This window comes from Ambystoma mexicanum, chromosome 9 (genome assembly GCF_040938575.1).
Source record: "Ambystoma mexicanum isolate Mex_15411 chromosome 9, UKY_AmexF1_1, whole genome shotgun sequence".
Taxonomy (NCBI): domain Eukaryota; kingdom Metazoa; phylum Chordata; class Amphibia; order Caudata; family Ambystomatidae; genus Ambystoma; species Ambystoma mexicanum.
Window position 1 is genome coordinate 840,013,197 of NC_090931.1, and position 72,089 is coordinate 840,085,285.

A 72,089-nucleotide genomic window follows, 5' to 3' on the forward strand; every position below is an offset into this window, starting at 1 on the left:
TATGCTCGAATGAACCACCTTGTCCCCTGCTGAAAATGTGTGCTGCCCAACTTATTTTATTTATTTATTTAATTCATTTATAAACGCACCACAGTCTGTGGGCATCGAGGTGCTGTTACAGAGTACAGTAGAATGCAAGCAAAATGTCAGGTACATGTTATACATAGTTACATGGGAACAGGGAAGGGGGAAGGTGGGCCTAGGGGGCGGCGTATACCTGGATTTAGGTGAACAACCAAGTTTTGAGAGCTTTCCAGAATGTATAGTGCAAGGGTTCTGCTCTGAGAGAGGTTGGCATGGAGTTCCTGTCTCTGGCTGCAATAAAAGGGAAGCTGGCCCCATCTGCTTTGGCGTGTTTGACTTTGGGCAACACGAGGCAATAGGAGTAGGGAGTTCTGGTGGGTCTGGATGAGCTTGCCATTGTTAACTTTTTGGAGAGGTAGGGCGGGCTGTGTTGGCAATTCACTTGTGAGTGATGGCTAGTGTTTTGAAGAGGATGCATTCTCTGATGGGGAGCCAGTGGGCTTTACGCCTTGCTGCGCTTTTATGTTCCTTTTTGGGAACGCTGAGGGCAGCTCCAACTGCATTATTCTGGATGATTTGTAGTTTTGTTAGTTTTTTGAGGAGGTGCCAGCAAGGAGGACAGTACAGAAGTCCAGTTTTGACCCAATGATGGCTCTGGTAATAGTATTGCAGTTCTCATGTGGACATGTAGGGTTTTGCTGCATTGAGTAGTTTGGTTGAGTAGGCAGCAGAGGATGTGATGGCGCTAACCTGTCGGGACATCGAGAGGGTGGCGTCTAGGTGGACTCCTAAGGTTTTGACTGATGATGATACAGGAATGTGTATGTTGTCTATGGTGAATGCAGTGCATTGGCTGTTGAGCATTTTAAGGGTTTCTTGTGGCCGAACCAGAAGGAGTTCCATTTTGTCTTTATTGAGGCGCAGCCAGTTTTCTGCTATCCAGGCCTGGATGGTAGAGTAGGCTGTATTGAGGTAGTGTCAGAGTCGTAGTTACCGGTGAGTGGGAGTAGGACTTGTGCATCATCGGCATAGTTGCTGTAGGCTATGCCGATGGAGTCAGGGATGTTGAACAGAGGTCTCATGAAGATATTGTAAAGTGTGGCCGAGATGCACAAGCCCTGTGGGACTCTGCAGTGGATGGAGGCCTGTTCTGAAAAAACTCTCATTGATCTTCCTTCTAGTAATGAGGCGATCCAGCTTGTGGCTTTCGGTTAGAAGTGGGGCGTGGCCTGGAGCGCCAACGATGAGGCAGCTCCATTAATGGCCTCCGCATGGGTCCGTGGCTGTAACTGACTTCTTCCTGGCTCCTGCTGTGCCCAACATGAATCTTCCTATGGGGATGCGACGGAACCTCTCCCGCACCACCAGCCGCAACCTGGGAGCTTAACGCCCCCAGGATCACTATAAACATGGCGACAGCATTTTCCCCCCGGCAGCCTGCGCCGAAACCAAGATGGCGGCCACCACTTCTAACCCGCACCCCCGAGGTGCTGCGGATCCTGGAGACCGGATTCTCCCCGGCGTGCACTGAAAGTGCTTCATCGGCGCCCGCTCCGCCCGCTCACCAGCTCTCCCCCGCTTCGGATGAGGATTGCCTGCTCCCACGGTCCCGAGAGGCGCGGACGAAGCCCCTCGACACCAACGGCTCCTTCGCCTGCCCGGAGGACGACTCCTCCTGGTCCCTCGCTGCACGGGGGCCCACTGGACCGTGGCGGGAGGCCCCCGCACCACCTGCCATCGCTGAAGCCTGCAGGCTTGATCTGAGGGGCCTCCGACGGGGACCCGCTTCAGCTGTGCTCCCTCCGGGAGGAGGGGCCCCCCCACCCACCTCACACGACTCCAGCTCTTGAGGGAAGGCTGCGCTCCACACAGGTGAGCCCTTCTGCCCCCGGCGCGGACCGACGGCGGTCCCCGCGTTCTCTGGCTTGGGGCATTAGGGTCTCTCTCTTCTTCCTCTTGGCTCCGGGGCCCCCGACCCGCTATTCCGGCCCATCTACTGGTCATCATGGGTGGCCTTCCCTGCTTGGGGGATCCCTCGGAGCAGCTTGCACTCCTCAGCTCCCCCTAAATTCCGGTGGCCTGGACCCGACGGTGCTCCTTCCCTGGCTTCCTGGGGCGCCCCTGCCCATGCTGTACTCCCGCCTGCTGAGGTAGCCTCGGCCCCTTTGATGCCCTCCGCTCTCGAGGAAGCCCATCACGTCAGACTCCCGCAGAGGCCCATTGGGACTTTTGACAGCCCTGTGGCCCCCGACCCCTGAGTGGGGGTCGCGTTCTGCGCCTGGCTGTGCCCGGGGGCTCCTCATTGGGTCCCTCCCGCCAATCTCACTCCCGCCTTGGTGGGGACTCGCGGTGGTCTCGGCCTCAGGGCCTTCTGGATCTCCGGGGCCTCCCCCCCTCTAGCATGGGCCCCGGAGCCCCTTACTGTTGGCCTCCAGGGCGCGGAGTGACGCCCTCCTCGACTTCCTGGGGCGCCCCTGCCCACCTCTACCTTTCTTCACCTGGAGGGCCCCTGGTGTTGCGGTCTGCTTTCTGAACACTCTCCCTGCCTCGCTGATTTGCCCCGCTACGGCGCATCTTGCCTTCCCCGGAGCCAAGTCGTCCAAAGCACCGAGGCCCCCTAAATCAGCTGACATTTCAACCATGCTGCAGACCTTGGAGAAAGGGAAGAAGATCGACCTCCCTAAGCTTACACCTCAAAAGGCGACCGACGACTGGGGGACGCTTGCGACTAAAGAGGACCTCCAGGCCTTTATGTCTGACATCAAGTCGGAGTTTAGGACCTGCATGAAGGAACTCTCGGCCAAACTGGAGCAAGCAGAACAACGGGTCACCAGCATTGAGCAAAGGGTCGGGGAAGTCGAGGACCTGACCACGGACCGTGTCCCCCTACAGATTTTCCAGGACCTCTCCCCACTGACCCTTCAGAAGCGCAGGATGCTACGCCCGCTCTCGCTCTTCCTTAGAGAGCAGCAGATCCGCTACCGATGGATCTTTCCTACGGCACTGCAATTTTCGTACAAGGGCACCCAACGCACCATCAGCCACCTCGAGGACGCGGCGCCGATTCTCCGTCCGGATTCCCCTGGGACCTCAGACCCATCCCGCCCGGGCCATATGAGCCAGTCTCAGGGTACCTCCTCTCCGAAACCGAAGCGGGCTCCCTGGTCAAGAGTGCAGAGGAGCCGCAAACCCAAATGATATGTGAAGACTTCTGTATGGGGCATGTAGCACTGGAACCCTCTTAAAACCCCTGGAACTTGCCGCGGTCCCCATGCGGTCCATACCCCCCTCCGAGGTGGATGCCATCACGTTACCCTTGGAGAGTCCCCCGACCATGTTGGCTCTGCCGAGGACCGACACTATAAATCGGCCCCCTCGGCTGCAGCCTGGTCCTTCCGTTGGAGGCCACTGTTGGTAGTTTCTGTCTCCCGTTGGAGACTTTCTTTAAAAACTTTCAGCCATTGGAAACCTTAATCCTGCATGTCCCTCACAGCTATGGCTGACTCGACTCGCACCACTTCCCCCCCCCCGCAGCAAGCGGACTCGGGGCTTCACCCCCTGCACCTAACTTTGAAGCTTACCACTCTAAACGTCAGAGGCTTGAACTCTCCTCCGAAGAGGAAATCCATCCTACACATGCTGCATAATGAGGGAACCTCTATCACATTCCTGCAAGAAACACATCTACTCCCGACGGACTTTTCTCGCTTACGAAGCAGACTCTACCCCCTGCAATTCCTGGCCTGCGGAGGTACCAAGAAGGGAGGCACTGCGATTTTATTTGCAAGGACCCTGAAACCTCAGATCCTAAACTCGTTGAGTTGCCCCGAGGGCCGCTTCATAGCAGTGAAATGCTCTGTACTTGGTCAAATCTACACCCTTGTCTCAGCTTACGCCCCTAACGAGCACCAAGTGGGCTTCTACCAGGACCTGGAGGATTCCCTCCTTCCATTCGTCGAGGGGCAGATGATCATTGGAGGCGACTTCAACGGGGTCCCGGACCCACTCAGAGATAGGTCTCACCCTTCGCCAGCTAGAGACCTGAAGCTGGCCACAGCCCTGCTCCACTTATTCCGTGCGCTGAACGTTGTTGACTCCTGGAGAGTGCTATCTCCTGAAGAGAAAGACTTCACCTTCTATTCATACATTCATCGTACCTTCTCTAGGATCGATCTGATGCTGGTTTCCCCCCAGATTCTGTTCTTCACAAATAATGTTAAGATTGGCTCCCGGATCCTCTCAGACCATGCCCCGGTTTCGCCTTGCGGGCTCACGACCCAGATCCACCTCCCCGCCGCCAGTGGAGCCTGTACGACCCCATCCTGGGAGACATGGCTATAAGAGATACGATTGCTACAACGATTAAAAGATTTTTTCGCTGAAAACCCCGACGAAGACACCTCCCCGGCCAATACCTGGGATGCTATGAAGGCAGTACTTAGAGGGGAGTTGATTGCCCAAGGCGCCGCTTACCACAAACAAAAGAAGGCAGCACTATCCTAGAAACGGAGGTTCGCGAGGCAGAGGCCATTCATAAATGCAAAGGCTGGTCCCCGAAATCCTACAGGGCCCTGCGGATGGCACAGCAGAAACTCGAAGCGCATTACGCTGACGCTACAGCGAATCTGTTGACCAGAACCAAGCAATGGTACTACGTCCACAGTAACAAAGCTAACAAATTGCTGGTCAGTAAACTGGCCAAGGAGAAGAGCAGGAATTTCATCCCAGGCCTGCGTGATGCGCAAGGAAGGACCCATCACTCGGAAGACGAGAAATTACGGTTGGCGACAGACACCAGTTGGAGCTAATGCCCGCGATCCCACGAGACCCAGATGTACAGCGCGCCTACATTCAGGAAGCCTCGCTTCCGCCCCTCAAACCGGAGTCGAGAGTGGAACTGGAGTCCCCGATTACTATCGAGGAAGTGGAGGAAGCCATCAAAAGCCTGAAGCCGAGGGCTCCTGGCCCTGACGGGTTCTCCCCACGCTTCTATAAACTCTTCCGCCCTCAACTGGTGGCCCCCATGACCCGCCTCTTCAACTCGCTTGCGGTCTCCGGCACCGTCACCCCATCGATGCAGGAATCTATCACCGTTTTAATTCTTAAACCTGGAAAAAGACCCCCTTGAAAATAGCACTTATAGACCAATCTCCTTGTTGAACTTGGACGCTAACATCTACTCCAAAGTCCTGGCCAACCGCCTTGCCCCAATCCTCCCGAGCATTATAGATCCGGACCAGACGGGGTTCATCCTCCACAGATCAACGAAGGACAACATCCGAAGGGGTCAAGATCAAATAGAAGTCACTGCCCAGGGTTCCCAGCAATTAGCCCTGATCGCCCTGGACGCAACTAAAGCCTTTGATAAAATAGACTGGCCTTACCTCTCTTTCGTCTTAACGGCCTTTGGCTTTGGACCAACGTTCATGCGGATGGCACTGGCGAACTACCAGACCCCGAGGACTCGGCTGAGAATCAACAGTCGCATATCGGATCCGATCTCCCTCACATGCGGCACGCGACAGGAATGTCCGCTATCTCCCTTGCTCTTCGCATTGGCCATAGAGCCGTTGGCCCAGCGAGTTCGCCAGAACCCCCTCATCTCTGGCCCGAAGATCAGCGCTACCCAACACAAGATTGCCCTCTACGCGGACGATGTGCTGCTGACCATCACAAACATCAAAAATTCCATGACGGCGGCCCTGGCTGAGATCCAGACTTTTGGGGACGTTTCGGGTTTCGCTATCAACTTCTGCAAGTCAGTTGCCCTCGGCGTGGGACTCTCCCCAGGCGAAAGAGAAGCCTTGCAGAACCTTAGCCCGCTCCAATGGAATACTTAGGCGATCCCTTATCTGGGTGTCCAGATCCCCGCTGACCCTGCGAAGATCTACCAGGCCAACTTTCCCCCACTGTTTGCGGAACTAGAGAAGGACCTAGCCCGTTGGCAGACTCAGGAAATCTCGCTTCTGGGGTGCATTAAGGCAAGTAAAATGAACCTTCTCCTCCGATTCCTCTACTTATGCGCTGCCCTCCCAACCACAATCCCCCTTCCCCCTCTGCAGCGGCTCCAGAGGAAAATCGTGGGCTTTATATGAAAAGGCAAGAAAGCCTGGATTCCCCGGAGAACAATGATGTCCAGTACAAAACTGGGAGGGTTGGGAGTCCCGGACCTCCGGAAATATCACATTGCAGCACAACTGGCCCAATTTCAAGCGTGGGACCTTGCCTCCAATCGCCCGAAATGGGTGGAAATTGAACAATCTCGCCTTCCTCTTCCCCTTTGCTTCCTCCCGTTCATTCCCACCAGTCTTAGACGCAACTGGCCAGGGATACTGACTGCCACCAAGCAGACCTTGAAAGCATGAGAGTGGGCCCGCAGGCGTGGAGGCATCCCTGGGTCCCTTAGCGCAGCCTCCCCGATTTTTCTTAACCCTGCCTTCACCCCGGGAGCCCGCCAGCAAAACTTCAGGAACTGGGTGGCGGAGACCTCGAAACTTTGGGACAGCTCTTTGAGAACAATGCTCCTCTCACCTTTGAATGATGCAAATCGATTTTCCAGCTTGCAGAGACAGATAGATTCTCCTATGCCCAACTAAGGCACTGGTGCACTCACCCCCAAACTCGAGCCGCTGCAATCAGACCCCTGGCCCCCCAGAGCTTATGATTAAGGACCTGCCGGCCCGGGGTAAGATCTCGGCCCTATACAAACTCTTGCAGGATGACCCCCTACTCTTCAGGCCCTCCTATATGGCCCAATGGGAATCGGACCTGGGTCGAGCAATCGAAGACCACACATGGATAGAGGTTTGGACGAGAACACGTACGACGTCCCGATGCATTACCAATCAGGAATGCGCCCATAAACTCTTGTTGCGCTGGTACTACCCCCCCTTACGCCTCCATCATTTGCAGCGAGCCCTGGATCCCCAATGCTGGCGCCAGTGTGGCTCTATAGGTTCCTACTTCCACATGTGGTGGACTTGCCCCAGAGTGAAAGAATTTTGGACTCAATGCCTGGCCATTATCTGAGAGATGACCCAGATGGAGATCCCCCTGACGCCTGAACAGGTCCTCTTGGGTTTCCCACTTCCGGACTCGTATCCGAGAACAGGGAGAAGAGCGGCACTGGTCTCCCAACTTTTACTGGCTGCCAAAATCACAGTGGCTTGCACTTGGAAGTCTGCAGAAGGCCCCCTGATAACTCTCTGGTGGCTTAAAATATGGGATATCTTAATAGCCGAAAAAATCACGGCAGCCAAAGCGGGTCTGCTTCACCGATTCACTGACATGGGGGCCCCAGTTTTGGACTACGACTGGAATGACCCGGCCTTGACTTTTAAACCCCGCTTGATCGCCCGGGCCCTCTCCCCGTCGGAGGGGGGCTCCCAACTCGCTCAGGCCGAATGAGACTTCACCTGCCGCTGACGTGGGATTCTGAGAGGGGAGGGAAGGGAATTTGAATCTATTTTGTTTGACTTGCCTGTGAGACTTACATGCTATTATTGTCTTGTTTCCTCTGTGCTGTGTTATAAATAAACACATTTAAAAAAAAAGAAGTGGGCAGAGGTAGTGAGGTGGTGACAGAGTGTTGTGGTCCACTAAGTCGAAGGCAGCTGACAAGTCTAGGAGGAGGAGTAGGACCAGTTTACCTGAGTCCCTGATCTCGTCCAACAGTTTTTTTTTAAATCAAGTAGTGCTGATTCTGTGCCATGGCCAGGTAGAAAGCTGGATTGTCGTAGTCCTAGGATCTGATTCGTTTCGAGGAATTGTTGGACCTGTCGATAAGCTGCCTTATATATAAAATGTTTATTAAGAAGGGGACAGTTTTATTTTTTATTTATTTTATTGGTCATTTGTTAGGTGCTTATACAATTAGCAAAACTGTTTCAAAGCACCCCAAAACTGTTTCAAAGTTGTGATAGGCCTGTATTTGTTGGGTGCCGCGGGGTCGAGAGAAGTTTTTTTTTAGGATTGGCCTTACCCATTTTTCCTTAAATTGTGAGTGGACGAGTCCTGAGGCAAATGACGCATTTATGAAAGCACTGAATAATAAATAATAAAGGGGAAAATGGTTGGTGGGCAGGGATTCCCTTTGCATTTTTAAGGTTTTTCAACTCGCTAAGAACTTCAGGTTCGGAGGTTTCTCTGAAAGTGAAAAGGGGGAACTTCTGTGTGGGGTGGGGTTTTCAGGCAGTTCTGATTGGTCTTGATTTTGCTGTCTAGGAGGTCTATTTTCTTGGCATGGCTGATTGGATGTTGGAGCACCAGACTTCATCTTTGGTAAAGGATTGCGCAGGGGGGACTGGGGCTTCAAGTTCCCTGAAGATGGAGAAGATTTCCCTGGTGTTTTTAGTTTTTTACATTTTTTTTTATTGTTTTAGTTGAAATTAATCAACCTTTCAATATTTATCTTTAACATACATCAAACAGCTATATCATACAGAAAAGAGAAATTAAAACATGAAAGATTTCTTTCCAATATCCTGGCAACAACACAACATATACATTTAAAAAAAATAAAAATTAATGAAATATTTAAACAAACAATACAAACCAAACTTGCAGTGTATAAAATAACATCCATTTTACATTATTCAATCGCGCTCACTGCTTCCCTTTTCCCACCCCCCGTTACGAGCCTACTCCGGCTGATGTTCTATTCTGCATCTTTTGATGGGGGGGTTTCTGTCCGTCGAATCTGGCAAAGACCCAAATAATTCTGCTATCAGCAGTTTCCAGGCCATCAGGGTCTCAGTTTCCTCCCCCCACCCCAGCATTGCTGGATTCTTGCCATACCATGGTTTCCGCCTCGGCCCATTTCTGCAGCTCTTTCCACCATACCTCTAGTCGAGGTTTGTGGCATGTCTTCCACCCCATAGCAATTCTCCTCTTCGCAAGCGCATATGCCAGATCCTTCAGTTTGCTTACATGCCTGAGTTTCCTCGGCCTAGGGAACGCCCCCAACAGACAGGCCCACACAGTATCCACCACAATCTTAATACCCTTTTCTGCTCATGTATGTGCGACCTCACTCCAGAAGCGCCCAATAACCGGGCATGACCAAAACATATGCACCATGCCCGCATTCTCCTCATCACGCCTAGGGCATGCCTGCCGTCCTGCATTTTTGAACTTGGCTATCCTCTGGGGTGTCAGGTACGCCCTATGCGTAATATACAATTGCATCTGCTTAAGTCTTGCGTTCCTTGACACCTTCTTGTGATACCCTTGGACTTGTTCCCACATCCCATCCTCCAACGGGGTACCCACTTCCTCCTCCCAATCTAGTCTCAATTGTACCACCTCCTTTCCTACTTTGGACATCATCATCTCGTATATCTTAGATATCTCGTGCCCCCCTCTGCTATGTCATATATAATGTCTACAGTAGTGTCTGGTTCTTCCTCAAGCACCAATTCGGACCACGTTCTCTTGATCCTTCGCACCAATCTATGGTACGTGATATACTGGCCGATGTGTAGCCCAGTTTCCGCCCCCAACTGCCCAAAATCTGTTATAGCGCCCTCCCGCCAGATGTCCCCCATTGTCACTACTCCAGCCGTCTCCCAATGATTCCTGATTAACATCCTTAGCTGCTCTTCCCCACCCGCCAGTGCAACCAGTGGTACCTGAGGGGAGCACGGGCATGGGTTCCCCATCAGCTGACATGCCCCACGCCACATCTTCCATCCCAGTAACAACATCTTGGGGTGCCCGTCCATTACAGCCTGGGGCAACCACATAATCTCTTTCAGGTAAAATGGGACACAATCTTGTCTGAACAGCCTGGTTTCCGGGGTCACATCCTCTGAAAACCATTTGGCTACATATTGTAGCTGACCGGAAACATAGTACACTTCATAATTAGGCAATTTTATACCCCCTTTCTCGTAAGTGTTCTGTAGTTTCCAGAGGGCCACTCTGTTCCATGTCCCATGCCACAGGAAGTCTCTACACATGCTGGCCAATTTACTAAAGAACTTCTTTGGTATCATAAACGGGATATTCCCGAAGTAGTGCAGGAGCCTAGGCAAGACCACCATCTTTAACATTGCACTATGTCCCATCATTGCCAAGGACAGTTTTACCCAGAACCGCATGCAATTCTCTATTTTGGTGATGGCTACTTCTGTGTTGCGCTTATGCTCTTCCTCCACCATGTGGTATATATCTATTCCTAGGTAGAGAAATGTGCTAGCTGCCCATGGTACTTGTAACACCAGAAATTGTTTCAGGGGGATCCCTTTGTATCCACCCAATGGGAACATGCTGGACTTCTGGGAGTTCACCGCTATTCCGGACATTCCCGCATATCTACCCATCACCTCCAAAGCATATTGGAGGTTTTCTTCTGGGTATCGCAAATACAGTAGTATATCATCTGCGTATAATGATATCAGGTGTCGTTCCCCACCCACAGGAATGCCTATCATGTCATATTGTTGCCTTAGGTAGATAGCTGGGGGTTCCAGAGCCAATATGTAGAGCATAGGGGACCATGGACAGCCTTGTCTGGTTCCTCTACTCAGCTTCCACCTTTCCGATACCACTGACCCTGTTTTAACCCTGGCCAGCGGCTCACTGTACAACATTTTAGCCCACTGTAGATACCCCGGACCCATCCCATAGCCAGCCAGGGACGCCAACAACCATGGCCATTTGACCGAGTCGAAGGCCTTCATTGCGTCAAGCGACACAATTGCCAATTCGTCCTCACTTTCGTTTCCGTATTCAATGACTCTGTGGAGACTTCTAAGATTATTGGATATGTTCCTATTAGGGACATATCCTGTCTGGTCCAGGTGTATCAATTTGCTTATGACTCTCCTTAATCTGATTGCCAAAACAGCAGTCAAAATTTTACTGCCTTGATTCAACATCGACAGGGGTCTATAAGAACTGCAGCTATGCCCTGGCTTATTCGGTTTGGGAAGTGGTATTATAATCGCTTTTCTGAGTGACTACGGCAGTCTGCCTAGCTCATACGCCTCATTCAACATGTCTAACAGAGGGGGGAGCACCTCATCTTTAAATATTTTATAAAACTCACTTGGGAGTCCGTCAGCTCCCGGGGTCTTACTAGTTGGCAACTGTCTCACCACCTCCTCTAGCTCCTCCAAAGTAATCGGTGCGTCCATCTCCTCTCTGTCCTCTGCCCTGATCTGTGGCAATCCTATGTTTTCCAGCGTTTCTACTTTCATCGGGCGATTATCCTTCCCCTCATCCCTATATAGCAGCCTATGATAGTTTGCGAACTCCTGATTAATTCCCTCCAGGGTATCCACCAGCTTTCCATCTTCCCTCGTTATTGATCTAATCGGGGGTCTACGGGTCTCACTTTTATACAACCATGCCAAAATCCTTCCCAGTTTATCTCCTCCAGCATGCTGCCTCTCTATATACTTTTTATAGTTGAGGTTACACAATCTTTCCCAGTGCCCTGCGCCCTTTTGCTGCAGTTTTAGTATCAGGTCACTGTCTGGGTTGGTACGGCTTTCTCCTCTAAGTGCCCTTTCCAGTTCTCCCTCGGCTTCCTGTAAATCCACCAATATCCCTCCCTGCAATCCTCTGGATTTTGCTATAGCCACTCCCCTTATCATAACTTCGAAGGCCTCCCACAATGTGCCCGCTGAATCTACGCTGCCCGTGTTCATCTCACAGTAGCTAATTATCTCATCTCACATGTCTTCCCTAAAAAGGGTGTCTCTGAGCACCTCTGCCCTGAGGCGCCATGTCAGGATTCTTGCTCTCGGGGGACGATATTGCCATCCAAGGATCAGAGGCGAGTGGTCCGAGAGGACCCTCGCTTTATATTCAACATGCGTGATCTCTGTCAATATTTCTGGAGTGACGAAAACATAGTCCAGCCTTGTATGTAGTTGCTGCGGGGCAGAATAATGCGAGTATTGCCTTTCGTGAGGATGCCGCGCCCTCCATGCATCTTCTAACTCAAAATCATTCAGCAGCGTCTGTAACGCCTTGGCCGATGGGGCAGGTCTATCCAATTTCCCATCTGACCTATCCACTCTAGGGTTTAGAACGCAATTAAACTCTTCCCCCCCAAATCACTGCACTCCCCACACACATGCTAAGATTGTTACACATCGTTTTAAAATATGTTGCAGTATTTTGGTTTGGGGCACACCTGTTTATAATACTTATTTCCCTATTTTCCACCAATCCACTCACCAGGGCCATCCTCCCGTCCGTCTCTACCAGCGTCTGTAACAGCTGAAACGGGATGTGTGGCGCCACCCAAATGATCACTCCCCTGGCATAAGCCAAATATGACGAACCCACCACCGTTCCCTTCCATTTCCTCCTGGCCATCTCCATCTTGTCTCACGTCAGGTGCGTCTCTTGCAACAGGGCAATATCTATCTTCTGTCTCGGTAGGTATAGCATAACCTTATTTCTCTTCAGGTAACTATTGAGCCCCCTGACATTCCAGGTGACTATTTTAAGGTCCCCATGGTACATCTGTGTCCCTCTTCCCCCCCACACCCATGCAGTCCAACTCCAGTTGCTTAACTCTTCTATGTAAGCTTGTACCCCAACTCAAACACCCTCTAACTATAAACACAACAACTTCCCACCTCCCCCCCTCACGCCTCCCTGCTTTTCCCCAACAACACCCTCCCCAACTGTTGCCCAGCTCCATCCCTGGATCTCAGGCACCCCCACATCTAGCCCTTTCTGACAAAAGCCTGTACTCGCGGCTCAGCAGGGTGAAGTCGCCCTAATGGCCGCCTTACTACTAATTCTCAGGGGTAGGTAGCTGCCATCTTGCCGCTCCTGTTTGTTCCAAGTTTGCTACGCCTAGTGCTACCATGCTCACTTGCGATTTTTATTCACTATGTTCCAGTCCAACAGGGTCATAGAGTCCAAAGGCTACATATTGCCAATCAAATGTCTCAAAGCGTCATAGTAGGACTCCCCTCCCGCTTATCCCCTCAGTGTACATGATACAGTTTCCTCACTTATCGTGCTCCTGGCGATCCTGTTCTTCACATCGTTCCGGACAGCCCTGCAAGTCCAGCCATGATGCGGCTTCCTCTGGGGTATCAAAAAACAGCGCCCTGCCTTTGTGCAAAACTTTTAGCTTCGCAGGGTACAAAAGCAAGTACTTGAACCAGCTGTACGCAGCCTTCTCTTGACTGCCACATAGCTATACCGCTGCCTTTGCACCAGCATAGTATAGTCAGGGTATGCCGTGATCTTGGAGGAAGCTCTGTCTATCGTTCCACCCTTACGAAAATACTCCTGGATCTTCTCTCTGTCTTTATAATTCAGAATTTTCGCAATTATCGGCCGTGGTGGAGCTCCAGGCCGTGGTTTCCGCATCAGGGCCCGATGTGCCCGCTCAACCGTGAACCCTTGTGAGAGCTTATCTGCTCCTATTTCTTGCAGGATCATGTTCTCCACATAGTCCGTGGGGTCTTGGCCCTCTTCTCCCTCCGGCAGGCCGACCACCCGGATGTTGTTCCGTCTCGCCCTTCCTTCTGCTTCCTCCACTCGATTTTCAAGGTTAGCAACCTGTTGTTTTAGTACGTGGACCTCTTTTGCATTATTTGTGCTTACATCTGTGTTGGTCTTCACAGCGCTCTCCAGGCCACTAGTCCTTTCTGCCAGCGCTCTGACGTCTTGTCGCAGCAGGGTGACTTCGATTCCTACAGCATCTATGTTGTTCTCCAGGGCCATCCGTAGCTCCGCCATTGCTGTACCCCACTTAGCGCTCAGATCCGTTATGGCCGCTAGGATCTGATGGTTTTCTCCTTCTGGGGTGCCATCCCGGAAGCCGCCACCGCACTTTGTGCCGGGGTTGAGGGGGTCCGCTGTGCCTTTGTGAAGGTCTCCATTGTAGGTTGTTTGCTCTTGGCCTTTGCCCCTTTCACCGACATCTTGCAATCCTTCTTCGCGCCTGGTACCAGTGCTTCAACTGGTACCAGTTATTCAACTGGTCTTCACCAGTTCAGTTTAGTGCTGGAGTGTCCTCCTCAGTGGACTGCGCTGCCTGGTGGCACATAAAATTGCATTTCGAGTGGGATGTGTCCTCCCAGGTCTCTTCTCTGGCTGCTGTAGTCAGTGTTCCAATAGCGTGTTTTTAGAGGCCAGTGTATACACCCTACTAACTCCTACCACAGTGCCTTCGCTCCTGATGTCAAGATGCCAGTTTGCTCAGGTGTCTGTGTCGCCTGGCAGCGAGCGCTTCAGCATGGGGTCTGTATCCTTTTTACAGGTCCCAGCCACTTTTAAGGCCCCCAACGTTGCATCAGTTCCTGGGCCCTTATTATGAAAGGGCAGGCTTTCGGTGCGCTTCATACGCTTATGTAGCACTACGTTTCATGTGGCACTTCTTCCCAGGAGCACCCTAAAGGACAGCATACCAATCCGTGTTTGCTGTGTACTACGACAATGAGGAAATACTTACTGTCAGTCCAAGCGTCATCCTCGCCCTGTGCAACTCGCCACCAGCACTCTGTTTCTGTTCGCTCTGTGCTTATGCTAACATCCACTGTCACATGCACCCGGGGCCCCGCTGCCATTATTTATAGACCGCTCGCGGTCGGTGTCCTCCGCAGATCTCACCGCTGCCCAATATCCTTTGTTGTAACGTTTATGAGCGGCTGGGAGCTGCGCGAACATCAGGTGCCTGTCCTCCGTGACATGGCTACTGTTACCATTTATGTTGATCGTTCTGCCAATTCAAGCCCCGAAGCGCTACCACAATGTTGCTTTGTGTAAAAGCAAAACCTGGAAGCAGAGCGTTGCGTGTCTTTTGGCAGCTAGCTTCCTTTGCCGTCCACGCCGTTCAGCTGCAATCGATCCTTCTCGAGGCTGCGGGTACGCTCCCTTTGTTGTCCGCAGCTGCATCCCCAAAGTTATTTTTTCTCTCGAATCCCAGGCGTGATGCACTTGCTTTTCAAGATCGCTGCAGGGCATACATTCAGAAGTCCATATCTTCAGTTATAGAGCGTGTGTGTCATTTTTCCGGCATAATTTCCAGGATCAGTGGTGGATCAACAGGAGCTGCACACGAAGGCACGTCCTATTCCATGGCTATTTAGCCATGGCCCTCCAACAACACATCATATATAACATCATTAAAATGTGACCAATTTCACAAAAAATATACTCTTAACAGATCATTACATTTGATCAAGATACACTTATCTTGTAAAATTATAATATCCTTGAATTTCACAGCATATAAAACTCTTATAGTGAATCAGCATTGAAAGTATCAACTTCTTCATAGCACACAATTCTTTGCACCTAACACTATACATTTCTCAGCTTACAATATTTAGTTGCAACTCAATTTTTATGAGACCCTGGTGATAGATGGTAACTACTCAACAGCGTGCAATACATCATTTAAGGGAGCCTTAGTTAAAGGGTGTCTAATAATTTGATGGTTGCAAGCTGAAGCGCTAAATATTCATTGCTCAGAATGATTGCCCAACCACTACTACATTGCAGGTTACCTAGAAACCTGCAGTGTTTGTCATAATGTATTTGCCTTCGATGACACAGTGCCGGACATTGGGTAATCAAATGTTCTAGAATTTCTGGCATATTGACATTATTGCAGAACTGACACACATTTGCATGTGCTTCCAGTATTTGACGTTTGACCAAAACCTCTTCAACAGGCCACAAGTTAAAATGTAGACGTAATATTGCTGGACTATAATGTGGTGATGGTGATCTGATTAAATAAGGTGGCAACGTGCACATTCATTTTGGAGGGAACCTACTAGCATTACCCTCCTTAGAGTTTACACAGACATTGCATGTATGAATCCAGTCCATGTTATATATCTTTCCTTTTGCTTTGTCCGGATTCAACACCAATAACTCAATACTGATGTCATTATTCGCTAGAATTTTACACACATGATGTACCCATTTAACCATGAAAGATTGCTTAGTTGTAAACATATAGGTGGCCAAAACTCTCAACACAATGTTCACATTGGTAGACATTAAGCATTTCTTGAACCGTGAGCAGCATCTCCAATTATATAGAGTGCATAAGGAGACCAACCCCAATTCATACCTTATCCATGTGTGTGGGACACAATTCGGCAGATGTAGTATCTGCCTCCAAAAAGTGGCCTCCCATTTGTCGAGTTGAAAATCGACTGAGTTTGGGAAGGTTTCTAGACCATATAAGATTGCCGGGACTGCCTTCTGCTTCCAGTATGCCCATGCTGGTTTAAGGGAGAATTTCCGATATCTGTGCATTATAATCTGTGATTGACATATTGCAGTATTGATTTTTCTTTCAATACTCTTTATCTGATTTTTTATGTTTGGTAGACCTTCAAAACATGTGCCCAGATAAGTGTACATAGGGACTATTTGCAATTGCACTTCATTTACCACCCAGGAAAAGTGTCTCCAAGGTACTTTCGACGGGGAGTATAAAACCACCTGAGTCGTATTGTGGTTTATTTTGAGTTCATTTAGTAGAATGTATTCTTGGAAGGCTATTAATAACTTTTGGAGGCCCACTTGCGTTTTTGAAATTAAGACGAGATCGTCTGCATATAGTAAGTGTTTTAAAGGTACATTGGCCACTTTGGGAGAATCTGATTGCCCCTCAGAGAAAGCATGTTGAAGATCTTATATATAATAATTAAACACAGAGGAAGCCAGTGAGCAGCCCTGTTTGAGTCCACGAGCTGTGTAATTCGGTGCCGACAGAACACCCTTCAATGAGAGTCTAACACGAATAGATGTATTTGTGTGTAGTGCTCGGATAATATCAAGAATGGTGTGAGGGCAATTGTCTCTCATTAACTTCTCAAACAGCTTAACTCTTGATACAGAATCAAAGGAGGAGTGCAAATCCACAAAGGCAAAAAATATTGGTTGTTTCGAGTTGTGACGCTGAGCCTTGATTGCATTTATGCACATTAAGTTAACGTGAGTACCCATCCCTTAAACAAACCCAGTCTGATTAGGATCACGTAAATTGTTATCAAGTGTCCAGGTATTAAAATCTTTAAGTAGCAATTTGGTAAAGATTTTTCAGGGCGCATCTAACAGCGCAATTGGTCGGTAATTTTGTGGTGACATGCGATCTCCCTTTTTAAATATCGGTATGATTAGGGAGGTTTTTCATGTCTTTGGTACTTGTTGAGTTTTTATTATGCCTTGGAAAATGCAATATAGAATCTGCGCCCATTCAGCTGGATTGTCCTTGAACATATGATTCGTGAGTCCATCAGGACCAGCAGCTCTAGATGAACTGGCATGAGTAATTAACTCTTCGATATCTAACACAGAGAAATTCAAATTCCATCCTGGGTTGTCTAGGGGATGGCATAATGATGGGATGAAACTTGGGTTGTTATAAAGGATGTTATAATGATCAATCCACTTGGCTTCACTGATCATGTTCAATTGTGCATCTGCTTGATTATCAGAAATCTGATCATTGAGTAATTGCCACATCTCGGCAGAGAGTTTTTGTTTGCCATTGCAAGTTCCATGCGCTCACCATCGTGTTGGAACATTAGATGTTTGTGAGATTTAAGACAATTCTTGTATATGCATTTGGCGTTATTTAAAGCCTGTTGGCAGGACGGGAGACCCAAGGCTATGAGATGTCTTCTCTGCCTTCAATAGGCTGCTCGTCTAAGTGCAATTTCAGGGTCAAATGTGTGTTTGTGTTTTGGATGGCAATTTTTCATCACAGTTAGAGTATTAATATAAAAATCGAATAACTTCATAAGGAACAGGAGCCACCAGATTTATATTTTTTTCCAAGTTTTGCTTAAACAATATAAGTTTAGGTGTAGTCCATCTTAGTCTGTTCTTTGCCATATTCAGTGTTAGACCCTGATGGGCGATAATATCCATAGGTGGATGTAAATAGCTTGTAACAGTCAAGGCCAAGAGTTTGTGGTCACTGTATGGTAGAGTGATGACCTCTAAATATTGCAATTGTTTGAATAATAGTTGATCGACATAAATGTAGTTGATTGTGCTTGCTGAATTATTACGAAACCAAGTTGTTTTTGCAGGAATATCACCCTGGATAGCCCCATTTACCATTATATACTGTCTTTCTTCCATGAAGGATGACCAGATCTGTACCTGCTGGAGGTGGCGTTTGGTGTTCCAACAATCAAGGTTGATATCTCCTAATATGATGTTATATGTGATATCATTAGCGATGCATACAGGCTGAAATATGCGTCTCAGCCCTGCATAAAAATCTGCATCATTTAGAGATGCTAGGTTACGATACAAATTTATTGAGGCAAATATTCTGTTTGGCACATAAGATTTTCACTAATAAAATATGATCACTTTCAGTGCTCCACTTCTCAATGGAAAAACCCGATTTTAAGTGCACCGCCAAAACAGGCCAGAAGCGGGTCTTCCTCCAGTAGACCTGGCAGGTAACAACACTACATCATAGCCATCCCACACATGTTAGCCATGTTTCCTGTAGAGCTAATATTTGAAAGACATTTGGGAACGATGAAATGGCAGCTTTTAAGTGTGAATTACCCCTTAAATTCCAGCAAGCAATGAGTAATTCTTTGGATGGTAGCGTCGCTAGTGGTTACTGATATGACACCATTTGGGGGTTCGTATTTCTACTTTCAGATGCTTGGCTACGCTGGTAAATGTTTGTCTTATCGGTGATTGCATAAGAGTTGTTATCAGCCCTTGCGCGATCTTCAGCTAGTAAAGCCCAATTAAAAAAGCTTCTTCTTGGCCTGCCATATTAGATTGCCAACCACACCTGAGGGTATCCATAATCGAACTATTGATTGGTTTTTATCAGTGATGAACTCTATTTGTTCAATGTCATGGGAAGTAATATCTTGCAGAGTATGTACATCACTAAAAATATTCAAGACACTCTGGGCCTCATTACGACCCTGGCGGAACGGGTTAACGGGTGCCGCAAAAGGATACGGACCCGTTAAACCCGTTCCGCCACATCACGAGGTCCCCTCGCGGGACCCAGTAAGCACGCCTGGTAAAACCAGGCATGCTTACTGGGTCCCGTGAGGGGAAGAGGGAGCAAACAACGGGCCACTCGTAATCGGCCCGTTGTTTGCTCCCTCTCCCATTCCCATTCAGCCCTATGGGGGCTGCAATGGGAATGGGGAAGGTCCGGGTCATTGGAGGGAGGAATTACCTGGCCCTCCGAATTCAGAATGGCCCAGTAATTCCTCATTCTGGGAACCCGGATGCGATTTCGGCGGCAGCTATGCCGCCAATAGCGGCATGGCTACCGCTGAGGTCGTAATGAGGCCCTCTGTCTATTTAAATCATACGAGGGATAACCACCCTCTCGACATTTAAATATAAATGAGTGTATGTTGCTGTCCCTTGGCTGAATCGTTTTCTTCAAATTTGGCCCATCGCCGTTCCGAGAAATCAGATTATGTTGTGATAACTGATTTTTTGAAGTTTCATGCCTTGTTGCATCAGTGCTACGCACAGGGTAGGCTGGCGATGTGGTAACTCTTGATTTTGATTGACCTGGGTTAAAGACGCCTGAGCTTGGCATGTCTATTCCCTGGATAAGAGAACGCTCCTGCAAGTACTTCTCTATCATGTTCTTAATAGTTTCGGTTGTCTCAGCATTCTGTTCTTTGTGCCCCACTATCGTCTCCTTCTGTAGAAGATTGAAGGAAACTGCTTTTTTTTGGGGGTCCTGAGCACTCAAGCCCATGGGCAATATTTGCGGGTGTACAAGATTCTGGGCAGCGCTCGCCACCTCAAAGGAACTGTTTGATGCTGCTGCATGTTTTATAGAATCTATCAACTGATTCAAGGGGGAATGAGATGGAGGAACTAACAGCACACTTGCCTCCGCGGTTGACACAATTCCAGGAATTGTTGGTAATCTGGGACACACTGTGATTACTTCCTGGGTGTTGTTGGATGTTTTTGGGTTTGCAACTGTCTTTTGATTGGTTAACGATGGAGCAGTACCACCTATATCCTGAAAAAAAGCATTTAGAGTATTTGTAGGTCCTTTGATGCTTGCCATATTTTTTTATTTTTTTACTATGGCACGAGGGCCTTTGAGCTGACTTTTGGCATTTTTTTTAATGTAATGGATGGCCTGCTAGGCGTCACTCAGTGTGAACGGTGGGCACAACCACTTCCACCTCACTCATATCACCTGGTTCAACCAAAAGGTCAATATACAATGATTCTTTTTCAGTAGGAATGATGCTGGACGCTGGAGATTCTACAATCATTCAAATTACATCTTCAAACACAGGAAGGGAAGGGACGTAGGTGGCTCCTCTATAGGTTGTACGTTTTAACATGTGCTCTGTAAGAAAGACATGATTATCATTAATTTTGGCAACCATGTTTGTCAAGGTCACAGCCTGAGTCACCAACCTGTGGTCCAGAACCTCAAATAGTTTTACCAATGTTACCACCGAAGTGTTGATGGCTGTTAAAGCTACTTGAACATTGCGGGGGTAATTGAAACACATGGGCTGGGGGGGACATAGCTGTTGGTTTGTTTTATTGGAGATTCAAGGCATGGGCATAGCAAAGGAAGGTAGGCCGGAAACGGATGAAGAAAGGGAGCAGGCTAGCTGGTCCGTTAAGGTTTTTATTGCAGCAAGTTCTTCCATTATAGAAATGGGTGACTCGCACTGGCTGGCATAGATGGAAATGCCAGAACAGTCACCATGATCTATCGGATAAGGAATTGGGGATATTACAAGTGGTCTGTTACATTTAGAATGCACCCCATGGCCTCTAAGCGAGTCTAATATGGTTTGATCTGAGACTCCACGAGGTTTGAAACTCGTCTTTGAGGTGGACTCTAGAACACAATTTGAAGCCTTGCTCGCAGGAGAGCTTATCATGGCCTCCACAGGTCTTTGGGTCGCTACTGAGGAAGTGTCAGCTCGACGATCACACTGGGTCAAGTTAGTGACTCTGGGGGCCACATGTGTTACACCAATGGCATTAGGGGAATCATTAAACTTATTTCAAACAAGGCACGCAGACATCTGCGATTTCAGGTTGTATCTTGAAAAAGCCATGGAACAACACTGCGTAATAGCCAATTACCGGGACGTGACAAGACAGCACTGTACTTCAGTATAAACCACAGAAATCCCGCGGGCAATGCTTACCTAGCAAAATGATATGACAATTTTCTTCACACAGAAAGTAACTTGCCTTGGCCGCTGGGCTGCTGCGGCAAAGCGGCAAGCGGTACTTATGAGTAGTTGCTTGTGTGCGCGCGCGCTGTGCGCGGGTGAAATGGATTATGTAGCTAGGCAGCCTGGGACTGTTTCTGGGAGCCAATCCCCTCAGTCCAAGACGGTGCTAATGAAAGTGTCAATCAAATTCAGAAAATGCTAAGAGAAAACAGAAAACAAGCATCAGAACAGCGGCAAACAGCGGCAGTGTTGGTAAAGTCCAGCTGCAATGCTCACATACGCCAGTCACCTGATAGAAGGTTAAAAGTTTCTCTTGTGAAGTCTTCACTGGCAAAGTCAATAAACAGGAGGCAACAGGAGGCAAAAAGTCCAGCTCACACGGCAAAGCAGTACTTACGAGTACTTGCTTGTGTGCGTGCGCGCTGTGTGCGGGTGAAATGGATTATGTAGCTAGGCAGCCTAGGACTGTTTTTGGTTGCCAATCCCCTCAGTCCAAGGCGGTGCTAATGAAAGTGTCAATCAAATTCAGAAAACGCCGATAGAAGGTTGAATGTTTCTCTTTTGAAGTCCTCACTGGCAAAGTCAATAAAAAGGAGGCAACAGGAGGCAAAAGGTCCAGCTCACAAGGCAAATCGGTACTTACGAGTGTCTGATTTTGTGTTGGCAATCCTAGTGTTGAAGAAGGCGGTTTTGGCTAAGGACATAGCTTTTTTGTATTTGGCTGAAAGCTTGTTCAATTCTCGATTCAGGGCTTCAGCTGGCTTTTTTTGCCAGGCGGTAAGGGCGATAAGTTTACTGTTTCGTAGTGCCACTAGCTCTGGGGTGTACCATGAGTTTGAGTGTCTGAAAGGTTTCGCTTTTTGTGCTATAAGAGGGGCTATAGCATCAACTCCTTGAGTTAGTGTGGAGTTGTATCCTGGGGTCTTTGGAGAACGGTGGTCTGAGTTGGGGAACTTCTAGAAATGGAAGAAGTTTGTCTTTAGTCAGTTGCGTGAGCTAGGTGCTAGTGCAGGAGGTAGAGGGGTGGTGACTTTTTTATGTTTCTGGGGTGGGGGGATGGAGAAGAGGATGATGTGATGGTCTGTCCAAAGGCAGGGAGCATTGGGACTTATGGAAGGGGAGCAGTTGAGGTCGGCAATCTAATCTAGAGGGCAGCCTTCGATGTGAGTGGGGTTGGTGGCGCATTATGAGAATCCAAGGGTTTGTAAGGCATTGGCAAGTTTATCGGCTTGTAGACCTGTTGGACCATTGCGGCTTAGGTTCAAGTCCCCTAGCAGGATGTTTTTCGAGGATATTTTAATGTTGTCCTCAAGGAGGTTGTCATGGAAACTCGTTGTGGGACCTGGTGGAGGGTAGACAATGTGGAGTGTGATGGTGCAGGTGGGGGAAGTGGAGAGCTTGAGGGAAAGGATGTCGCTGTTATTTTTGAGCAAGGTATTGAGCTGTCTGAAGGGCAAGGAATCTTTGGCTATGAGGGCCACTCCTCCCCCAATAGTAAGATTTATCATTTAGTGAACACTTCTTCCTTTTTCATGAACATTACCAAACACTATTTGTACTTGGCGGTGAGTATTGGCAATAGGTTTTTTAGTAAAGGCCCTTTTATTTTGATGAGACTCCACTAAGACTGCATTATTATTCATTGATGGTCATAGCTTGCTCCCATCTGTAGATTTAGGATTAGATTGACATTGATCACAACTTTGTTAAAGTTCAATAAACACCCTTGAACTGTGGTCACTTGTGTCTGTCTTACTTTGATACCATGCCTTCCTTACATATGGTGTCAGGGGTGGGATGTGACTCAAATGAAACAAATTGGGGAACCCTACAATTCCAGAAGCTTAGGTATTGAGCCTCAAACCCCTCTGTTGCCACGAAAGAGTCAATAGGCTTTGATATCTGTAGCAGCAGAGAGGCTACTATCCTTCCTGGGAAAAGGGGAATGATTCCCACAGACTTAGTTTTGATACCATCCTCTTGGGTGTTATATAAGATTGGCCCCAAAATCTGGCATGGCCTGGAAGTTCGGCATAGACGTTCTAGCAGGTGCCATCGATCCCGATTCCGGGGAGTCATAAAGGTTCTCTTACAGAACCATGGTAAAATCCCTTTTAAAGTACATCGTGGGGACCAAATTGCACAAGGAATTCTTGCAAAAAAACTCTATTTCCTCATTTTAAAGAGAGCAAACCAGACGAGACAGAGAGAGGTACCTTAGGCTTTGGGGGAGCTGATGAACCATCGACCACTAGAGATAAAAGGGAAGATGAGCTTACCATCTTTCCCGGCTTGGCCTTAGTCCAGCAAAATGATCAGCCCTTGCTGAAGCTTTCTTACAAGCAAGTCCTGAAGGAGAGAGAGTAGAGAAGGGAAGTCCTTTTTTCTTCTTAAAGCAAAGATTGCTATATAGAAAAGAAACATCTACAGAAGGCCTAAGTAAAACTCAGTAATCGCACAAACCCACCGGAAGATCGTACTAGAGGTTGCACATTCCCATCTGACAGGGGGACACTTAGAACAATCCAAGAACCAGGCACACATCAGTGGGTAGTTTTACTGGCCAGGTATCCATGCCGATATAAAAACCGTTATTCAAACATGTGAAATATGTCAGAAAACCAGTACTCACATCCCATTACCTGCCTCTCTGAATCCTTTACCTATAATAGAGGTCCCTTTCTCAAGAATTGGAATGAACAGGGCATGGCCTGGAGCGCCATCGATGTGGCTTCTCCCTTAACGGCCTCTGTGGGGAGTGTGCTGCTTAAAGGGAAATATGCTGCCCCCGTAACCTAAACGGGTCGATGTCACCAGTTAGCACAACCGGAATACCCCGAGCACTTCTGGCACCAAGATGAACGGGCGTTGTGCATCCTAAGTGCCCGAAAACAGCTGCAAAAAATATTGCCCACTGGCGCCCAAAAACCAAGATGGCGGACGGACGCTGGGGCGGGGAGAGGAGGAGCGGAGAGGACCCAAATAGCAAGTGAGCACTGGCGGCCCCGGGTCCCAACAGGTAGTTCGGGCCAGACAACTGGATACTTACAGCAGCCATAGTGCCATTGGAGCACCACCCGACAGGAGAAGGCTTGGTGTCCTCCAAGCGGCAGGTGCGGAATCCCTGGGAGGCGCCATTCTGACAACAGCACCTACCGTGAACGCGGCGGAGCAGCGTCGCACAAGCAGCCCAACACAACACACATTGGAAGTGTGCTGCCCTGCTCCTCGTACACCCACCCACCCCGCCTGGCGTCCCACGATCCCCGTACCTGAAGCTCCACAGACTCCAGACCGCACAGCCTACCAGGTCCTGCAGAGCCAGCCCGCCCCCTCCCGAGTGGCTGCACTGAACGGGAGGAGAAGCGGCTTGAAAGCCTGAAAGCCTGAAGCCCTGCGGCAACACCTCACGCCGTCACAGGCTATCACAAGGGCCCGGAGCTGTGCATGCAACATGGTGAGTGCATGCCCCGGGTGACGCCGAGTGGGATGCCCTAAACTCCATTCTGAGGGCTTTGTGAGCCAGGCATCTGGGGGAGCCCCTGCCCAAACTCCAGTGAAGCGGTGCCTATCCTCGGGCCCTCCCCCACCACTCAAGAGGGGGGACCGCTGCAAGAGACCAACCCAGCTCCGGTCTCCCGAGCTGCATCAGGCCTCCAGGCCCCCATTACCACTTCCTGGGGCGCCCCAGCCCACCCAGCAACCCTCTACTCCCCCATCAAGGAGACATCCATTCACCCCGCAACGCTGGAAAGGGGAGGCTTCCTCCTCCTACTCTCATCGCCTCTGGGAGTGATCACAGCTTCCAGGAGCCTCGGCGCTCATGAGTGGTGGGGACCAGGGCTTCGTACCCTTCCATAGCTTATAGGGCTCCTCTTGTCTGCCCTCAAAATCCTGGTGGGACCCCCTCACCCGTCCATATTTCTCAGCCCAGACCACGGACATACGCACCCTAAGGCAACAAGGAGTGCACCAATGTCAAGCAGTGCCATTGATCTGACCAGGGCCCCCCGTGCTGTGACCGAATTCCCCCACTAGGCTGAACACAGTCATCGCACAGGGATAACTTCTGATAAGCCCGACAGCCTCAATCTCCCCAGCGACAGCGGACTACAGCCTCCTCTGCGCCTGACCGGCTCCTCGGGCGCCCCGGCCTACTCCCTCTCCAATTCCCCTTTCTTCCCAGCCGGTCTGGGCAGGTAACCCAGCCTTACCAATGACTTGAGGGTGTGGGGCCTTCCCCCTCACCGACAGTCCCACCATCCCCTCGGACCACGGTACCCAAGCCTCACAATCTCCTACCTATTCACCTTAACCTCTTAAGGAGGCTCTGCACCTCCCACTTTATGAGTGGAGACACCATGGCCAAGCAACCTAAATCCACTAAGAACACAGACATAGCCACAATTCTGCTATCTGCAGACAAAGGGAAGAAACATGACCCCCCCAACTTTGCACCACAGATGGAAGACAAAGGGACCCTCGCAAACAGAAGCGACCTACTGGCCTTCATGGCCGATATCAAATCTGTATTAAAGTCCTACATGGCCGAACTCTACAAAACTAGAGCACACTGACCAGAGGGTGACGGAAGCAGAACAAAGATTGGGGGAAGCCGAAGATCAAACCCAAGACCATACCACAGCCCTAGACGAAATCCAACACTCCATTAGAGCCCTATAAGACAGATGCGAAATTTTGGAATTCAAACAAGAGGACTTGGAAAATAGAGCCTGTCGCAATAACCTACGACTTATCACCAGGGTACACTTTTTCACTACGAAGGAGGCCATCTCGTCAATTTGTCGCACCCAGGACGAGCTCACCTTCCAGGGCTCCCCCCTCCAAATCTACCAGGACTTCTCACTCCTCACGCTGCAAAAAAGAAGGTCCCTCTGGCCCCTGACCCTCTTCCTTCAGAGCCAGCAAGTCGTTATAGATGGCTCTTCCCAACAGCGCTACAATTCACCTAAAAGGGCACTTTAAGGAGAATTAGCCACCTCGAGGAGGCCGAACAAATCATGCATCCAACTTCGCCTGGGACCGCCTCCCCCGAGGCTTCCGAGACCACCGCAGGCAAAGACCCTACGCCCCCTCCAAAAGAGAAGCCAACTCTATGGACAAGAGTCCCAAGGGATAGGAGGAAGAAATGACTAAACACTAAAAGAGGGTACATAGGCAAGAAGACGGGAGGCTGCCACTCTCAGCTCCTGCTCGACTGTAATGCTATTCGGCACGGCTCTATTCCCCGTCTGGACCTGGAGCTCCTTTGCCCTGACAGAACACCACCCACAAAGAAGCTAATAAAAAACCGTTACCATGCTCGTAGCAGCGCCCCCCCCCCCACGGCTCCTGCCCACTTCCGAGGTACAATCCATCCACAAGTCCTTGGAATGCCAGACAAAGGCTGGTCTCAAGTATCAGCCACGTTGGCTGACCACAGTTATCTGGCCCAGTTGGCCCGGGGTGGTGCCAGACCTACAAAGCTGGCCCCGCCTTTTGTTAATACCCAGCCTCCCTGTTGGAGGCATGGGCAAAAATCCCAAGAGCAGGATAATAAACAGCCTCACCCGCTCAAGCTATGGCTGACTCATACCTAACCCACTCCTCCCGCTTGAACCCAACAGCAAACCCCCCACCCACCCAGGAACATCGCACCTTGACATTCATCTCCCTTAATGTCAGGGGGTTAAACTCCCCCCCCAAACGTAAATGGAAACGCACCTGCTGCCAGCGGACTTAGGGCAGCTGCGTTCACAACAATTTCCAAAGCAACTCATTGCTTCAGGCGGTAATAAGAAAGGGGGTACGGCGGTTCTCTTCAGGAAGAGGTTGAACCCCCACATCTTGGAAACTATACTCTGCCTAGAGGGGCAATTTGTGGCAGTGAAATGCCTCCTGTTGGGCCAGCTATATACCTTTATTTCAGTGTACGCCCCAAATACGGGACACGTCGCATTATATGAAGCTTTGAGCGCCACACTGGTTCCCTTTGCAGAGGGTCAAATTGTGAGGGGGGCGATTTCAATGGAGTGCCAGACCTCATAAGGGACAAATCACACCCGGCTTCTTCTGGAAACGTTGCTCTGGCCCTCGGATTGCTACGTCTATTCAGGACCTTAGAGGTGGTAGACTCATAGCGGGTGCTACACCCCTCAGAGACGGATTTCTCCTTCTACTCCTATGTCCACAGAACATTCTCAAGGATTGACCTCCTCCTGACATCTCCGCAAGTGCTCGCCTTTACCAACAAGGTATCCATTGGATCAAGGATTCTATCCGATCATGCCCTGGTAACCCTGGAAATCTGCATTCATGACCCAACCCCCACAGCCCAATGCAGATGGTCGCTGTACAGATCGATACTTAACGAGATGCCAATAAGAGATGCCATAGCAACATCAATTACAAACTTCTTCCAGGAGAACCCTAACGAGGATACCTCCCTGGCTAACACCTGGGACGCTATGAAGGCTGTCATTCGGGGAGAACTAATAGCTCGAGGAGTGGCATACCATAGAAGCAGGAGGAAAACTTGCCTGTCCCTTGAGGAAGAACTCTGGGAAGCAGAAGACACTCATAAGAAAAAGGGATGGTCCCCCCAAACACAACGAGCCCTCCGGACTGCACAGAAAAAAATCGAGGCGCACTACGCTGAACATACGGCACAATTATTGGCAAAAGCCAAACAATTTTATTATGCAAGGAACAATAAAGCGAACAAGCTACTGGTGGCCAAACTTGCCAAAATCAAGAAGAACAACACCATTATTGGACTACGAGAACCGCAGGGCAAAATTCTATACTCGGAACTGGAGAAACTACAGATAGCAACGAATCATCTCACTCAAGTAATGTCTGCACCACCGCGAAATTTGCAGGAACAGACAGAATAACTGCAGAAAGCTGCTCTCCCCCAGCTGAAAGGACTCAGCCCGAGACACCCTGGATGCGCCGATCTCAGGTGAAGAGGTAGAAGAGGCCATAAAGGCTCTTAAAACCCGAGCCCCGGACCTGACGGATATACCACCAAATTCTACAAAATTTTTAGGCATCAACTATTGTCACCATTGGTGAATCTTTTTAATTCTTTCCGGGGAACGGGCATAATAACCTCCTCCATGCAAGAATCTAATATCGTCCTCCTACCTAAACCTGGGGGCGACCCAAAGAACCCAGCCTCTTACAGACCAATTGCCTTGCTGAATATTGATGCCAACATCTATTTTAAGGTCCTGGCAACACGCCTCTCCAGCATCTTGCCCGACATAATCCACCCAGACCAGACCGGATTCATCAGGAATAGAGCAACAAGCGACAAAATCCGCAGAAAACTGGACCTGGTGGACGTGGCTACCCAGGACTCACAAGGCCTGCCACTCTTGGTCCTCAACACCACCAAAGCTTTCGATAAGGTGGACTGGACCTTCATGAACCTCACCCTAGAAGCCTTTAGGTTCGGGCCAGAGTTCCGAGCCATGGTCCTAGCAAACTACAAATCACCAAAAACCTTCTGAGGATCAATGGTACCCTCTCTGCTCCAATCCCCCTAACCAGCGGGACCAGGCAGGGATGTCCGCTATCACCACTCCTGTTTGCCCTGATCATGGATCCCTTCGCCCAAAGAATCAGACTAAACAAGTTCATCAAGGGACTCCAGGTTGGGCTCTCTCAACACAAACTTGCTCTATACGCAGACAATGTATTACTTACCATCTCAGAGCCCTGCCCCTCACTGGAACATGCCCTGGCTGAGATAGATAACTATGGAAGAGTCACTGGCTTCTCCATCAACTTCAATAAGTCCACGGCCCTTGGGCTAGGTCTAACCTCGTCCGAAAAAGAAGCCCTGATCCCGCTATGTCCCATCCAGTGGAAGGCTACGGCAATCCCCTACCTGGGAGTCCAAATCCCAGCGAACCCAAAAGACATTTATCGTGTAAACTTTCCCCATCTCTTCAAGGAGCTGGAAGATTACCTGAAGCGTTGGAAATCTCAGGAAATCTCACTAATGGGCCGCAACACTGCCTGCAAGATGAATCTTCTCCCCAGGTTTTTGTATACCTGCTCATCACTCCCAGTGCTTATTCCACCGCCGGCCCTTCGGGACCTCCAGAGGAACATGTTACGATTTATTTGGAGGGGAAAAAAGCCAGGATCCCCCAAAGAACAATGGGGACACAGAAAGGATTGACAGATTGATAGCTCTTTATCGTTTCTGCAAGACTAGGCGGTCTGGGGGGTACCCGACTTACAAGGATACCTGATGGCAGCACAATTAGCAAATACTCAAGCATGGCAGATGTCCTTTGGTCGCCTGAGATGGGTGGAGCATGAACAATCTCGCCTATCCCTCCCCCTACGCTTTCTTCCGTACATTCCACCCCCTACGCGGCAGACAGGAAGACTATTGCTAGCTACCAGGCACTCTTAAGACATTTGGGACAGAGCCTTAAAGAAAAAAGGGATTCCCAGAGGACCAAGCCCCTCGTCACCGGTATTCCATAACCCAACCTTCTCGCCTGGTATGAATCCCCAGAACTTTAAGAACTGGTTCTAAGGGGGCCTGGAGTCTCTGGGACAACTGTTTGTGGGGAGGGGGGACCTCGCACCTTCATCCAATGCAAGGAAGCCTTCCAGCTTCAAGAGAAGAACAAGTTACTTACCAAACTGGTAACGTTCTTTTTTGATGGGATGTTCCTCCAACTTATTTCTTATCTTTGATAAATCCACTTCCAGCTTGCTGGCCTCGCACATTTTTTCTCAGTAGAGGGCGCTGCGTGCCGCCGTCCCTCGAGTCGGGTCCCTCGAAGGCCTCAGTATCAGCGCAGACGTCACCATGAGTACAAATAGGCTTGCGCAGCGTCCATTGCTCAGTTCCGTTTTGAGATGTTGTTTTGCTTTACATTAATTGGTTAATAACCTTGAAGGAGTGTAAGCTGCAACTACAAGGAAAGTTTTACTGCGGGGAAGGATGGGAGGGGCGATAAGGAATGCGTCGGAGAAACATCCCATCGAAAGAACGTTACCAGTTTGGTAAGTAATTCGTTCTTCAAAGGGATTGTGTCCTCCGACGTATTCCTTATCTTTGATAGACTCCCATAGCAGTAGTATATAGAGGAGGCGGGAGTAAAATGAAATGTTTCCCTCTAAAGATGCACAGAGTGCAACACAGATTTTCCAAATTTCGTCTCCTGACTAGAGGAGGAATCAAGACTGTAAAATTTGGTAAAAGTGTGTGCGGACGACCATGTGGCAGCCGCACATATGTCCTTAATTGGAACTCCTCTTTGGCGAACTGAAGAGGCTGCGATACCCCTGGTTGAATGAGCCCTAATATGTTGAGGGGGCTCTTTTCCTGCCAATTTATAGCATTCTATAATGGTTAAAATAATCCATCTTGAAACGTTTGTTTTGTAATGGGCAAACCTAATTTGTGCCCTCCATACCGCACAAAGAATTGGTCAGCTTGTCTGCTAATATAAAAGCTCAAGGCACGCCTTGGGTCCAGCCGGTGTAGTCTCTCTTCCTCTTTCCCTGGATGGGGAGGAGGATAGAACGAGGGTAAAGTTATCTTTTGAGTGATGTGGAATTCTGAGACCACCTTTGGGAGAAAATTCGGCTTCACTTGTAGAACAACCTTATCTTTGTGAAAGATTGTATGTGGAGGTTTGCAAGATAAGGCTTGTAATTCGCTCACTCTTCTACCAGAAGTTAAAGCCACTAGAAAGATTGTTTTAAGAGTAAGAAATCTTAGTGAACAGGAATGAAGGGGTTCGAATGAAGTACCCATTAGAAATTTTAAGACTAGCTTTAGGTCCCACAATGGAACATGAAAAGGAGTTGGAGGAAAAACATTAGTTAATCCTTTCAGAAATTGAATCACTAGGGGCAATTTGAAGTATGAAGGCTCCTCTGCAGTGCGCTTAAAGATAGACAGTGCTGAAAGGTAGCCCTTTATTGTAGCAACTTGAAGACCTGAATTTGCTAAATAAAGCAAAAAAGAGAACACCATCGTTGTATTACATGAAAAGGGTTCAATATTATTTTCTCTACATTAGCTCCAAAATGTGTTCCAACGGCAGCGGTATAAAGATTTTGTTGCTGGCCTTCTGGCTGAAAGCAACACCTCCATTACGTCATCCGGGAGATCCCAATCCTTGTATCTCACCCTTTCAGAAACCAGGCGTGAAGGTTGAGGGTCCTGATATCCGGATGGAGAACCTGACCTCCCTTCTGCGAGAGAAGATCCTCTCTTTGTGGAAGACGAATCGGTGGACAGATGGACATGTCTATAAGATCCGGGTACCACGTTCTCCTGGCCCAATCCGGGGCAATTAGGTTCATGGGTTTCCGTAATCTTCTCAACCTCCTGATCATTTGAGGAATGATGGGGACTGGAAGAAACGCGTACAGAAGTGGAAACTCCCAGTCCACTACGAAAGCGTCCCCTAAAGCTCCTCTCGGGGGAAATTCCCTTGAGCAATACTGATCGCACTTCCGCTTGATACTGGTGGTGAACAGATCCACTTGAGGGGTTCCCCAAAGGGCGAAGATCTCTTGAAGGACTTCCTGAGCTAGTTCCCACTCATGGGAGACTGTGTTCTGCCTGCTCAGAGCGTCTGCCATCAATTTCTTCTCTCCGGCAAGGTGAACTGCTGATAGAGAGATTCCTTCTTGAAGTGCCCAAAACCAAAGTTGCATTGCCTCTCTGCACAGTGGCAGTGACCCTATGTCTCCTCTTTTGTTGAGGTAGTGCATGGCCACTGTGTTGTCCGTCATTATCAGGACATTCTTTCCCTGTGCTAATGGCAGGAAAGCCTTCAGCGCTAGTCTGATTGCTCTCAGCTCTAATAGGTTGATGTGTAGTCTGGACTCCGATGGAGACCAATGACTGCTGATGGTCAAGTCGTTGGCATGGGCTCCCCACCCCTTGAGTGAGGCATCCGTGACTACTGTTATCTCCGGCCATGGTTGCCAAAACTGTTCTCCTTTCAAGATGTTCTCCCGACAGGCCCACCAATGAAGGTCTCCAGCCACTCTGTCCAGGATTAGAAGGAGATCTGACATTCTCCCTGAGAATTGTGACCACTGGGTCCTTAGCGCCCACTGGAGAGATCTCATTCTCAGGGGAGCCTCTGGCACTAGGAAGATGCAGGATGCCATGAGGCCGAGCAACCTCAAAAAGTCGAAGGCTGTAGCCTTGGGCATTTTGACACCTGGTGACCATCTGTAGAATATCTTGAGCCCTCACCTCTGGTGGCGAGGCTTTTCCCAGGGATGTGTCCAGGACTGCTCCAATGAACTGGAGTCTCTGTGATGGTATCATCTGTGACTTCTTTAAATTGAGGGAGAAGCCCAGTTTGTGGAGGAAGTGGCTAACATAATCTAGATGGGCTTGAGCTAGTTCCGGGGACACTGCTCTGATCAGCCAGTCGTCTAGGTAGGGGTAGACATTAATCCCTTCCCTCTTCAGACTCGCTGCCACAACTGCCATTAGCTTGGTGAAAACCCTTGGGGCGGAGGTCAGCCCAAATGGCAGAATCGAAATTGATAATGAGAGTTGCCAATTGCGAACCTCAGGTATTTGCTGTGTTTGGGATGGATTGGCAAATGGAAATAGGCATCCTGAAGGTCTAGAGATACCAAACAGTCCTGAAGCTGGAGGGCCTGAAGGATTTGAAAAAGGGTTACCATCTTGAACTTGTCTTTCCTGAGGAATTTGTTCAATTCGTGCAAGTCCAAGATGGGTCTCAATCCTTCGTTCTTCTTTGGTACTAGAAAGTAGAGGGAATACCAACCCTTGTTCCTCTCCGCTACTGGTACCAGTTCTATGGCACCTTTCTCTAGCAGGTCTAAGATCTCCTGCATAAGGAGCGGGTCTGGAAACTTCAAATAGTTGTTTCCTGGTGGATGGCTCTGAAGAGTTTGTAGGAAAGGCAGGCAGTAACCTTGGGCAACTGTCTCCAATGCCCAAGCATCTGACGTAATAGCCTGCCATTCTGCCGGATGTTGACTTAACCTACCTCCTACTGGTGTCTTGTGAGGGGAGACCTCAGAGGGGTTTAGAAGCGGCTGATACCGATGCTGAGGGCAAAGTAGCACCTGCTGGTGCGGATTTGGTACCTTTAACCCGTCCATCACGGGTAAATCGTCTCTGGCCCCTTTGAGCTGGCTGTCCTCTGCCTTTTCCAAATGCGGAGTAAAAGCGAAAGGACTTACCCCTCCAGTGTGTACCTGTGGGGCGATTTGGAGTTTGCCGGATTGCAGCCCCAAAAGATTTCGCTGCCGCTTTGGATGTCTGCAATTTCTCCAGGTTGTCATCAGCCTTTTTTCCAAATAGGGAATTGCCGTCAAAGGGCATATTTAGAAGTCTGGCTTGTACATCAGGAGCAAAACCAGACTTCCGCAAACCACGCAAATCTGCGGATTGTGGTACTCACCGCCATGGCCCTGCTGATGCTGTCAGCAGAGTCAATGCATGTTTGAAGGGACTCACACATTGCATCCTTCCCATCCTTGATGACGTTCAAGAATGATTCCTGTTCTTCCCCTTCTGGAAGACAGTCAGCTGCAGATGAAGCACGCTCCCAAAGGGTGTGGCTGAATCTTGCTAGCATGCAAGTGGCGTTGATAGATTTAAGTGCCATACTGCATGTCGGAAAAACTTTTTTTGACATGGCGTCAAATATTTTGTCATCCCTGTCTTGTGGAATAGTGGGGTATGCCGACTTACTGCTAGATGAAGTCGCTGCCTGCACAACTAGACTCTCTGGAGTTGGATGCTTGCTTAGATATTCAGGATCTGAAGCTGACACTCTGTATTTAGCAGAGAGTTTTTTATTTACTCCAGGGATAACTTCAGGAGTCTCCCAATTTGCAGATATTTTCCTTTGCAGTGCAGCATGAAAAGGGACAATTGGATCCTCTTGTGGTCCTTTATCTAATATACCAGTAAGGTCATCATGCTGAAAAGAGAGTGCAGGTGTAGTCCAACCCATAAATTGCATTATTCTAGCCATAAGGGCCCTGTAAGGTATCTCTACATGTTCTCCAGGTTCTGGTCTAGCAAATTCTGCCTCTGGAGAGGTATCTATACCACTGGCCTCCTGTAGAGACTCTTGTAGATCTTTCAATCTGTTTTCTTCAGAAATTAATTCCTTTGTAGTCCAAAAGGTCTCTCAATGTCAGAGTCCTCCCCTCATATATAGAGGATAAAGCTCTGAAGTAATCAGATCTTGGATAGGAAGTAAAACCCATTTCTAAAGAGGAAGGAACCAAATTTGTGGTTACTGCTTGTGAAAACGTCGTGGTTGTCGACGTGGACCTTGTAGGCTTCGACAAACCTGTAAAAGGCGTTGAAAAAGGCCTCAATGAACTTGAGAGGATCGGAATCCTACTCTGCATCGTTGTGATTGTCGATGCCACTATCAATGTCATGGTCGGGGCTTTCCACACCTCTGGTGCCCGTGGCGTAGTAGAGATTTTAGGCTTATCTTTCATTGGAGTCGACGACGGTGTCGATGATACAGATTTGTGCATCGAAGGTCCCTTCGACAATGGCGTTGATGACGCAGTTTTATCCGATGATGTTTTGCCTTTACTCGAGGGTTCATGACGCTCTCGAGTATTTTTGTTCGCCGGGTTAAACGACTCGCAGCATTTTTGTTTTTCGGGTCTTTCACCCAGGGTATCACCTCTAGGCGTCTCCGAGGGGGTCGAGGCCGCTTTCTCGAAGACCCTAAGCATTTTCTTAACAAAATTCTTCCCACTTAGGCGGAGAGCTGTGTTTTGTGGGGCAGGTGACCCTTTCCGGGGAACTTGAGGAAGAAGAAGAGGGAGATCTATGGTGTCTCTTCTTAGAGTGTCTCGATCTCGAAGCATGATGGGAACTGCATCGAGATCTCGATCGGGAATGTTTCTTTTGACGGCGAGGAGACGAATGTCTTGACTCAGCCGAGGAAACTTTTGAAGGGGTAGAAGTTTTAACAGCCTTACCTCTTTCTAACTTCCCCTTACGCTCCTTCAAGGCTTTCGCCGTCATGGACATGCAGTCCTCACACTCTGAACACTGATGCTCTGATCCCAGGCACCACAAACAGATCCTGTGAGGATCCGTTAGAGACATCTTCTTTCCACAGTCTCGACATTTTTTAAAACCGGATAGTGGAGTCGATGGTTCAGATGAAGATGCCATCGTTAGAAACTTAGATTTTCGAAGAATTATGAAGATTCTTTTGAAGAAAGGAACCGAGCGTAACGTCTCCGAGGCTCACGAAGCGCGGAAAAACGGAACTGAGCAACGAACGCTGCGCAAGACTATTTTTACTCATGATAACGTCAGCGCTGATACGGGGGACTTCGAGGGACACCGACTCGAGGGATGTCGACATGAAGGGCCCTCTACTTTGACATTTTTTTTCGAGGCCAGTAAGCGTGAAGTGGATTTATCAAAGATAAGGAATATGTCGGAGGACACAATCCCTTCGAAGAGGAGGTTCACAAGAATGCTGCATGTAACTGTTCTCTGCCTTCATACAAGGAAGGGGACTTATACATAGTTCCGCTGGACTTATCTGTCCCACTATTCTCTGATCTCCACCTCTACACTCCTCTGTTTCCAAATTGCTCACAAATTCTGCCTTGCTCTCCAACTACCCACCGTGCCTGAGTGTGGTGTGGCTCTTTTACAGCCCTGAAACCGCTCCACTGGGCATTCAGGGAATGTCGGCACCAGTGAAAGGAAATGGAGGACAGGGTGTGTTTGGCCTATTGCAATTGTTCCACCTGTGTTTGGTTTCTGCTTTTGGAGTTAAACCAAGACTTTAAAGGACTGCGCCACCATTCCGGAAGTGAATTTCTTCTATGGTGTTGGTTCGCAGGTACGCGGGAGCCGTCCTTCGCGGTTCACAATCTCTTTTTGTAACATTAATTGTATGGAAAGCATTTCTGCACTTCCCAAATGTTCCCTACCTGAGTGCTGGTGTTTCGCTTTATAGGGAGGCGCATGCAGCATGAATATGTGTAGTGAACCAGCAAACCAGGCTCTAGTGAAAAGATGAACTTCCCACAGGGGTCCACGCAGAGTCACGTTACAAGCCGCATAGCAATTTGATGAGCGTCTTTGTTGCTTGTTCGGGTGCCTTTTCACATGTCTTAGAACAATGATGTTTGCACTACCTGCTTTTATTAACTCTCAAAATTCTGTTCCCTTAAATGTTTAGTGTCCGCAAATGTCTAGGTTTTATGAAAGCACCATAGACTACAGCTGGATTACAGGATAAACTGTATTTTTTATTTTTATTTGTACATTTATTTCCTTACACAAAGCCCATAGGCATCTAGGCACTAGTTTAGCAAAATAGTGGTGGTATAGGGGGAAGAAAGGAAGAGTGTCAGTTTTAAAAGGAAAGTCTTGAGCTGCTTTCTGAAGGCGTTGTAGGACGGTTCCTCTCTGAAGTGGGAGGGTAGCTTGTTCCAGAGTGCAGGTGCGTGGACAGGGAAGCTGGACCCGCCTGCTCTGGATCGCTTGAATCTAGGCGTGACTAGGCAGTGTTTGTATGAAGATTTTGAGGGCCCTGCTGGGGCATGGTTTCTGATATTGTCAGCTAGGTAACATGGTGCATCGTTCGAAAAACAGCAGTGGGTGAGGGACAGAATCTTGAAGTTGATTCTGTCCTTGACTCGGAGCAAGTGGGCGGCTTTTCTGGTGACAGAGTTATGGTCCTGTTTGCCAATGTCAAGTGCCACCCCAAGGGCATTGTTTTGGATTATTTGTAGTTTGTGCAAGTTCTTTCCGGACGTGCCACATAGTAGGGAGTTTCAGTAGTCTCGTTTTTAACCCTATGAGTGCCCGGGCCACTTCCAGTCACTTTGCGAGGAAGGGCTTCCTGGCGTTGATGAGCTTGATGGCATACCCATTGACGAGTCAATGTGGTTGACCAGGCGGGACATGGTCAACGAGGAGTTGAGGTAAACGCTGAGGGTCTTGACGGAGGAGGCGACGGGGATGTTGTGGACATCGACGATGAAAGATTTGTACGTCTGAGGAGGTTTGGCTAGGCAGGCAGCAGGTCCAATGAGGAGAAGTTCTGTTTTTTCGTCATTGAGGCCGAGGCTATGTGAAGCCATCCAATACTGGATAGCTTCATAGATAAGAGTTCATTCTGAGGGTGTCTTTAGTGTGGTCGCCAGTAAGGGGGAACAGGATTTAGGTTTTGTCAACGTAATTTGTGTAAGAGATGCCAAGGACATGAAGGTAGTCAGACATTGTACAGGTTGAGGGAGAAGAACAAGTTACTATATTACCTGGTAACGTTCTTTCGAGGGGATGGTTCGAAGACGTATTCCATATCTATGACAGTAATCACCACAGCTGTGCTGCTTCGGAAAATCTTTCGGCGTCTGCGTCCTGCGTCGATACGCCGTCCTCGAGGACCTCCTCCGACGGCCGACATCACCAGATGTTATAAGTAGGATGCACAACGCTCATGGCCTCAGTTGTAGTTTTTTTCCCAGAACGTGTGGCACCAATCTTCTGCCAGTATGACCACATAAAGCCTTGCTGAAACGTAAGCTGCAATCGCATAAGAATTCTGTAGCGGGGTAGGCAGGGAGGGAGCGATATGGAATACGTCGTCAGACCATCCCATCGAAAGAATGTTACCAGGTAAGAGAGTAACTTGCTCTTCAAGGGGATTGGGTCCTCCGACGTATTCCATATCTATGACAGACTCCCAAAGCAGTACCAACGTAAGAAGGTGGGAAAAGAATTTAGAATATACAAATTTAGAATGCCCAATCAAATTGCAGAGTAAAGGACCGCCTTGCCAAAAGCCAGATCCTGCCTCCGGATAGAATCGAGGGAGTAGTGACGTACAAAAGTATGGACCGAAGCCCAGGTGGCTGCATCACAGATGTTACGAATAGGAACACCCCTCTGCAGGGCAGTAGAGGCAGCCATGCCCCTGGTAGAATGGGCCCGTAAGCCTACCGGAGGGTCCTTACCTGCCAGGCGGTAACATTCGGCAATGGCCAAGATGATCCATCGAGACAAAGTCTGCTTAGTAAGAGCTTATCCCAAACGCCTTCCAGCGTAACCAATAAAGAGTTGATTGTCCACTCTGACCTGGGACATGCGTGAAATGTAGAAGCTTAAAGCTCTCCTAGGATCCAGCCTACGGAGCCTCTCCTCTTCCTTACCAGGGTGTGGAGGAGGATAAAATGCCGGAAGAATAACATTCTGGCTTAAATGGAATTCCAACACGACCTTCGGAAGAAAGGAAGGACGAACTCTAAGGACAACCCTGTCCTTATGAAACACAGTGAAGGGTGGCTTAACTTTAAGTGCCTGTAACTCACTCACTCTGCAAGCGGAAGTGACTGCAACTAAAAACACAGTTTTAAGGGTTAACAGTCTCAAAGAACAAGAATGCAAAGGCTCAAAGGGAGCACCCATTAGAAACTTGAGAACAAGGTTCAGATCCCAACCGGGCACCTGGAAAGGTGACGGAGGGAACACATTAGTGAGCCCTTTCAGAAACTGAGAAATTAAAGGGATTTTAAAATAGGAACACTCCTCAGTCGAGCGCTTAAATATAGACAGCGCCGCCAGGTAACCTTTAACGGTACCCACTTGCAGGCCCTTGTGGGCCAAAGAAAGCAAAAAAGACAGAAAGATAGGAATGTCACATGAAAAAGGATCCACATTCTGAACCCTGCACCAGTGGCAGAACTTTCTCCAACGGTAACGGTACAGGGACATTGTTGCTGGCCGTCTGGCCGAAAGCAACACCTCCATCACGTCTTCAGGGAAGTCCCAATCCTTATACCTCAACCTTTCAGAAGCCAAGCTTGAAGGTTGAGGGATCTGACCTCTGGATGGAGAACCTGACCCCCCTCCTGTGAGAGCAGATCGTCTCGGTAGGGAAGACGACGTGAAGGGCAGATGGACAAGTCGAGAAGGTCCGGGTACCACGTCCTCCTGGCCCATGCCGGAGCAATGAGGATCATCTGGGAACTGAACCTCTGTAACCTCCGCACCACTTGCAGAATGACGGGGACTGGAGGAAACGCATACAGCAGTGGGAAGGACCACTCCATTACAAAAGCGTCTCCTAAGGCTCCTTTTGGAGGAAATTCCCGCAAGCAGAACCTTTTGCACTTCCTGTTGACACTGGAGGCGAAGAGATCCACTTGAGGGGTCCCCGAAAGGGCCAAGATCTCCAGGAGAATCTCCTGAGCCAGCTCCCACTCGTAAGAGATTTTGCTCTGCCTGCTCAGAGCGTCCGCCGTCTCGTTCTCGGCTGAGATCGAAATTTCCTGCTGGACGGCCCACAACCAGAGCTGCATCGCCTCCCTGCACAGAGGAAGTGACCCTGCCCCCCCTTTTTGTTGAGGTAGTGCATGGCCACTGTGTTGTCCGTCAGAATCAGGACATTCTTTCCTCGCACAGTCGGCAGAAAAGCCTTCAGGGCAAGCCTGACATTCCTCAGCTCCAACAGGTTGATATGGAGTCTGGACTCCGACAGAGACCAACGACCACTGACTGTCAACTCGTTGGCATGAGCGCCCCATCCCGTGAGGGATGCGTCCGTCACGATCATCACCTCCGGGAAGGGTAGCCAAAAAGGAACTCCCTTCATCAGATTGCCTTCGACGGCTCATCACAGAAGGTCCTGGGCAACCGAGGGTGGCACCTGAACAGGGTCTGACATCCTGCCGGAGGACTGAGACCACTGGAGCTTGAGTGCCCATTGCAAAGATCTCATCCGCAACCTGGCCTCTGGCACCAGAAGAATGCAGGATGCCATGAGGCCGAGCAATCTCAAGAACTCGAACGCAGGGAGACTTTGCCCCAGGGACGTGTCGAGCACTACTCCGATGTACTGGAGCCGCTGAGTTGGCGTCAAGTGGGACTTCTTTAAATTGAGGGAGAAGCCCAGCCTGTGAAGGGAGTGGCAGGTGACGGACAGATGATTCAGGACTTGCTCGGGAGAGCGCACCCTGATCAACTAATCGTCCAGGTAGGGGTAGACTTGAATCCCCCTTTCCTTAGATACGCTGCCGCCACCACCATGAGCTTGGTGAAAACCCTCGGGGCGGAGGTCAATCCGAGCGGCAGGACCTGAAACTGAAAGTGCAAGTCGCCAACCGTGAACCTCGGGTACTTCTTGTGCTTGGGATGGATCGGCACATAAAAATAAGCGTCCTTGAGGTCGAGAGACACCAACCAGTCCTGAAGTTGAAGGGCCTGGAGGACGAGAGAGAGAGAGTAACCATCTTGAACTTGTCCTTCCTGAGGAGTTTGTTCAAACCACGCAAGTCCATGATGGGTCTCAATCCTCCATCTTTCTTCGAAATAAAAAAATAAGGGGAATACCATCCCTTGTTCCTCTCCGCGACAGGCACCAGTTCTATGGCGCCTTTCTCCAGCAGGGATTGAATTTCCTGCGCAAGTAGCGGATCCGGACTCTTCAAAGAGAGATTCCCTGGTGGACTGTCGTGAGGCCTCTGCCGGAAAGGAATACAGTAGCTGTGGGCTATGATCTCCAGAACCCACACATCTGAAGTAATGGCACGCCATTCTACAAGATGCTGCGCCAGCCTTCCCCCAACCGGCGAAGCATGGGCCTCATGACTGAGCAGAAATGGCTGCGGCGTTGCCTGAGGGCAAAGAGGCAACTGCTTGCGCGGCCTTGGCAACTCGAGTACCTTGTTTTCCACCTTTGGCACTCCTACGGTTGCCCTTTTGACTTGCAGCTCCTCTCGCTTTACTAAAGGATGAGTAATAACGAAAGGAACCTCCCCTCCACTGCTGTCCCCTAGGACGAAAAGGCAGAGGTTGGCGGACTGCAGCGCCCAACGACTTTGCTGCAGCTTTGGAGGTCTGCAACCTCTCAAGGCTCTCGTCAGCCTTGCTGCCAAAAAGATGTTCACCATCAAAGGGCATGTTGAGGAGCCAGGATTGCACATCAGGAGCAAACCCTGACTTCCTCAACCACGCAAACCTGCGTATCACGGTGCTCGTCGCCATGGACCTGCTGACACAGTCTGCCCTGTCCAAACCCGACTGAACGGAGTCACACATAGCATCCTTGCCATCCGGAATAATAGCAAGAAAACCATCCCGTTTGTCCCCTTCGGGAATATGTTCAGCCGCTAAGGAAATACAGTTCCACTGAGTGTGCGTGAAACGTGACAAGGCACAAACGGAGTTGGCCGCCTGAAGAGCCATACCCCCTGAAGAAAACATTTTCTTCGCCCAGCCATCAAAACGCTTGTCGTCCCTATCAGGAGGGATGGTCGGATACGACGCCTGCTTTGCTGGGGCCGTAGCCGCCTGCACCACCAAACTCTCCGGAGTGGGATGCGTGGTCAAGTAGCAGGGGTCACTACTGGCTGGGCGGTATTTTCACGGCGAAGACTTGCCCACTGCCGGGAGACTCTCCGGAGCAGTCCAAGCCGCTGCCACCCTTCTTTGCAGAGCCATATGGAATGGCAGTACCAGTTCAGTGGGTGGACCTTGGTCGAGGATATCCGTCAGGTCATCCTGCATGAAATCAACTGGGGGCGCCGACCACCCCAAGTAGTCCGTGACCCTTGACATAAGGCACCGGTACGATGACTCGGCATGGGTGCCAGGCTCAGGCCTACAGAACTCCACCTCTGGAGAGGTGTCCAGATCACTGGCGTCATGCAGTGACTGACGCAAGTCCTCAATCTGGCTATGACCAGAAAGAATCTCATCTGGTACCGTGTCCGGAACCAACCCATCTTCAGAACCCTCTTACACCTCAGAAATATACTCCATAGGCTGGAAAGTGGGCAATGAATAAGGGAGAAAGACATGTTTTGCCTTGGCCAGAGCCTTTCTAGAGGGATCCCCGTGCCACGGGGTACCTCCGACACCACAGCCTCGAAAGGCGTAGAGGGCGTCGAGTGAAATGGCGTTGATGTCGAGTGAATCAGCGTCGACGTCGAGCGCAGCGCCGACAGCATCGACGGCTTCGACGCAGGCCTCGAGGGCGGAGCCCCGAGCGTGTTCTTCGACAGCCTGGGCGCTGATGGCGTCGATGACTTCCTCGGAGGCAGAGCCTCTAGAGAGTCCGTTGACGACCTCGGCGCCACCGGCGTCGACGTCTTCTTCGAAGACTTCACAGGTGCACACGGGCTCGAGTGCGTCGAGGACCGGGACCTGGATCGGGCATGACTGGAACGATTCCCCTTGTCCGAGCGGGACCTCTCCCGCGAATCGTGCCGACCACCCGAGCCCGAAGGCGTACGAGCGGTGTCTCCAGTACGGTCATGACCGACCCCTCTTGGAGGCATGGACGGACCGCAGCCCTGCGATTCAAGAATCGCCAACATTTTCTTCACGAAGGAAGCCCATTCCTCTGGAGAGGAATGCTTGGTGGGATAAGAAACCAGCTGACGGGCGGAGTCCTCGGATGAGGACGAGGAAGGCGACCAATGACGGCACTTCCGGGAGTGACTCAAAGAGGCAGAGGAGTGGTGGGACCCACTCCGGGACCGAGACCCCCCAGACTTACGACTACTATGCGGAGAGTCGCCCTTTGAATCGTCTGTCGAAAGCCCAGTGGACCTTGCCTTCCGGGGCTTGGACACCTTACCGACCAACAGCTTCTTCTTACGTTGCCGCAAGGCCTTGGATGTAAGCGACTGGCAGTCGACACAATCATCCGTGTCGTGGGCCTCCCCGAGGCACCAGAGGCAGGTGTCGTGCGAGTCCGTCACCGACATCTTGGACCCGCAGTCCCCACACTTCTTTAAGCCTGGTGGCGGGGTGGAAAAAGAGGAAGACATCCCGAGAATACTTTCACAAAACGAACAGGTTCGAAGAACCAAAGAACAGAAACTCCAAAGAGTCGAGGCGCGCCGAGATCTCCGAAGCTAACATGTTCGTGGAAAAAACAGAACTGAGGCTACGGGCGTTGTGCGTCCTACTTATAACACCTGGTGACGTCGGCTGTCAGAGGAGGTCCTCGAGGATGGCATATCGACGTCATCGACGCAGGACGCAGACGGCAAAAGATTTTCCGAAGCAGCACAGATGTGTTGATTACTGTCATAAGATATGGAATACGTCGGAGGACGCAATCCCCTCGAAAAACAAGAGCCTTGGGGTACCCCCACAGGATGTGTGCGTTGGTGTGACAGCAGCCTCTACAGAAAATACTCAAGAGGATCTGTCGGCTAGGAAGGCGGCGACCCATTTGGCGGCTACAGCTGAGAAGTAGTCAAAGGAAATGAGAGCTTGACAGAGGATCTCATGGTCTACGAGGTCGAATGACGCTGAGAGGTCTAGCAGTAGGAGCAGAGAGAGGGTGCCCTGCTTGCTGGCGTAATCAAGCTAGTTTCTAAGTCTAAGAGGGCTGTTTTGGTCCCATGCTTTGGGGGGAAACCTGACAGACGAATCCCCAAGATGTGATGGTGTTCTAGGAAAGACGGGATTTGACCATAGGCAGCTCTGTCCATGATTTTCAAGAGGAAGGGAACTCTGTTGATGGGTCTGTAGTTGGTCGGGATGGCTGGTTCGAAGGGTGGGCTTTTTGAGGAGCGCTGAAATCCAGGACTCTTTCAGGGCCAGTGCAACAGTGAAGGCCTCAAAGGAGGAGTTAATGATGGCGGCAACAAGTGGGAGTAGGGGGTCAATCTCACCTGATTGCCCTCCATTCTGCGAAGCACGCAGGGGCGCGTTGATGACCACTTACTTCACTGGCCTGAAGATATTGGAAGAGTTGTAGACGAATCCTGACTCCAAAAGGTCCTGGCGAGAGCCGTAAGTATATAGTTCGTAAGAGTTCAAAATGTCTGGAATTCACTCCTGTCCAATTCCTCTTTTATCTTGCAGCTTTGACCCAATAAGAAGATTGACAGCTGAAAGCGCTCTGGTAAAAGTCTGTGTTACCCAACACTGTCCGGTAAATAATGAAAAGGGTTAAACTTGCTGCTTTCTCCTTATCTTACAGGTGCGGCATAAGAAGATATGGCGTGCTGATGAATTATACCTCCGGTGGTAAAATCAGGTAAGCATATGGCGGGAAAAGAGATTGTCTCTGTCTGTTCTCTCTGCTCACCTTGTTGTTTCTTGTCCCCCTTAGGTGCCGGGATTCGGCGATGTAAAGATGGAGACAGCGCCGGATCGAAGAGATGCTGCGTGGAACGGTGAGTATGGCGATGCGATACGTGGAAAACAAAAGTCTTTCCTCTAGTTTGAAGATGAGATGAATCCGGAATCAGGTAAGAAATCAGGTAATACTCTTGTTCTAACCTTTGCTTCTTTACTTCTTTCTAGGTGCTCCAGGTTCGAGGCGGGCGTGGCAGAAGGCTGGATGCTGCTGCTGGCACGGTGAGCGTTACGCTGCTGGATGCAGAATAACACGAAGCGTGTGCTTCTCTTTGGGCGTGGTTTAAATAGCATCCAAAGTAGTCCCAGGTAGGTATTCCTCCCCGACCACACACGAGTAACAAAACAGTCCCTAAGGTAAAGTAGTCCCTTCCAGGCCTCACATGGGCTTGGATCTTCTTGCAGCATCGTCTGCATCAGGTAAATGTGCACCTATGAGCCTGGCGTCTATGGCGCCAGGACTGATGTCCCATATGAGCCTGGCGCCATAGGCGCCAGGACTGAACCCAGACAGCCCCTATCAGGGGTTGCTGGGTTTTCTCAAGGCGACATGATGCCTGCTCCCGGGGCTAATGGACGTGGTCTGGATGCCCGGGGGTATGCATCATGACAGCACTCCCCCTCAAAGCCCCTCCTAAAGTCGTTCCTCCCCTTGGTCCTGGTTTGTCTGGGAAGTCCCGATGGAATCTCTTCACTAATCGTGTTGCATGAACGTGGACACTAGGCTGCCATGACCTTTCCTGTGGCCCGTAACCTTTCCAATCGATTAAGTAAAAAAGTTTTGATTTAACCACCTTGGAGTCCAGGATGTTTTTCACCTCGAATTCAGGTTCTCCATCTATCAAGATAGGATCTGGTGGTTTGGTTAATCTTGTTCCTGGTTGAACTGGTTTTAAAAGTGAAACATGAAAGACAGGATGAATTTGCATATTGGAGGGTAATTCCAGTTTGACGGCCACCGGGTTGATAATGGCCTTAATGGTGTAAGGTGCCAAATATCTAGGATTAAAAGTCTGAGTTCCTTTCAGAGGTATGTGTTTTGTAGCTAGCCAAACCTGATCTCCAACTTGGTACTGTGGAGTTTCACTTCTATGTAGATCAGCATTCTTCTTGTATTTCTCTTTTGCTTGCTTCAAATGTTCTGTCGCTTCTTTGAAGGCTTGTGTAATAGTAGAATGTAAATGACTAACTGCAGGCATTTCTAAGTGCTGAGGCGAAACGAGTTCTGAGGTTCGAGGGTGGTGTCCATATATGGTAAAAAAGGGGCTTTGTCCGGTTCCTGAATGTACAGAGTTATTGTATGCATATTCGGAAAAAACCATCAAATATCTTTCCAATTACGTTCGGTCTGGTGAAGCATGCAATGAAGGTACTGTTCAAGGGTCTGGTTGGTCCTCTCCGTCTGACCATCGGTCTGGGGATGGTGACTGGTTGATAACCTTACGTCGATTTGCGCCAATTGGCAACATTTCTTCAAAAATGTGAATTGCATTGACTACCTCGGTCAGAGACTAATACAGAAGGAAACTCGTGTATTGAAACGATGTTTTCGAGGAACTCCTTGGCCAGAACTGAAACAGAAGGTAATCCCTTCAAAGGAATAAAGTGGGCCATCTTGGAAAAAAGATCCACGATAACTAGAATGGTGTTAAATCCATTACATGGATGTAGATCAGTAATAAAGTCTAAAGATAAGGTGTGCCATGGTGTAGGTGGAATATCCAAAGGTTGTAAAAGGCCAGCTGGTTTTTTCTTCTGACTCTTGTTTTGGGCGCAAATGTCGCAAGACATCACAAATGGCTTTATATATTTTCGCCAGGTGGGCCACCAGAATTGTCTCTTAATTTTGGCTTCGGTTTTTGCGATACCTGGGTGACGTTCCATTAGGGTATCATGATAATTGGAGATGACAAGTTCCTGTAAATCCTTGTGTGGTAGAAATAGTCGTCCTTGATAATAGGGTAGGTCATTGATGACTGAGTAATCCGGGCCTTTCTTTACCCAGTCCTGCAGGGCTGCTGGATTGAAGAGTTGTTGGATTTTTAAATGAATTTCTTCTAGTGTCTGTAAAGTAGTTATGCCAAGAATTCTTTGTTCAGAAATTATAGGCACCGGCTCCGGGTTCGCATATGCTTCTTCCATTCCTATTCGGGATTAGGCATCTGCCTTGCTATTTTTACAGCCTGGTCGATAAGTGATCACAAAATCGAATTCGGCAAAGAACAATGCTCATCGAAGTTGGCGCGATGATTGGGCTTTGGCTGTTTTAAGATACTGCAAGTTCCGGTGATCAGTGATTACAGTAATGGTATGCCTGGCACCGAGAAGATAGTGTCGCCAAGCCTTAAAGGCGGATTTGATGGCTAATAACTCTTTATCGGTAACAGCATAGTTTAACTCGGGTGCTGAAAACTTTCTGGACCAAAATGCCACTGGGTGAAGTTGACCAGTTTCAGGATCCTTCTGGGACAGGACAGCTCCCATGGCTAAACTGGATGCATCAGTTTCCACTATGTATGGAAGCTGTGGGCGTGGATGCTTTAAGACAGACGCAGACGTGAATTTCGCTTTCAGCTCTTGGAAGGCCTTTTCAGCCTCTTCAGTCCACAAGAAACGTTTGTTCTTTCGCAAAAGTGCTGTGATGGGATGTACAACATGTGAGAAGTCCAGAATGAATCTGCGGTAGAAATTGGCAAATCCGAGCATGCTTTGCACCCCTTTAACTGAACTAGGTGATGGCCACTTGAGAATTGCGTCCACCTTTCGTGAGTCTATTCGGACTCCTTTTGGAGTCAAGATAAATCCAAGGAATTCAACTTCCGTAACATGAAAAACACATTTTTCCAATTTTGCATATAACTTGTGCTGGCGTAGTTTCTCAAGGACTGCACGTACGTGCTTAACATGGTCTGATTCTGAGGAGGAGTACACAAGGATATCGTCTATGTATACGACAACACAGAGGTCAATGAGTTCACAAAGACATTGTTCATAAAATACTGGAAGGCTGCTGGTGCATTGCACAACCCGAAGGTCATCACCTGATACTCGAATAAACCGTAATTGGTGCGAAAGGCCGTCTTCCATTCGTCACCTTTCTTTACACGTACCAGATGATATGCCCCTCAGAGATCTAACTTAGTGTAGATACAAGCATCCTTTACTTGGTGTGGTAATTCGGGGATTCAGAGGCAATGCGTACCGGTTTTTAACCGTATTCTGATTTAGTGCGCCGTAGACTATGCACGTTCTAAGGTCACATTCCTTTTTTGGCACGAAGAACAAAGCTGAGGATACAGGAGACTTGGAAGGGCGAATAAAGCCATTGGCAAGGTACTGGTCTAAGCATTGTCGTAGGTGAAGGTTCTCAGGTTCCGTAAGGGCATAGATCCTGCTACAAGGGGGTTGTGCACTGGGTATGAGATCGATTTGACAATCGTACGATCTGTGAGGAGGTAAGGTGTTTGCCTGTTCCTTTTGGAAGACATGCTGGAATTCTTGGTATTCTGGAGACATGCTGGAATTCTTGGTATTCTGGAGGTAGTTGCATGACTGCTGTGGTTACTGTGGCCAGGCCTGAGTTCTGATTTTTCTTTGGGTAACAGGTTTGTGCACAATCCGGGAAGGTTATTCTCTTCTCTCGCCAATCAATACAAGGATTATGTGTTTCCAACCAAGGTATCCCCAGTATTATTTGGAACTGTGGGGCTTTGATTAGATCAAACACAATAGTCTCTCGATGCCCATCCTGAACCAATAGTGTCATCTCTGCGATGGAATGAGTTACAGGCCCAGAGGCTATTTCAGTTCCATCGACTGTGGTGATGACATCTGAGGTGGTTTTTCGGCAGAGAGGTAGATTCATCCTGGAAGCCAATTTGTGGTCCATATAGGTTCCTACGGCCCCGCTATTAATGTATGCCCTTACTGCGTGCATATGTGAGGGTTGTCTAGGATCAATTAGGACCATTGGTATGATCAGATGCGAGGTCTGAGTGTCCTTCTTTAAGCTCGGCAAGCGGACCTCTAGGCATGTCTCTACGCTTGTTGGGCGTGGTCGTTTTCCGATTCAGGCTCTTTTGGACTTTTATCAGCAACTCCTACCACCTTCTTGGGTGGTTTTATAGGGCAATCCCGTAGAAAATGTCCTGAGGTTCCACAGTACAGACACAATTGCATCTGTCTTCTTCTTTCCCTTTCCTTTTGAGTTAAGGGTCCTTTGACCCCCCCCCCGATTTGCATAGGTTCTGATGCATCTGTTCCTCTGGGGGCAACGTTGGATTTAACCAATAGCCGATTTTCGAACTTAGTTCGATCAGCCTTTCCATTCTGGAGTCGATGATCCAGCTGGACCACTAAGTCTATAAACTCTGCGCACTTCTGAGGTGGGTTCACAACTTGAGTCAAGACATCTTTAAGTTCTCCCCGAAGTCCACGATGAAACAATGTAATTCGTTTTGCCCCAGGCCATCCGGTTTCCACTATCAATCTGTTGAAGGTTGCGATATAGGTTAGCAGATCCTGGTTACCCTGTCGTAGGGACAAAAGTTCGTTATCCAGGGCCTGTCCTTGGGAGTGCCGGGCAAATAGTCTTTCCATGCTCGTTTGAAAGCCCTAAAAATCCCGAAGAATTGGGTCATCCTGAGTAAATAGTGGAATTGACCAATCAGCTGCACTGCCTCTGAGATATGATAATACAAAGGCTACCTTGGCTTGATCGTTTGGGAAGGCTCCTGGTCTGCATAAAAAGTGCAAGCGGCATTGGTCCATAAACACGGCAAACCTTTTGGGATCTCCGGCAAAGCATTCGGGTGGAGCTAATGGAATATTTCCTGGTAGGTTTATTTGCACAGAGTTACTCGATAACACAGGAGCTGGGTTTCCCCCGGAACCAGGTAGGAGTGCTTGTCCAGCTTGAGTTTGCAGCAGTTGTCTACTGAGATCATCTGTGTGCTCCTTCGATACAATTAGTTCTCTTCTGAGGGCATTAGTCTCCTGGCAAGCGGAGTGCACTTCCGCCCTAAGTTCCCCCAATAGTTAGGCCAGTTGGTCGGTTTCTGAGGTTTCCATAACGCCCGGGTGGGGATTTGTAGATAGGCTTTGCGTTCTGTTACGCTCACCTGGCTCCCACAGGGGCGTCGGTCGGACCCGGACTGCTGCGGCCTCCACCCACGTGATGCGTAGTGCAGCGATGACTGACTGGATCTGCCCTGCTAATCTTGTCTGCTTGGCCCGTAGAAATATTCTCCTACAAGTGGAGAGATGGATTTAGCCACTTGTGGATTCAAGTGATAGCAGCCCCACTGTCCTCCCAACTAATCACCTCTGAAGCGCCCTCTCAGCAATCTACACCTTATACTCTTGAAGGATGAGCCCTCCATCCTGCAAAGCACGCGGGGGCGCGTTGATGACCAGTTACTTCACTGGCCTGAAGATATTGGAAGAGTTGTAGACGAATCCTGACTCCAAAAGGTCCTGGCGAGAGCCGTAAGTATATAGTTCGTAAGAGTTCAAAATGTCTGGAATTCACTCCTGTCCAATTCCTCTTTTATCTTGCAGCTTTGACCCAATAAGAAGATTGACAGCTGAAAGCGCTCCGGTAAAAGTCTGTGTTACCCAACACTGTCTGGTAAATAATGCCAAGGGTTAAACTTGCTGCTTTCTCCTTATCTTACAGGTGCGGCATAAGAAGATGTGGCGTGCTAATGAATTATACCTCCGGCGGTAAAATCAGGTAAGCATATGGCGGCTAAAGAGATTGTCTCTGTCTGGTCTCTCTGCTCACCTTGTTGTTTCTTGTCCCCCTTAGGTGCCGGGATTCGGCGATGTAAAGATGGAGACAGCGCCGGATCGAAGAGATGCTGCGTGGAATGGTGAGTATGGCGCTGCTGCTGGCGATGAGACGCGTTTAAAACAAAGTCTTTCCTCTGGTTTGAAGATGCGATGAATCCGGAATCAGGTAAGAAATCAGGTAATACTCTTGTTCTAACCTTTGCTTCTTTCCTTCTTTCTAGGTGCTCCAGGTTCGAGGCGGGCGTGGCAGAAGGCTGGATGCTGCTGCTGGCACGGTGAGCGTTACGCTGCTGGATGCAGAATAACGCGAAGCATGTGCTGCTTTTCGGGCGTGGTTTAAATAGCCGCCAAAGTAGTCCCAGGTAGGTATTCCTCCCCGACCACACCCGAGTAACAAAATAGTCCCTAAGGTAAAGTAGTCCCTTCCCAGGCCTCACATGGGCTTGGATCTTCTTGCAGCATGGTCTGCATCAGGTAAATGTGCACCTATGAGCCTGGCGCCTATGGCGCCATGACTGATGTCCCATATGAGCCTGGCGCCATAGGCGCCAGGAATAAACCCAGACAGCCCCTAGCCAACCTAGCAGGGGTTGCTGGGTTTTCTCAAGGCGACATGATGCCTGCTCCCGGGGCTGATGGACGTGGTCTGCATGCCCGGGGGTATGCATCATGACAGCCACATATTGGAGAACAAGTTCCAGCATGGAGTCCTGCCTTGCCTCCACCCTTCATAGCCGTGCCTCAAAGTCAGTGGTAGCAGCAGAGGTTGAGGGTGCTGCGGCCGGGCGTGCAATTGCAGGGCTGGCCTCGGGGGTGGTGCTGAGGTCGGAACTGTGCAGTGCAGGATCCGCAATGGGGCTGGAGAGTGTGGCCTGAGTGTGGGGTTCGGGGGTGGACAGGGGGCTTGGGGTGTGTGGACATGCCACATGGATTAGGCCTTCCTGGTCCATGTACACCTCCACTCCTATGTCAATGTCGCTCAGTGGAGCTGTGGCTGCTGCCTCACCCACGGAACTTGTTGCAGCAGAATGTGTGCCACTGGCATCCCCTTCTGCTGGTGTTGCCAGCTCTGTGGTTCCTGTCTCATCGTAGCTGTGGGGCCCTCATGTGCCGGCATGGCCTGTGCACTCGCCCTGGCTTGTAGTGTGGGCCGCGAGGTGGTTTTGCCAGTGGCAGGTGGTTTGGCCCGGGACGTGGATGCCCTTGTCGCTGGATCTTCACTGCCATCTTCTTCATCGGTGCATGGGGGGGTAGAAGAGATGCAGGGCATCAGTGATGGTGTTACATGCAAGATGCATTGTATTGTGCTGTGGAGATTTTCATTTATCATGCATTCATATCTCACAGGTGTGTCACACAGGGTAGTTTGAAGGGGGCATTTTGACATTAGCCGTGACGTCTCAATTCAGAAATGCTGCATGCCAGGTGGCAATACTGTTGTATTGGGGTTTGTGTGATGTATGACATGGGAATGGTCCCTGTGTGTTGGCTGTCTGTTGGTAATGGGATTGGCAAACAGTATGCATTTCAGTGTGGCAGGGTTTGGGCCTCCATCTGGACATGAATATGTTGATGTGTGTCTGTTGGGACATGCATTGCCTTGCCTAGGCTCTATTCCAGTTCACTTGTGCTATGTCATGGTTTGCCCTACTGGGGTCTGCAGGGTCACTCACCTCCATCTCCAGATGTTGCGGCACCTGTCTCCATCTCCCGGAAGCCGCCGATAGACTCCATCTGGATGAAAGTACTGCATGTCTCCTCCCAGCGCATTAGTTTGGTCGGGGAGTGGACACCCCCGCCTGTGGCCATGGCCTCCCTCCGATTGCTGGCCAGGACGTTGCGGACCCTATGGCGGAGGTCATCCCACATTTTCTTGCAGTCTTTGACTGTCCGTGGGGTGGTGCCGACTGCAGATACCTTGCGTGCTACCTCCTCCCATATCTCCTCCTTCCTCTGCTGCGCCTCCCTTTTGAGGTTATGGGTGTTAATGTCATCAGCATGGGCAGCAAGGGTGTTTGCCAACATGTTAAGTTCCTCATCAGAGAAACGCTTCTTGCGCAGGCGGGGGTTGGATTTTCGGGTTGCCTTAGACATGTTGTTTTGAAAGGCCCTGGTCTCTCCTGTGCAACACTGGTGGTTTTGGAGGATTGCAATGGATTGTGTTTTTAAAGATGGCCGCCGGCACATTTCCCGTTCCGACGCGATGACATTACTTCCGGGTCCGATATTACGAGCGTGGTATTAGCATGATGTTATTACTGGGTCGGTATCAAGGGGTGCCTCCTAGGCGGAGGCGGTTTCGGCGGGTCCCGTGATGCCGCTATCGGGGGGTTGGAGGGCCTTTAGCGGCATGGCCATTACCGGCATGGGGGTTTCCGCGTGCTCGCGCACTCGTAATTAGCCGCTATTAGTGGCGTCAAACGAGCACGGACCCGCTACTTACTCCATGCCGGTAATGGGCCTGTTTTTAGCGGGATTCTCGTAATGGGGCCTTATGTTTTCCTGTTTTACAGATGTGAGAAACCTGAGGGTATTCGCACTCCTATTCACCCTGAATCCTCTTCTCAAGTGGCCTGGGGATGGCCGCCGCTGTTGTATCCAGAACCTGGGGGTGGACATGCGGGGAGGATCACCTGGGTGGAGGGTCCTTGGGAATTGGGAGTGAGATATCCAAGGTTGAGGCGCAGTATCCCCCCCCCTTTCCTACTGATGGCCAATCTATCCTTACCCCTCCCATGACCTCTTTAGGTTGCGGTAAAACATCTTCCTTCATTTTATCACATGTAACATCTACTGGTACAGAGACACAGGACTCCCCCTTTCCAGTTATACATCATCACACTATTCCACAGCCTTTATGGGATATTACCAGTACTAACCCGTACCCCCTCCCCATTTCTAACATACACTGGGACGCGGAAGAGGTGACCGATAGCAATGAAGATTACCCATAAGAAGAACATGCAGATGCAAAAAGAGGCCTACTACATACCACCATTAGGCTGTCCCATTAATAGAGTCAGGCAAGGTCAGGTACTCGACTACAACTGTGCACACCTGACTATTTGACTCTCCCCTACAGATTATTAGAATGAAAAAGCAGGGAACAAAAAAGGTACACAGAACCTTTACGACTCACTTACTCAGGACTGAAGGACAGGCATGTCCTGTTAATTTTATTATTGTAGGTCAGGCAAATCCAGCGCTGACCACACACCTGCAGCCCATTAATATAGCAGAGGTGTATAAAAGGAGACTGATAATGGAGCAGCAGTTGGGAGAGCAGAAGGGAGGCTGTGTCCAGCAGGGGATCCCTTCTCAGTCCCAGACCAATTTTTGTCAGAAAAGCAGAGCGAGCTGGGGATGCCGTTTGGACCAGATAAGCCAAGGAGCCGAGAGGGGCAGGAACTGAAGGATAGAGGAGAACGGTGTGCGGATATGCTGGCACAGTGTCTATGAGGGGCTGAAGCATGGCGAGGGTGTTTTCATGATGCCTACCCCCAGGCATCCGGTCCAAGCCCATCAGCCCCGGGAGCAGGCATCTAGACATTTAGTAAAACCCCAGCAGCCCCGGTTAGGGGCTATCTGGGTTCAGTCCTGGTGCCTGAGGCACCAGGCTCATAGTAGAAATCAGTCCTGGCGCCTAAGGCGCCAGGCTCATAGTCATTACTTACCTCAGGCAGACCATGCTGCAAATGACTCCAATCCAACATGAAGCCTGAAAGGGACTATTTTTCTGCAGGGACTATTTTTTACTTGGGTGTGATTCTAGGGACTTCTTACCTGGGTCTACTTTTGAGGCTATTTAAACCATGCCCGACCAGCAATACACGCTTCGCGTTATTCTGCATCCAGCAGCGTAACGCTCACCGTGCCTGCAGCCTGCATCCAGTCTTCTGTCACGCCCGCCTCGAATCTGGAGCTCCTAAAATAAAGAGGAAAGAAAGGGACAAGGTTAGAAAACAAACTTATTTCTATTCCACACCTGATTCTGGATCCATCTCGTCTCCGGACCCGTAAAGAACATAATTTCTGCACGCGCCGCACCTCCAGCTGCAGCGCCGCACCATCCTCACCAGTCTTCACAGCATCCTTCGGGGTCGGCGCTGCCTCCATCATTTCTTCGCCGAACTTCGTCACCTAGGAGACAAAAGAAAACCACAAGGTGAGCCGAGTGAACCAACAAATATAATTCTTACCACCATAGACTTACCTGATTTACCACCGGAGGCATCCTTTTGTGACTCTCCATATTTTCACGTGCCGCATCTGTAAAGAGAGACAAAACAACACGTTTTCCACGTGCAACATTTACCGGACAGCGCCGGGTAATACAGACTCTTACCTGAGCGCCACCAGCTGCCACAAGAGCATCTTTTCACGAGCCAGCTGCAAGACAAGAAAGGAAGGGGGGAACAAGAGTGAACATCGGACATATTGAACTCTATGAACTTAATACTTACTGGTCCTCACCAGGAACCTCCGAGTCAATACTCTCCGGAACTCTCCCGAGACTTCAAACCAGTGAAGTAACTGGAATCGACGCACCCCTGTAAATCCATGCAAGATGGAGAGCTCATCTTTCAAGAATATAAGGTGAGATTGCTGTGAGGGCATTTCAGAGGTGATTAGTTGGGGAGGACTGTGGAAGTGCCATCACTTGAATCCACAAGTGGCTAAATCCATCTCTCCACTTGCAGGAGAATATTTCTACGGGTTAAGCAGACAAGATTAGGAGGGCAGATCCAGTCACTCATCGCTGCACTACGCATCACTTGGGTGGAGACCGCAGCTGTCCGGGTCCGACCGATGCCCCTGTGGGAGCCAGGTGAGCGTAACAGGTGTTTCCAAGGAGCCAGAGTGAGGCTTTCTGCATCCTGCTGGAGGCGTACAGTGCAGTGCTCGTTCCCTTTGGATCTGTGCTGGCCCCAAGGATGTCTTATGAGCAGGTGGTGAGACCCTAACCTCAACCCTGCGTATCCTGAAGGGACCTCCTGTCAACCCAACGCTGCCCGGTGAGTTTCGTGAAAGTTAATGAGAGAGAAACTCAGGAGCTTGCGTGTGACTGCAGCGGAGTGGGAGGAAGGCACAGAAGTAAAGTTGCTTGGAGAGAAAGGCAAGTGACAGATTGTGAAAAGGCATAAAGTATGAAAGCAAACAGAAAGAGTGTAAAGTGGCACAAAAGAAAGAAAGCCGGTAGCAAGAGAGAGAAAACAAGCGGGAAGTCCAAAAGAAAGCTTGAAGGAAAATGCGCTAGGGGCACTGAAATAAGAGGAAAGTGTACTGTAAGAAATGTAAGAGAAAGAAGGCTACAAGTGACCCGAAGCAGGAAAACGGGTGCGAGTGACCCGACAGATTTGAAAAGGGAAAGTAAAAGCAAGAGAAGTGAAAAGAGGGTATGAGCGACCCAAAGGTGAAAACAAGAAAATGCGAGCAGCACGAGAAAGTGACAAAAAAGTGCAAGAGTGCACAACCAAAGGGACAGAGGGTGACAGGGGCATGATAAAGGCAAGAAAAGTGTGCACGAAGAGGGTGCAAGTGTGCAGAATAGAAAAGAGACGTGCAGGAGGCACAATGAGGTGGAAAAAACAGAGTGAAAGAGGCACAGAAAACGTTTAAGAAGAAAAGTACAAAGAGCAAAGAGAGGGGTTACAGGTCAGAGTGGTCCCGCCTGGGAGGAGTAAAGAGCCCAGCGTTCTCAAAAGTCTCTGATACTACCCCATGCAAGAACTATACAGTGAAAGGTACATCCTGAATAGTAGAACTTAGTTTGTTTAAAGACAAAAGGGGGCAAGCTCTGGGAAGAGAACCCTGAGAGGTATAGGAAGAATTGTGTAATAAACAAAAGGTACATCCTGACCGGAAGAACTTTGTTTGTTAAAAGACAGCTTAAGCTTGGGGAAGGGAACCCTGACAGGCCTGACCAGAATTGTGTATTCTTTTTGTTTCGAACTGGAAGAGTCCGAGTTTGGGGAAGGGACCCAAAGATATGGTGTACTTTGTTGATTTGTTGAATGAGGGGCGTGGGTGAAAAGGTGTAGGCCTTCATGCCGGTCCATTGGAGGTGAAATGCATCGTCCAGAGAGCCGGGGCCCTGACCTTTTGCCAGGATGCGAACTGGGGACACTTCTTGTTGTGCCAGGTGGCAAAGAGATCCACCTAGGGGTGACCCCACCTGTTGAAGATCTCCTGAATACCGAGGTCGTTTAGCTGCCACTCGTAATTGTCAGCTCCCAGCCTGCTGAGCCTATCTGCTTCCAGGTTGGATTCCCCCGGGAGGTGGACTGCCGTGAGGAAAATGTTGTTTTCCAGGGCCCACTCCCACATGTTGATCGCCAGTCTGCACAGAGGAGGAGATCTGGTACCTCCCTACTTGCTGACGTAATACATGCAGGTCGAGTTGTCCGTCTGGATGAGGACAACCTTGCCCCAGAGAAGTGGTAGGACTGCCTTGAGCGCCAGCCAGATGGCGTTCAGCTCTAACCAATTGATGTGGTATTCCTGTTCCAGACGAGTCCAGGTGCCGACACAGAGATCATCAAGTGTGGCACCCAGCCTTCGAGAGAGGAATCTGTGGTGAAGGTGGCCTGCGGAGTGGGCGTTCTAAAGGGTTTGCCCATCCGTAGGTTGCAGTCTCTGGACCACCAAGTTAGGTCCAGGTGGAGAGATGGAGGAACGTTAATCATCTCGGATTGAGAGCCCTGCTCCTGGTTCCATGAGGCCGCAAAGTGCAGCTGAATCCTCCTCATCCTTGGTCTCGTGTGCGGGACGGCTAATAGGCCCACTGCCATTAGACCCAGGAGATGTTGGTACCACCATGCCAAGGTCACCTCTCTGTTGAGGAAGTGGGTGGTGGCCCTCTTGATAGCCAAGATTTTGTCCTCCGAAGGAAACACCCCAGATGAGGCCCAAAAATGTCTGGGTTGCAGCTGCGACTTCTTGAGATTGAGCGAAAAGCCCCGATCGTGCAGAGTGTTCATAAGGGCATGGGAAGAGTGGTGAACCGCTTCCGGAGATGAAGCCCTGACGAGCCAGTTGTCCAGGTATAGGTAGATATGGAGGCCATGCGCTCTGAGGAGGGCCGCCACCGCAGCCATGAGCCTGGTGAAGACCCTGGGGGCTAAGTTGAGGCCAAACGGAAGTACCTTGTACTGAAAACGGTAACCCATGATCCTGAACTAAAGGAAATAATGATGGGGCTGCCAAATCGGGGTGTGTAGGTATGCGTCCTTCAGGTCCAGGGAGCATATCCAGTCTCCCCTGTCCAATGTCTCCTCTATAAAAGCTGGAGTAACCATCTTGAATTTTTGCAGGGGTAAGAGAGGTTGAGGGTGGAAAGGTTCAGCACAACTCTCAGGCCCGCTTGTTGATTCTTCTGAATGGCGAAAATCCTGGAGTAAACGCTGGGAGGCTGGGTCTTCCTCCACTGCCTAGCTTTCTACGAGCGTCCCAAAAGAGTTGCTGTCCAAACCTGTGGGAGTGTAGGGGAGGAGGGAGGAGAGGCTGGGATAGGGAAGCGGTACCCCGTGGATACTAAGGAGAGGTTCCAGGGGTCCGCAAAATTCTGGTGCCCCAAATGTACATGGAGAGCAAGCCTGCCTCCTACCGGAGACACGTGGACCCGAAGGGGCGTGTCATGCCTTCTTTCCCTCGGAGGCTGTCGCGGAGGAGGGGGGACTAGAAAAAGCCCTTACTCCCCCCCTTTTGTTTCTTACACCGGCTCTGAGATGGCGAGCAGTCCGGCTGCCTGGATCTACGCTCCTGGAAGCCTCGGAACCCTCTGTAAGTACGACCCCTCTCAGAGCACAGCTGAGATTGGGAGTAAGATTTGAGCGTGGTCTTTGTCAGGATGGATAAAGACTTGGCCGTTTGTGAGCTGTTTTTTTTGTCCAGCTCTTCATCCGTGGAGGAGTGGAAAAGGTCCCCCACCTCGACCGGTAGATCTAATATGCATTCCTGGACATCCGGGTTGAACTTTGTTGCCCAGAGCCAGACTGTCCTTATCATGTCCGTGGCGATGCAGATGGCACGGCCATAGGTGTCAATATGGGCCATGGTGGATTCCATGAGATCATGCGCCACAAGCTTGGCCTCTGCTAGCCCCGCCTTAAAGCGTGATTGGCTCTGGGTGGGGAGTTCCAGATGGAAATCCGCAATTTCCCGCCATAATCTTTGGTTGGCGGCAGCCAGCATGGCATCTGCTGGTGTTGGAATAGAGTTTCTTGCCGTACGCCCCCAAGATCTTCTCCTCCTTGCCTAGCCGCGCCGCAGAGGAGGAGGCGGCTGAGGACAACTGAGGCTCAGAGTATAGTGATGCCGCAGCGATCACAGAGGAGTAGGGACGTCATTTAGGGGTCACCAGAGGTCGCTCGAGCGACCTCTGCTGATTGGCCAGCGACCTCCGTCGCTCTCTTGCGACCTCTGATTTCCTCCAATCGGAGGGGGGACGTGGCCACAACTGCGATCAGAGCAGCAGCAGGAAGCAGCACGTGCGTTTTGTTTCTCCGATGCTCCTGCCTCCTGTCTTCAGCTTGGTGAAACTGGAAAACATGGTAAGTGGAGTGGGGGGGGTGCTCTGTGCTGCTGGATTGGGTGCTGTGTTGGGGTCGGGATGGTAATGCTTGCCGCGGTGGGTCAGGGCGGGTCCATGCGGTGTGCTATATGGCCTGGCGGCCATTTTCTGAGAGAAGAAACTGGGCCTGAAGGCCTCCCTCTAATAGAGACACAGTAGCGTATACCTGGCCTGCGGCCGCATCGCTGCTGCACGCCCAGGCTGAGGTGTGTGTGCTGTGCTGCTGCTCACCAGCTCGTGCTCGCCTGCGGCGGTGGGTATCCATGGCAGGAGTGACTCCTGGTTGTTATGCTCTGATGGTCGCTAAAAGAAATGACGCAGCTGGCTTAGGCCTAAACTCGCCCAGTGAGAAGCAAATCCTCTATTTTATAAAACACAGATGCTATTGCTAATAGAGCGCATTAAAACGAAGAACAAAGAACGTTAGTCTGTTGTTTTTTTTTAGATGGGCAGCGTGTCCTAAGAAAGCACGGCAGGTGTAAACAAAATAACCTCATGGTATATTACTGTCTGCACTCTGCAGGAGGATCACTGCCACCATAAATCCATAAGCAGCCAGACGTGTTGAGAAGTTAATGTTTTTCATTGAAATACCAGGGCTTAATATAAATGAAACTGGAAGAGACATTTTATGTGGAACCAAAAATACTACTACGAATAATAAACTTCATACTGTCTTTGTAAAGGAGTATGTTTAAAGGGCTGTGGCAGTTTATTGAAAAGCAGTTCCAGTTGGAACAACACAGTATATTTTCTCGGGTTCAGTGGCTCTGCGCCATGTCTGTATTCCTGGCCTGTGCCCATTCACGCCTGCAATGTACTGTGCACAGGACTGGGGCACAGACACGACTATTCGGGACTGTCAGCATGGGCTGCGAGGCGAGACAGCCATTCCCCGACTGTGCACAACACATGGTGCACATAACCTGGCCAGAGCACAAGAAAGTGCCTCTGTGGTGCACAACTTCGCAATTGTAATGCGACTCACAGAAAAACAGTATTTTCCACTCTACTGCATAAACAACTTTATGGAAAACGACTTCACAGTTTTTTAAATCTCAGACATTAAACATGGAAGTTTATTTTCCAGTTTAACGAACCGAGAAGTGGCCGAAAAACCGCGTTCTCTGCGCTAGTTTTCAAATTAGCAAACTGTCAGGGTTTCACTTTGATACAGATGAACAAGTTACTTCTTACCTTGTAACGTTCTTTCGACGGGATGTTCCTCTGACGTATTCCTCATCTTAGATATCTCCTTCCAGCTCTGCTGGCCTCGGAAAATTTTTCTCTAGAGGGCGCTGCGCGTCGACGTCCTCCGAGTCGATGTCCCTCGACAGCCGTCGTATCGACGTCGACGTCATCCTGCCTATAAAGGCCGCGCGCTGCGTCTGTTGCTCAGTTCCGTTTTGTAGCCCACAACAATACTTTCTGGACTAGACTAATCACCCTGAAGGAGCGTAAGCTGCAACCACAAGGGAAGTAGAACTGCGGGGATGGATGGGAGGGTCGATGAGGAATACGTCGGAGGAACATCCTGTCGAAAGAACATTACAAGGAAAGAAGTAACTTGTTCTTCGAAGGGATTGTGTCCTCCGACGTATTCCTCATCTTAGATAGGCTCCCATAGCAGTATTCTATTATTGGAGGAGGGAGTACTGACTTCACGCTGTCTTCTATTGATGAATAGAATGCAGTACAGCCCTTCCAAACCTAGTCTCTTGACTGGAGGAGGAATCCAAATTGTAAAATCGTGTAAAGGTATGGACAGACGACCATGTAGTGGCCCCACAGATGTCTTTAACCGGCACGCCTCTTTTGAGGGCCGAAGACGCTGCAATGCCTCTGGTCGAATGGGCCCTAAGGTTTTGAGGGGGCTCTTTCCCTGCCAGTTTATAACATTCCAGAATGGCTAGAATGATCCATCTGGAAATGGTCTGCTTAGTTATTGGTAACCCCAGCTTGTGACCTGTGTAACCTACAAACAGCTGGTCTGCCTGTCTTATCCTGGCTAGTCTAATGATGTAAAAACTTAAAGCCCTTCTAGGGTCTAGCCTGTGTAACCTCTCTTCCTCTTTCCCCGGATGAGGAGGAGGATAGAAAGATGGTAGGGTAATCTTCTGAGTGATATGGAATTCAGAAACCACCTTTGGGAGGAAATTAGGCTTCACTTGCAGGACAACTTTGTCTTTGTGAAATATTGTGTGAGGGGGTTTACAAGAAAGAGCTTGTAATTCGCTCACCCTTCTAGCAGATGTAAGTGCTATTAATAAAACAGTTTTAAGGGTAAGGAACCTTAGTGAACAAGAATGGAGTGGTTCGAAAGGTGTGCCCATCAGGAAAGTTAGTACTAAGTTTAAATCCCATAGTGGAACTTGGAATGGTCTTGGGGGATAAACATTGGTTAACCCCTTTAGAAACTGTATTACCAAGGGTTCTTCCGCAGTGCGCTTAAAGATGGATAGCGCTGCGAGATAGCCCTTGATGGTGCCAACTTGAAGGCCTGAATTCGCCAAATATAGAAGGAAGGACAAAACCATTGGTGTACCACATGAAAAAGGGTCGATATTCTGTGCTCTACACCAGCTGCAAAATCTGTTCCAACGGCAGCGGTATGAAGACTTTGTTGCTGGCCTCCTTGCCGAAAGCAACACCTCCATAACATCATCAGGGAGGTCCCAATCCTTGTACCTCAACCTTTCAGAAGCCAAGCGTGAAGGTTGAGGGTTTTGATGTCTGGATGGAGAACCTGACCTCCCTTCTGTGAGAGTAGGTTCTCTCTGAGTGGAAGTCGAATTGGATGGCAGATGGATAAGTCTAGAAGGTCCGGGTACCACGTTCTCCTGGCCCAATCCGGGGCAATTAGGATCATGGTTCTCCGGAATCTTCTCAACCTCCTGATCATTTGAGGAATGACAGGGACCGGTGGGAACGCGTACAGGAGCGGAGACTCCCAGTCCACTATAAACGCGTCTCCCAGAGCTCCTCTCGGGGGAAATTCCCTTGAGCAGAACAGATCGCATTTCCTGTTGACGCTGGTGGCGAACAGATCCACCTGAGGGGTTCCCCAAAGGGCGAAGATCTCTTGAAGGACTTCCTGAGCTAGTTCCCACTCGTGGGAGACTGTGCTCTGCCTGCTCAGAGCGTCCGCTGTCAAGTTCTTCTTCCCGGCTAGGTGAACTGCCGATAGAGAGATTCCTTCTTGGATTGCCCAAAACCAGAGCTGCATCGCCTCTCTGCACAGGGGTAGTGATCCTACGCCTCCTCTTTTGTTGAGGTAATGCATGGCCACCGTGTTGTCGGTCATTATCAGGACGTTTTTCCCTTGTACAGCTGGCAGGAACGCCTTCAGCGCAAGTCTGATGGCTCTCAGCTCTAACAGGTTGATATGTAGTCTGGACTCCGATGGAGACCAACGACCGCTGATGGTCAAGTCGTTGGCGTGGGCTCCCCACCCCGTGAGTGAGGCATCCGTGACTACTGTTATCTCCGGCCAGGGTTGCCAAAACTGTTCTCCTTTCAGAATGTTCTCCTGACAGGCCCACCACTGAAGGTCTCGAGCCACCCTGTCGGGAACCTGAAGAAGATCTGTCATTCTCCCTGAGAATTGTGATCACTGAGTCCTCAGTGCCCACTGGAGGGATCTCATTCTCAGGCGAGCCTCTGGCACTAGGAAAATGCAGGATGCCATGAGGCCTAGCAACCTCAAAAAGTCGAAGGCTGGGAGACGTTGGGCATCTTGGAACTTGGTAACCATCTGTAGAATATCTTGAGCCCTCACCTCTGGTGGCGAGGCTTTTCCCAGGGAAGTGTCCAGGATCGCTCCTATGAATTGGAGTCTCTGTGATGGTATCATTGGTGACTTCTTTAAATTGAGGGAGAAGCCCAGTCTGTGAAGGGAGTGGCACACGTGATTTAGCTGGATCTGAGCTTGTTCCGAAGAGACAGCCCTGATCAACCAATCGTCCAGGTAGGGGTAGACGTGAATCCCTTCCCTCCTTAGACTTGCCGCCACTACCGACATTAACTTGGTGAAGACCTCGGGGCAGAGGTCAGCCCAAATGGCAGCACTCGAAATTGATAGTGAGAGTTGCCAATTGCGAACCTCAGGTATTTCCTGTGTTTGAGATGGATAGGCACATGGAAATAAGCATCCTGAAGGTCCAGAGATACCAACCAGTCCTGGAACTGAAGGGCCTGGAGGATCTGAGAAAGAGTGACCATCTTGAATTTGTCTTTCCTGAGGAATTTGTTCAATTCTCGCAAGTCCAAGATGGGTCTCAGTCCTCCGTCTTTCTTTGGAATGAGAAAATAAGGGGAGTACCAGCCCTTGTTCCTCTCCGCTACAGGTACCGGTTCTATGGCACCTTTCTCTAGCAGGTCGAAAATTTCCTGCAAGAGGAGCGGATCTAGAGCTTTCTGAGAGCTGATCCCCGGTGGATGACTCTGAGGTATGTGTAGGAGAGGCAGGCAGTAACCTTGGGCAACTGTTTCCAATGCTCAAGCATCTGACGTGATAGCCTGCCATTCCGCCAGATGTTGAGTCAACCTGCCTCCTATAGGTGTCCTGTGAGGGAAGTCCTCAGAGTGGTTTTGGAGCGGCTGATGCGGATGCCGATGGTAAAGAAGCACCTGCTGTTGCTGCGGCTTTTGAATATCTACCCTGTCCACCTCGGGTAGTTCTTCTTTGTCCCCTTTGAGCTGGACGTCCTCTACCTCTTCCGAATGCGGAGTAGAAGCGAAAGGACTTGCCCCTCGCAGAGGTTCCTGTGGGAAGAAAAGGTGTCTGACGGATTGCAGCGGACTGCTGCTTTTGAAGTTTGCAGTTTCTCTAAACTGTCATCCGCCTTTTTCCCGAACAAAGAAGAGCCATCGAATGGCATGTTCAAGAGCCTGGCTTGCACATCAGGGGCAAAACCAGACTTTCTCAACCAAGCAAATCTCCTGGTTGTTGTACTTGCCGCCATTGCTCTGCTGATACTGTCAGCCGAATCAATGCCCGTCTGGAGGGATTCGCACATAGCGTCTTTACCGTCCTGTATGATATTCAGGAACGCCTCCCTTTCTTCTCCCTCCGGGATGCAGTCAGCCACTGTAGAAGCACACTCCCAAAGTGTATGGCTGAATCTAGCAAGGGTGCAAGTAGCATTAACAGATTTTAAAATGCCATGCTACATGCCGAAACAACTTTCTTTGCCATAGCATCATATTTTTTATCGTCCCTGTCCTGTGGGACGGTAGAATAAGCCGTCTTGACATCGGTAGAAGATGCTGCCTCTACCACCAGACTTTCTGGGGATGGGTGTTTTGACAAAAATTCCGGGTCTGTAGAGGATACCCTATATTTTGTAGACAGATTTTTATTTACTGCCGGGACGACATCTGGGGTTTCCCAGTTCGTCATAATCTTCCTCTGAAGAGCTTTATGAAAAGGCACCACAGGGTCCTCCTTTGGGCCCTTGTCAAGAATATCCGTAAGGTCATCCTGTTGGAAAGATTGTGAGGGTGCAGACCACCCCATAAACTCTGTGATCCTGGCCATTAAGGCTCTATAGGGGGTTTCAGCATGCTCCCCCGGGTCTGGCCTAGCAAACTCCACCTCAGGGGAAGTGTCTAACCCACTTGCCTCATGTAAGGGATCATGAAGATCCTTTAACCTGAGAGGAAATTTACTCTCTAATTGGGGTTACAGGTCCCTGCAACTCAAATGTGTCATCCTGTTCAGACAATTCACCCTCTTCCATAATTGAGGACATAGTTCTCAATTGTTCTGAACTCATAAAGGGTGTAAATCCCATTTCCAAGGCAGAGGGTGCCGAACTTGTCATAATCCGCCTCGAAAACGTCGATGTCGTCGACGCCGACGTCGAAGGCTTCGAGCGTGGCGTCGAAAACAAAGGCGGAGGCCTCGATGACCTCGACAGAATTGGGATTCTACTCAACAATCTCGAAGCCATCGACATCGAGGACCTGGGGATAGTCACTGGGTGTGTCGTGACCGTGACTTTTCTTGGCGTCGACGCCGGCGTCGAGTCGACAGACCCGTGTGTCGAAGGTCCCTTCGACAACGGCGTCGAAGACACCGACCTCGGCGTCGACGGCGTCGACAGAACCTTCGAGGAAGGTTTGGAGGTCATAGTCCTACTCCAGGGTTCGAGACGCGCTCGAGAGGTTTCCTTCGCCGGGTACTGCGACCCGCAGCGTTTTTGACCTTCGGGTCTTTCGACCAGAGCATCGCTCTCTGCAGTCTTCGAGGGGGTCAAGGCCGCTTTCTCGAAGACGCTCATCATATTTTTACAGAATTCCTCCCATTCAGCCCAGGAACTATGTTTCGTGGGGCAAGGGATTCTTTTAGGCGAAACAGAGGAAGAGGAAGATGGAGAAGGGGATCTTCGACGTCTCCTCTTCGAGTGCTTCGATCTCGAGGAGTGATGGGACCCACTCCGAGACCTGGAGCGCGAATGGTGACGAGGAGACGAATGTCTTGACTTCGTCGACGAAGAAGAAGCTTTAAAAGTCTTACCTTTCTCCAGCTTCCCCCTACGCTCCTTCAGGGCCTTAGCTGTCATGGACATACAGTCCTCGCACTCCGAACAATGGTGTTCAGCTCCCAAACACCACAGACAAACTCTGTGAGGGTCAGTCAGTGACATCTTTTTCCCACAATCTCGGCATTTTTTGAAGCCGGATCGAGGAGTTGTCGGTTCCGACGAAGAAGCCATCGAGTACGGATCGAATAACTCGAGGTAAATAGATTAAATCCTGACAAAAAACTGAGCAACGGTATTCCGAGGCACTGAGTAAGCGCGGAAAAACGGAACTGAGCAACGGACGCTGCGCGCGGCCTTCATAGGCAGGATGACGTCGACGTCGATACGGCGGCTGTCGAGGGACATCGACTCGGAGGACGTCGACGCGCAGCGCCCTCTAGAGAAAAATTTTCCGAGGCCAGCAGAGCTGGAAGGAGATATCTAAGATGAGGAATACGTCGGAGGACACAATCCCTTCGAAATGAGGCTTTATCCCCCAAACTCTGCAAAGCGCCCGGATGCAGGCACCTGGCACCGCGTAATTATCTCCGCTTTACATGCAAGTCTAGCAGGATAAACGACCTATGGCAGAGAAGGCATTCACCAGCTGGGGGTTCTAATGCTGCTGGTGTGTAGACACTGGGGAGTGGCAAGGCAGCAATAGAAATATTTCCCTTAATCCCAAATTGAGTTTGATCCATTTGCCCAAAAGTGATCATGCTTCTACATAGCTATGTCCTTTTCCAAGCGTGATTGTCTCAGAGCAAGGGAGGGTCTGGACTCTGGAAGCTCTGCACCATCATTTAGAGAAGCCCTAAATGTGTGCAAAGGGTAACCGTTAGGAAGGAGGTAGTCTCTTAACTTCTGCAAAGACACTTCGGACTAAGTTGATGACTTCAACAACTTTTTGGAAGAGGCTTAAAGCACCAATTCATAGAAAACCTATTTCCTGCGGCCCCTGTAAAGAAAGATGATTTACATAAACTGGTGAGACTAGAAAGCGGCTTGGGTTCACTGGTAAAAAGCACATAATAAATGGATACAGGCATCATTTAATTGTGAAGCGGCTAAAATCAAGGGCGGCATTCGCATGCAGTAGTCTATGAAGGATGGAGCTCTGATCTTTTGCCTTAAACAGCCATTCTGGGAAAAGGGGGTTGAGGAATGGCAAACCCCTTGCTTCCTGCTGACAATAGATTGAGAGTGTAGAGATTTCCAAAAATGACATCTGACTAGCCAGATGATGTTAGGCACTGATTAATTACGATGACGTATGGGCGGTAATTACCTCCTCTACACAATAGCAGGTGGGTTTTCAGAGTTAATAAGACCTACATATTTTATTAGGATGTTTGTGTTTCTGGTGGTCATGGAATGTCAGGGTGCCCTGGTCTCTGTCAGCACGTTTAGTCTCTTGTTGAACTTCTTGTGGGAACTTGGTATCAGTCCCCAAAGATTTGTCAATGCACTAATCAAACCCATTTAAAACTTAGCTCTAGGTTCTGAAGGAGATGAACATCGGAGATGCCTGGCTGTTTTGTGCAGGAGTAATGAAGTCCATGAAACAGCTGCAAACAGTACAACACGGCACTGACGGTAACTTGTCGAATCAGAAGAAAATGGGGTAAGTGCTAAAATCATTAAAGACTGTGGATGCCATCGACTAGAAGAATACATGTTCTCTGGTGAATATTCTCCCTCTCCCCTTTTATCCTGGCTTTCCCCTACCCCCATACCCGCCTCTCAGCTCCTGTCCCCAAAAAATGATTTCGCTCTGTAGTCCTGTTGAAATAACAGGGCGGATCCACATAAAGAGGGGATTTCGGTTCATACACTTCCCATGGCAACATGGGCCTTGACACACGGCTACATATGATGATCCATTCTTGTATGAAATGTCACAATACAGTGATATTGTAACCATATTTTTCTTAGTGTACTGAGGGATAATGCTTTATGATGCCACTTCCTGTGATGTCACTTGGGGGCGTGGTCAAATGGTATCACTTCCGTTGATGTCACGTGGGGGCGTGGTCCCATGACATCACTTCCAGTGATGTCACTCTTTGGGGTGGGGGGGGTGGTATGGTGATGTCACTTCCGCTACCCCTGGCATTTTGGTGAAATGACGTCCCTGCCGAGGAGTGTGGCTGAGGAAGGCCGAGAGCAAGAGTGTATCCCCTTCCATCTGCCTGTACTTGGCGACTGGCTAGGCACAGTGGGGTTTGAGTCAGCCCTTCTTGGCCAAGGAGACTACATTGGTCTGCAGAGGAATCCCCGATTTGGCAGAGGGGCGTTGTGTAAGGACTTCTGCCAGAACCCTCTCTGCCGGCTGCTCGACTCCGGGTGGCCGAGGAACCTCTCGAAGAAGACCTCTTCACTGACCGAGGAGGTTGCAGGGGGTCCTGACGGGGTAGCGGGGAGCTTCTGGAGCCACTGCGTACCCTGTTCACTAAGTTCTTGAGGTCCCCTGGAGGCGACTTCTGGAAAAGCTCACTCCACCTGGCTAGTCTGTTCTTCAGCGCTTTCAAGGTCAGCGAGCCACATGCTGAACAAGCTTGCCAACTGTTGTCAGGGCCAAGGCAATGTAGGCAGAGGGCGTGGGGGTCTGAAGTTGGGAAGAGCCTGTTGCAGGCTGGACACCTGCTGAACTCTGTAGAAGTCGGCATGCGCTGGGGAGGAGTGTGACGCCTGAGGACTGAGTACCTGAATGACAAAAAGACAAAAAAAGAAGACAAAGAGAAGAAGTATCCACACGTGGAATTACATGGCCGAAGCCAAATCCAGGAGCACTGGTGAATTTGGCCGTTCCCGTCGACGCGGAAAAGGGGACTGAGGTGTGGTGCCGGCGGGCAGAGTCAGGGCAGCGCATGCTTCCTGGGGCGCATCCCAGCGTCTCTAAATTGAAAGGGGAAGAAGGTTCCGTCTATCGTCTCTTGGAAGGGACGCCCATACAGTATGGAGGAAAGGGGACGGGACGTAAGAGTACAAAGATAAATAAAACCCAACTATGTTACTCAGATTCCATGCGTATTACTGCAAAAAATAAAATGGAAGTTCGCACTGGTACTTTCAGGAGATAAGGGGTATATGTTTAGAGGTGTTTTGGTGGCAGCATATTGCATTCTAGAAACGTATAGGAATGTATGACTGTCTTTAACCTTTCATTGTGCCTGTGAAAGCATTCTAACATTTAATAAGCTGCAAAGGCTGCATATGGAACACCAGTTTACCTGAAGTGACATCACAGTTTTGACAGTTGTAGAGACAAGATTCCACCCTGAAACCAACTTCCCTCTGTTTTGTACTAAGATACAACGTGGTGTACATGCCAAAAGATGCTGCATGTTCCAACAGCAACAATATGGGAATAATCGCATCTTTTTTATGACAATTGTGAATTTCGGGCTCACCTGAGGGTAAAGACAGAACTGGGTGGAAGGAGGTATCTACTTCTGGCAACCAAGACTTTCCCCTAAAATCAGAACTTCTCCATGGTGGGGCTGGTAATGTGTTGGATCTCAGATCCTCTGTTTGGAGTGTTGAATCCTTAGGTGACAGGGCCTGCAAGCATATGAGACACACACACTAAGCAAAAACGCATAATTATATTGCCATTGTTAAGTATATTTTCTAGCCTGAAGCCGAAATCCTTTTTTTTTATTTTTGGAAATTCCCAAAGACGGAAAATCAGTAACTATGAAGCTACTTAACATTTTTAAGTATCTTTATGATTGGAGTTTTAAACAAAGTACAGTGAAAAGAACCTACAGATATCTTAATATCTCTGTGTTATTTAACCTATTTCCAGCTCCTAGTTTTGTGGTGTTAAATGAATTTCAGAAGAACTCATCAACCAAACACAGTTATAAAATATCCCTCCAATCTACCCTCTCCACCCCTCAATGTCATGATAAAAGGAGTTCAGTGCAGTATGTTGTAGCTTATGAACACCCTCATACACTATATTGACATGCTTAGATGCATCATTTTCTAACAAACTTCCAGTATTGTGTAACAGCTGGTTAACCAAATAGGTTAGAAATGTTCAAGCTCTTTAGGCAAGTTCTAAACTTGTAGCTCAAAGAGAGGTACTCCAAAATGGGTTTCCAAACATAGAAGAAAGCACTTTGTGAAGAGATAAAGGAGAATGCCAATTGCCTGTTAGCTATCATAGCCATTTTGAAATCCATACCAAAAATGAACACAAAGCTGCTATTACCAAGTCTGTTGCAATCGTCAGCGTGGCCACACGTTTCCAAGCACCATTGCCATGTATTTTATATTGTCTTTCCTGCCTGGCCGCCAGTTTTACTATAGCTGGGTAGTTTGGAATGGGGAATTAAACAGTTGATTTAATAGTGCTAGGTTTTGTGTTTCAGTAGCCTATTATAAGCAGGCAGGAACAAGGTATCATCTCTTTGTCCACAGTTCAAGAAATATAGGTCTGAAGTATTCGTTTACGTTTTAAGTAGTTTCATTGGGGTATGATGCCAGCCATAAACAATCTGGATCAAAACGTTTATGGATGTTTTAAATGTACACACATCTCTCCACAATTGTGACCATTCCTCTTCCTGCATTTATTTGCCTATTTTTTTCCCATTTTTGAGTGAATACCAATCTTGCATGTCCTTTCGCATTTGTAAATATTTTGCACAGTAAGGTAATGTTTATTAAGCATTTGTTCCCTCTCTGGACTGTAGGATTTTTCCAAAGTTGGCAAGCTCTCTACATGCCACAAATGTAATTAAAGGTAGTATTTATTACCCAGTGTCTAAGTTGGATGCATGTAATTTTATCTTGTTTGGCAAAGACAAAGTTAGCCTTGCTTGGTGGAAGGTTAATACTCTCTCCCAAATCTGGAGTCTGCAAAAGCAGCATACAAGAAACAGGCACGTAAAAAGAGACATATTGCTCCTGTGTATTAAGTGGGAGGCAAAGTGTGGTCGTTCACTAGAAACCTAAAAATGGCAGGACCAGGCAAGTTTAAACCAAAATACATAGGGCCTTACATTAAGAAATGTGTTTCCTCCGTTGCAATGAGATTAACTATACCTAACCACATACGCATACACACTGTGTTTCACGTTTCACTTCTTAAAACAAGCAGCTCAGGATGCTCAGACCAAGAAATCGCCAACCGAATTCAGAGATAGACTGGAGGAGTACGAGGTCCTTAGGATCGTGAACTCAAGATACAAGCAACAATGACTTTGGTACTACGTGGAAAGGAAAGGATATGGACATGAGGATCACTATTGTGAGCTCGCAGATGCTGTGCGTGCACCATGTCTAGTGAGGGTGTTCCATTAACGATATTCACAGACACCCGGTCCTGGGAGGGCCCTTAACAGGAAGTTACTGTCACGAATATAGGTGGTATGGGGTTTGGGTACAGTGTGTTGTGGCATGTTTCACAACAAGACAGCTAAGAAACCATTAAGATGTGGGACATTAGGTCCCACAACTGCATTACCCAGGAGCCTTGGCGGCTAGAGACAGCCAACCGGGACCTCCATTAAATAGCCCTGTCTTGACTGTGTTGCTCACAGCGCCGACCCTGTGAAACCATTTCTACTGTGACAAGAACACAGATCAAGTAGCATTTTAAAACGCCACTACACTCTCAACTAGAGAAATTGGAGCAATGAGGCACAGCCTCTGTATCCAAAATCCCCCACTGACAGATCAAAACTGTCAGCCAGACAAAGTTCTCTCATCGTGTCGGTTGCTGCTGGTAATTGACGCATGCGGCATGGGCAAGGCAGGGCTCTGTCTTACTCACCCTTGTTTGCACAACTCTTGACGGTGTGCATGTTTCTCATCTGCATGTTGGGAGGCCATTGACCTTGAGCTCACTTTCTCCGTGCTTCAACGGCATCTGACATCTTCACGCTTGGACACAGACGGCAGCAGGATTATGTTCTGCTCTCTGCCGGCTGGTTCATTACTTGATTACCCTGCTGTGGCGGTGTCTCTAGTTGCACACCACTGCGGGCTTGTTTTCTGCACGCATTGAACGCCACTTACAAGCCTAGATAACAACGCAGCTGTGGTGTTCCTGTACTGCACTTCGCCATGAAGTACATGAACACCCTCTGCTAAAAGCTGAAGCCTACAAAGCCCTATGAACTCTGGCCATGGGTTCCAGGGCCTAAGATAAGTAGGGAAGGAATAGCTAATAGGGTATTGGTGAAGGATGATATAAGCAGTAGAAAGACACTTCAAGTTGCATCTTATCTTTCTCAGGCAGGAACAAGGGTACAACTCCAGAACAGCCTGTGAGGCAAACGGCTACTATGAACATGAACTCAGAATACGGTTTGCTTTGTTGTTCCCTGTGTTTGTGTTGTGTTGCTACTGCTCTTGCTACATGCTTTTTGCAAGTTGTTACTACATGTCTGTTCTTGCTCTGATCATGGTCTGCAATGCTATATGTGCTGCTATTACCAGTATGTATATTACATGTGTCACGCAGATGTTAGCACGCATATGTATGTAAGGGGTGGCCTTAGAAGTTAGAGTCTTAGGTTTAGGCAGGAGGTTAATGAGTACTGGTCACAATCAAGAGTGACCGAGATTCAAGTGTGTTGTTTTGACGGTAGGTTTTAAGATATGTTAAGTATTTACCCTATTTTCCCCGATACCCATCCATTACGTTTTCCTAATCCGCTTTCTGGGTTTTTCTACAATGCACTACCCTATCCATAACCTCTCCTTAACCCTCTTCCCCTACATTGGTTGCCTCGTGGGAACTTGTTATTGTACAAATCGGGAACCCATGCCAACCGAGTAGGGAAAGTCGTTCAAAATTCGGCTTCCGTGATTGAGGAGGGGGTGTGAAT